The sequence below is a fragment of the Eurosta solidaginis genome, chromosome 5 (assembly GCF_040869045.1).
Source record: "Eurosta solidaginis isolate ZX-2024a chromosome 5, ASM4086904v1, whole genome shotgun sequence".
Taxonomy (NCBI): Eukaryota; Metazoa; Arthropoda; class Insecta; order Diptera; family Tephritidae; genus Eurosta; species Eurosta solidaginis.
Window position 1 is genome coordinate 115946499 of NC_090323.1, and position 72089 is coordinate 116018587.

At 35.9% G+C, this 72089-nt stretch overlaps 2 protein-coding genes and 2 long non-coding RNA genes across 9 annotated transcripts; 2 read left to right on the forward strand and 2 right to left on the reverse strand.

Moving 5' to 3' along the window:
- Window positions 1-25648: 25648 nt before the first annotated feature.
- Window positions 25649-31378, reverse strand: LOC137234020 (T-complex protein 1 subunit eta-like). 6 transcript variants are annotated; one of them, XR_010947657.1, is made up of 8 exons: window positions 31270-31375; window positions 30966-31094; window positions 30777-30905; window positions 29851-30193; window positions 29373-29798; window positions 28797-28969; window positions 28616-28733; window positions 25649-27435 (listed from the first exon to the last, which is right to left on the reverse strand). XR_010947657.1 is itself a non-coding variant. In XM_067757666.1 (8 exons), exons 6-7 carry the CDS (start codon window positions 28959-28961, stop codon window positions 28658-28660), a joined length of 249 nt encoding a protein of 82 aa, XP_067613767.1. In that variant the 5' UTR covers window positions 28962-28969; window positions 29373-29798; window positions 29851-30193; window positions 30777-30905; window positions 30966-31094; window positions 31270-31375; the 3' UTR covers window positions 25649-27435; window positions 28616-28657. The 6 variants fall into 6 exon arrangements, 2 of the variants coding, with proteins under 2 accessions (XP_067613767.1, XP_067613768.1); XM_067757666.1 differs by having other exon boundaries at window positions 28616-28749; window positions 28805-28969; XR_010947655.1 differs by having other exon boundaries at window positions 28616-28969; window positions 30966-31107; window positions 31270-31378.
- Window positions 31379-32190: 812 nt separating this feature from the next.
- Window positions 32191-34814, forward strand: LOC137252558 (uncharacterized). Its single transcript, XR_010953599.1, has 3 exons — window positions 32191-32764; window positions 32833-33110; window positions 33166-34814. It is a non-coding gene; the product is annotated as an uncharacterized lncRNA (long non-coding RNA).
- Window positions 34815-35263: 449 nt separating this feature from the next.
- On the forward strand, window positions 35264-36324 carry LOC137253480 (uncharacterized). Its single transcript, XR_010953808.1, has 2 exons — window positions 35264-35971; window positions 36050-36324. It is a non-coding gene; the product is annotated as an uncharacterized lncRNA (long non-coding RNA).
- A 3533-nt stretch (window positions 36325-39857) lies between these two features.
- Window positions 39858-40871, reverse strand: LOC137254262 (uncharacterized). The gene is made up of 3 exons (XM_067791949.1): window positions 40736-40871; window positions 40518-40677; window positions 39858-40287 (listed from the first exon to the last, which is right to left on the reverse strand). Exons 1-3 carry the CDS (start codon window positions 40869-40871, stop codon window positions 40059-40061), a joined length of 525 nt encoding a protein of 174 aa, XP_067648050.1. The 3' UTR covers window positions 39858-40058.
- Window positions 40872-72089: the final 31218 nt, after the last annotated feature.

The window sequence follows — 72089 nt, forward strand, 5'->3', positions numbered from 1 at the left end:
CATTCAGTTGTATGCGTAAAATTCCTTGCAAATAATTGATTTATTCACTGTTTTGACCAATGAAATGTCACTAAAAATTAACTTCTCTTCTCTTCACTTTTCTTCTCTTATTGCTGTTGTTGTATCAGTGCTTCGCCCCACCTAATAGCTGCGACCGATCACAAATTGTCATCAATATCCTCTAACGGGAGTCCAAGGAAACTTGCTGTTTCAACAGGGGTGGACAATAATGAGAGGGGTGTTAGAGGCGTTGGTTCCACATTACAATTAAGGATTTGTTGGTGTCATGTGGAGACAGATTGCAAGCGGAGCATACATTTTGTATGTCGGTGTTGATTCTGGATAGGTAAGAGTTTAGCCCGTTACAGTATCCAGAACGAAGTTGAGCTAGAGTGACTCACGTTTCTCTTGTCTTGTCTTGCCTTTCTTGTATTGTCTTGTTGTTGTTGTTGTTGTAGCAGTGCTTCGCCCCATCCAAACACAAATTGTCGTCAATGTCCTCAACGGGAGTCCGAGGAAACTTGCTGTTTCAATAGGGGTGGACCATAATGAGAGAGGTGTTAGAGGCATTGGTTCCACATTACAATTGAAGAGATTGCTGGTATCATGTGGGGACACGTTGCAAGCAGGGCATAGATTTTGTATGTCGGGGTTGATTCTGGATAGGTAAGAGTTTAACTCGAAGTTGGGCTAGAGTGACTGGCGTTTCCCTAGGGTGTGCGGTCCTCTTCCGCAAGTTTAGGGTATTGGTCTTTGAGTACTGGATTCACCGGGAAATTCCTGACATAGAGGTGCGACGCCTGCATATGGAGTTCACCAAGGACCTGCTTATGTTTTTTGGCTTGATAAGGCTGTGTTCTCAGGTGCCGTATTTCCTCATAGTGCTTACGGAGGTGACTCCTTAATCCCCTGGTCGGTGTTGGCTCATCAATCAGATGTCTGCTGGGATGCCCAGGTTTCTGGGTATTCAACAGAAACTGTTTGGTTAGCATTTCATTTCTTTCCCTTATTGGGAGTATTCTCGCCTCATTATGTAGATGGTGTTCTGGGGACATAGGGAAACAACCCATGGCGGTTCTGAGGGCAGTATTTTGGCAGGCCTGTAGCTTCTTCCAGTGGATAATCTTTAGGCTTGGCGACTATTTTGGGGACGCGTAGCATGCAATTGGCTGTCCAGTTGCTTTGTAAGTGGTAATGAGCGTTTCTTTATCTTTTCCCCAAGTACTGCCAGCAAGAGATTTGAGGATTTTATTCCGACTCTGGGTTTTCGGAACAATTGCGGCTGCATGCTCACCAATATGTAGATCCTGATCGAACGTCACACCCAAGATTTTGGGGTGTAGGGCAGTCGGTAGTGTAGTGCCATTGACGTGGACGTTCAAAATGGTCGACATTTGGGACGTCCATGTTGTATCGTCCATGTTGTTGGACGCCCATCTTGTCTTGTCTTGTCTTCTCTTTCGCCTGCGGCGCTTTTGTTCAAGAAATACAAAAACATTTTATTTTTAAATTCGTATTTTGTTCAACAAATACAAAAACATTTTGTTTTTAATTTCGTATGATAAAACATGAAAATTTTTAATAAAAAATCGCGCGATTTTTTCTACATTTTCGCCTGCAGCGCTTTTCTTCAACAAATACAAAAACATTTTATTTTTAAATTCGTATGACAACAAAGACAAGAAAATTTTCAAAAAATTGCGTAATTTTTTATTAAAAATTTTCGCATTCGGCGCAAATGTACAACAAATAATAATACCATATTTTCTAAATTCTTATCATACAAATTTAAATTTTTTAATTTCTTATCATACAAAATTTAAATGTTTACTTAAAAATCTTGCGTTTCGATAAATTAAATACATTAATTACATACTATTCAGAGAATTACATAAACAAGATACATTAGCTGTGTTTTTTTACTTCTATATACGGTTACGCTTAAACTTTACATGGACTGCTAACCAACAAACTTTAAATACACCTCTGAAATTGCTGCGCATTAAATTTGTTCTACTAAATTTCAATACGCATTATACTCAGATGTAATAATGTTCTACCAAGATAAAAAGATATTGTTGCGGAGCTGGCAACACTATTCACCATCTTCATATGTTTTCGTTTGTTTAATTGCAACAACGACTATAGTACCGACCGTTTTTTTGCGAATAACTTTTAAACTAGTTAAAAAATATAATTTCTGCATTCGGATTCAGAATCTTGACGAAAATACGCGTCCTTGGGTACCACCTTCGACAAGATCGACGCGAATTTCTAGTGCAAAACTAAAGTTGTAATATAACCAAATTTCGGAATTTAAAAGCTTCTTTTTCATAAACTAACGGCCCGATTCTGTGCACTTGACAAATTGTCAATAAGTTGACAAGTAATCAAGATTTTTTTCAAGTTGACAAATATTTCTATTCTGTGCATAACTTGACAACTCTAACAAGCTCTACGACTTGTGCTTTTTACCATGCTGTGCTGACCTAAATGATGTAAACCGAAATAAGCTGTTTAGCGCAACAATCGCGAAATGGAATAAAGGTAAGAATTAAATATTGTTCATTATTTTTTGTAACAAATATTTTAAAAACATGGTTTTTTCAAGGAAATCAAAAGTGGAACGTACTTCGCATGAGCAATTAGGGCGATATGTCTCATTTTATGCCGCTAACCCCGAAATGGGAATAGGAAAACATAATCTGCGGTATTTTTTCGAGGTCATTTCGGCATGGCTTTGGAGACTCTATCGGGGTTATTTGGGAGTCATTCCTGGATGGTTTTGGGGACTTCATCGGGTCCTCCCGGGGTGATTTGGGGAACATTCTGGGCGTCATTTAGTGTGCGTTCCCGGCTCTTTTTGGGGACTCCCTCGGGGTAATTTGGGGGACATTCTGTGATGGTTTTGAGGACCCCATCGGGTCGTCCCGGCGTCATTTAGTGGTCGTTCCAGGGTGTTTTTGGGGACCATCGGGAGCATCTGAAGGGCATTCCCTCAAAAAGATCCCGGAATGACACCGAGGGAGTCCGCAAAAACATCCCGGAACGACCACTAAATGACGCCGGGACGACCCGATGAAGTCCCCAAAACCATCCCAGAATGCCCCCAAATGACCCCGAGGGAGTCCCCAAAACCATCCCAGAATGTCCCCCAAATTACCCCGAGGGAGTCCCCAAGAAGATCCCAGAACGACCCCTAAATGACCCCGGGAGGACCCCGAGGGAGTCTCAAACACCATTCCGAAATTACCCCCAAAAACCCAGGAGGATCTTCCCACAATAATAGCAAAAGTAATAAATGTTCTTCCATTTTCTCTCGATCGCACAATAACAGAATTCTAATTTAAATTTATCCGTATAAATTAAATTATCAAAAGCGTTTGACTTATTGACAATTTGTCAGCGAAAAATCTTTTTATTTTTCACATAGAATAGCAATTACTTGATAAATTGTCAAACTTGACAAATAAGCAAGATGGTGAATTTGTCAAGTGCACAGAATAGGGCTGTAAGAGTTTCCTAGAGTTCCGAGTGATTATTTTGTCATTTGTAGGACCCCTCTACCCCTCCAATAAAAAAATGGAAAATCGTGGCAGCTTATTCAAAATGTTCCCTAACTAATTTTTTAAATCACAATGGCGCATAGTCATAGCCAAATAATATAGGTTTTAAATTGAGTTACAGCTTTTTGACATAATATTCTATGAGCTAGCTGTCAAAAAAGCTGCAACTAAATATAAAACCTATTTTATTTTGACTATGCGGGCCATGCTACAAGTAGGGCGGTCGCGGAATGGCTTAAAATAATATTCGATGGGTGCATAAGACTGAATCATGTATCGCACTCTTGGAGAAGTGCTCGTGTAGCTTTTCTACCAAAGGCGGGGAAGATCGGTCACGTGTATCCCAAATACTATAGACCCATTAAATTAACATCATTTCTGCTCAAAACCTTTGAGAGGCTGATAGATGTGTACATAAAGTCCAACGTGGATGAAAAGCTGCTCTCCACAACACAGCATGCGTACACTAAAGGCAAGTCGGTAGACACCACATTGCATAGGGTGGTAATAAGCATAGAGAAATCCCTGGAATATAAGGAGTATGCTCTAGGAGTCTTCTTGGACATTGCCGGGGCTTTCAATAATGTTGCAAATTGGGCGATTATGGATGGTCTTAATTATATTAAAGTACATCCTGCCTTAATCAGATGGATCGGCTGCATGTTAAATTGCAGAAAGATTACATAACAATGGGGATTGTACGAGGTCACGAAATCAGTGGACAGGGGCACGCCGCAGGGAGGGGTGCTATCACCTCTGCTGTGGACGCTGGTCATCAACCAACTGCTAAGGCAATTCAATTAGGGACCCGTAAGACTTACGCCTTACGCAGATGACGTTGCAATTGTCATAAGTGGAAAGTGCCTTCCAACGATTAGTTTTTTGATGGATCGGGCGCTTCGGGATATTCATACCTGGGCATCTAATGTCGGGTTGAAAGTCAATGCGGAGAAGACGGATATGGTCTTGTTTACAAAGAGGTACAAGGTCCCAAAATGGACCAGGCCTAAGTTAGGAGGGGTGACCTTACAGGAGAAACCTTGCACACAATGTCTAGGAATCATTCTAGATAGTAAGCTGTCATGGAAGCTCAACGTGGAGGAGAGGGTCAAGGAGCCCTCAACGGCACTCTATGCATGCAAAAGAATGCTGGGGTGTACGTGGGGCCTATCGTCCTCTCTTTCTCATTGGGTTTTTACAGCGGTTGTAAGCCCTATTCTATACTATGGAGCTCTTGTTTGGTGGAAAGCCACACAAAAAACAACATACCTCAAAAAATTAGAGGGGGTATGCAGACTATCCATGCTTAGCATTACGGGAGCCCTAAAAACAACCCCGACGGCTGCACTGTATGCCATTCTGCATATTCCACCTGTAGACCTGGTAGCAAAGAACAAAGCATTAACGACCGCAACCAGGCTCGGTTCTTCGGGGCAGCTTGATCGCCGACCATATTGCCATAGCAGTATAGCGTCAGCAATCACAATAGATGTGGACGGTTGGCTCAAGGGTGCGCAAATGGCGGACAGGCGATACATGTGTACACCGATGGTTCCAAAGTAGTGGAAGGAGTAGGGTATGCGGTATACTGCGCTGATCCGGAAATAACCAGATCCTACAGGCTTCCGGATTACTGTAGCGTTTTCCAAGCGGAAATATTAGCCGTAAACAAAGAAGTAGAAACCCTGGAAGAGAATAGCTTAAGCTGCAACCGTGTTAACTTTTATATTGACAGTCAAGCAGCAGTTAAGGCAATAATCTCGCATAGTACAGCATATAAATGCGTGTTAGAGTGTAAGCAGTCTCTGGAGAGAATCGGGCCAGGGAGAATCATACATCTATATTGGGTTCCAGGGCATATGGGAATAGATGGGAATGAAAAAGCGGACGAACAAACTAAAAAGGGCGCATCCCTTGAAGCTTGCTCCGTAGACGTCCCAATTAGATTGGGCGAGATTAAGCGAAGGCGAGAGGTGCACATGATCGACCAAGCGGGAAAGGCGTGGGTTCAAGCGCGGGGCTGTAAAGTGTCGAAGATTATGTGTAGGTCTTACAACCTTAGACTAACACAGTTGCTTCTATCATTAAAAAGAGAGGACTGTATACTCATGACGGGTATTCTGACTGGACAATGCCTTCTGGCGTCATATGCCTTTAAATTAGGTTTGATCAGTGATAGCAGATGTAGGAAGTGCGGGTTGGAGGAGGTCGAGCACGTTCTGTGCTCGTGCCTGCACATGCCGGGCTAAGACTCCAGCTATTAGGAGTGATACAGCTGTCAGATCTAGAAGCAGCAAGTGGCTTAAGTCCTAGGAAGCTTCTAGTATTTGCCAAGAGGACGGAGTTATTTTATAACATAGGTCCTGGTTTTTGATAGGGTTTTTCAGTTTGGTCGTTAAAATAAACTTCTGGCAACACTACGGACTCAATCAGTCAATGTGAGGTCCTCATAGACCGGCCGGTTCAATCCAACCTAACCTAACTTTGACTATGCGGGCCATAGTTTATCAGTGGTTGGTTAAGCTAAGCTTAAACTAATTCTAGTCAAATTTAAACTCCAGTTAAACTACTGAGCATTTTTCCAGTCACAGTTTAAGGCTGCCTTTGGGGTATGCTGTTTTGTGCGGCAACATTGGTTTTTTTTATTATCTAGATAATTTGTAGATACGGCAACAGCTCACAAATCACTTACCCAGATTGCGCATTCACGAGTTCAAAATTGCTTCGTTCTGCTTGAGCGAATGAAAGAAAGAGAAAAAAACAAGAGCTAAAGGAAAATGACGTCAAAATTGCCCATAAAACCAGCTGATCTTTTGTTTACATGCACAATGCGCAATTTTCTGTGTGTGATTTGTGGCAACAGCTAGATTTTGTTTACCTAACAAACATGGAAAAAATTCTCCGGCGAAATATATATCTAGTTCCGGAAGTGATATCCAACATAATTCTTTAATTATTCTTAAACCAGATAGTTCTAGAGTTGATATACAACTTCATTCTCAAGTTACTATCCAACCTTTGAGAAATTGTGTATAATTAAAAGTTTTCCAGTTGATCTCCAACGTCATTAATATTTTCCAATTATTATCCTAATTTCGAGAGATTTTGAGAAATTTATCACCTTCTAAGACTTTCTGCCTAGGTGTTGCCACTCAGAATGTTTCACAAGGTTGCCACCTATTCGAAATTAAAAAAAAAATTGCATGAGATATGCCGATATGGGTATCAAACGAAAGTATTTCACTCCGCATTACAATAGGGACATTTTTGAGTAGGGATGCCATTTAGGGTTGCCATCTATTCGAAATAAAAAAATTGCATGAGATATGCCAATACGGGTATCAAGCGAAAGTTATTTCACTCCGCATTACAATAGGGATATTTCTGAGTAGGGTTGCCATTTAGGGTTGCCACCTATTCGAAATTAAAAATAAAATTGAATGAGATATGCCGATATGGGTATCAGACGAAAGGTATTTCACTCCAAATTACAATATGGACATTTTTGAGAAGGGTTGCCATTTAGGGTTGGGGTAGTTAGACGAAATAGTACTCTACTTACTCATATTCTATTAAAGCTTAAAGGAGAACATTAAAGTTACAAATCTTCGTAAAAAAATCTTACACATGGTTCGACTTAATTTTCTTAATTTTACACACGCTAATAAAATTGAAATGCAATATCAAGGCACCGTGGCAAATTCTAGCAAAATATATTTAAATGCATATTTTTGGCAAATATGAAATGAATAATTGCAATATCTCACAGATTACTATTAGAAAGATTTCTCACCATAGCAAAAAATTATCTCACCATGGTAATTTGCTACCGTTGAACATTAGAAGCATATGTTCAATCTGAAAACGACATCTACCCAGCAAAAATTTACCCGTAAATTGGTTAGTAAAATGACTAAAATCTGTGTCGATGGAACACGTAAATCGTTAAGTAGCATTTGTACAGGGCGGTGTTAAGTTTTGTGACCAGTCCATTCCGTCGTACCTATTTATGTGATTGTCCACACTGCTCACACATATACGGTATTAGGTTATCGAAATGTAAACAAACTATAGTGCTGTACTGTTCCGACATTCACGTTAACTGTCAAATGGCAGTAATATTTAAGTTATATACCTGTAACTTTACGAGTATGTTTACGTTAATATGACCGCATTTTGACTAGTATTACGATCGTTTTTTACTTGGATTATATCTAAAATTGCTATATAAATAAAACATTTCTTTAATACAAATCCACTAACATTTCTTTTATTCAACATTTTTATAATATATTAGATTATTTATAATAGTTGTAAATTATTAACTATAAGTCATAAGGAAGGAATAGTTTTTCAGTCTTGTTGGTGAGCCATAAATACAAATTTTATTGTATGCGATTGTATGCATACAAAGTTAAGGGAAACTTAAATAAATTAATTAGTGATATAGAAAAGAAAAGAGAAGAACTAACAGAACTATTGGTTGCAGTAAACCATCAAATTGCGAGTAGGCGCACCACAATTTGAGTAAGTTGACTTGTAATTCGCCAATTTTAATACCATACCTTTTTTATTTTAGTTCAGAAAGCTGCAATTGAGGTTCGAAAGTTACAATTGAAGTTCAAAAATTTCAATTCAAGTTCAGAAAATTTAAATTCAAGCTCAGAATTTCTATTTGTAGTTCAGAAAATTAAAATTGAAGTTCAGAATTTCTGTTTGTAGTTCAGAAAATTATAATTGAACGTAAATTGTAATTTTCTGAACTTCAGTTGTAATTTTCTGAACTGCAGTTGAAATTCCTGAGCTTCAATTCCAAGGAAACTTGCTGTTTCAACAGGGGTGGACAATAATGAGAGGGTTGTTAGAGGCGTTGGTTCCACATTACAATTAAGGATTTGTTGGTGTCATGTGGGGACAGATTGCAAGCGGAGCATACATTTTGTATGTCGGTGTTGATTCTGGATAGGTAAGAGTTTAGCCCGTTACAGTATCCAGAACGAAGTTGAGCTAGAGTGACTCACGTTTCTCTTGTCTTGTCTTGCCTTTCTTGTCTTGTCTTGTTGTTGTTGTTGTTGTAGCAGTGCTTCGCCCCATCCAATAGGTCTAACCAATCACAAATTTTCGTCAATGTCCTCAACGGGAGTCCGAGGAAACTTGCTGTTTCAACAGGGGTGGACCATAATGAGAGAGGTGTTAGAGGCATTGGTTCCACATTACAATTGAAGAGATTGCTGGTATCATGTGGGGACACGTTGCAAGCAGGGCATACATTTTGTATGTCGGGGTTGATTCTGGATAGGTAAGAGTTTAACTCGAAGTTGTGCTAGAGTGACTCGCGTTTCCCTAGGGTGTGCGTTCCTCTTCCGCAAGTTTAGGGTATTGGTCTTTGAGTACTGGATTCAGCGGGGAATTCCTGACATAGAGGTGCGACGCCTGTTTATGGAGTTCAACAAGGACCTGCTTATGTTTTTTGGCTTGATACGGCTGTGTTCTCAGGTGCCGTATTTCCTCATAGTGTTTGCGGAGGTGACTCCTTAATCCCCTGGTCGGTGTTGGCTCATCAATCAGATGTCTGTTGGGATGCCCAGGTTTCTGGGTATTCAACAGAAACTGTTTGATTAGCATTTCATTTCTTTTCCTTATTGGGAGTATTCTCGCCTCATTATGTAGATGGTGTTCTGGGGACATAAGGAAACAACACATGGCGGTTCTTAGGGCAGTATTTTGGCAGGCCTGTAGCTTATTCGAGTGGGTAATCTTTAGGCTTGGCGACCATTTTGGGGACGCGTAGCATGCAATCGGCTGTCCAATTGCTTTGTAAGTGGTAATGAGCCTTTCTTTATCTTTTCCCCAAGTACTGCCAGCAAGAGATTTGAGGATTTTATTACGACTCTGGGTTTACGGAACAATTGCGGCTGCATGCTCACCAATATGTAGATCCTGATCGAACGTCACACCCAAGATTTTGGGGTGTAGGACAGTTGGTAGTGTAGTGCCATTGACGTGGACGTTCAAAATGGTCGACATTTGGGACGTCCATGTTGTAACGTCCATGTTGTTGGACGCCCATCTTGTCTTGTCTTGTCTTGTCTTCTCTTTCGCCTGCGGCGCTTTTGTTCAAGAAATACAAAAACATTTTATTTTTAAATTCGTATTTTGTTCAACAAACACAAAAACATTTTGTTTTTAATTCCGTATGATAAAACATGAAAATTTTTAATAAAAAATCGCGCGATTTTTTTTTTTACATTTTCGCCTGCAGCGCTTTTCTTCAACAAATACAAAAACATTTTATTTTTAAATTCGTATGACAACAAAGATAAGAAACTTGTCAATAAAAAATCGCACAATTTTTTATTAAAAATTTTCGCATGCGGCGCAAATGTACAACAAATAAAAATACACTTTTTTCTAAATTCTTATCAAAAAAATTTAAATTTTTTACTTATATTTAAGAATTCATGAGCTTAACACCGGCTTATAATAATTGAATTTCAATTATTATATTTTCTAAGAGAAACTGAAAAGAAAGAAACATTTACTGGCATATTGCGATGGACCATTTCGAAAACCGCCAACGTAATCATCATCAGGCAATTTTGTAATGTTATCAAAGGTTTCACCGGGATTCGAACCGTGAATCACATGGTGAAACTGCAGTAGCCTTTAACCACTAGGCCATCCTGCTGGTATTTGTTTTCACGCTTAATTCAGTTTTTCTCATTTCTACACTAACAACACACAATTGAGATATTTTGTCTCTATATTGATTTGTGTGCCATGTAGATTTGTTTTTGTAAAGTTCTTCTTCGTTGCGAATGAAATAAACAAACATACATAAATATGTACAACTGAGCCCGAGTTTACAAAGCTTCTCATTCGCAACGAAGAAGAACTTTACAAAAACAAATCTACATGGCACACAAATCAATATAGAGACAAAATATCTCAATTGTGTGTTGTTAGTGTAGAAATGAGAAAAACTAAATTAAGCGTGAAAACACTGCAGTTTCACCACGTGATTCACGGTTCGAATCCCGGTGAAACCTTTGATAACATTACAAAATTGCCTGATGATGATTACGTTGGCGGTTTTCGAAATGGTCCATCGCAATATGCCAGTAAATGTTTCTTTCTTTTCAGTTTCTCTTAGAAAATATAATAATTGAAATTCAATTATTATAAGCCGGTGTTAAGCTCATGAATTCTTAAATATAAGTATAAACTGAACACACCATTAAACAAACATACATAAATATGTACAACTGAGCCCGACTTTAATTTTTTAATTTCTTATCATAAAAAATTTAAATGTTTACTTAAAAATCTTGCGTTTCGATAAATTAAATACATTAATTACATACTATTCAGAGAATTACAAAAACAAGATACATTAGCTGTGTTTTTTTACTTCTATATACGGGTACGCTTAAACTTTACATGGACTGCTAACCAACAAACTTTAAATACACCTCTGAAATTGCTGCGCATTAAATTTGTCCTACTAAAGTTCAATACGCATTATACTCAGATGTAATAATGTTCTACCAAGATAAAAAGATATTGTTGCGGAGCTGGCAACACTATTCACTATCTTCATATGTTTTCGTTTGTTTAATTGCAACAACGAAGAAAGCGACTATAGTACCGACCGTTTGTTTGCGAATAACTTTTAAACTAGTTAAAAAATATAATTTCTGCATTCGGATTCAGAATCTTGACGAAAATACGCGTCTTTGGGTACCACTTTCGACAAGTTCGACGCGAATTTCTAGTGCAAAACTAAAGTTGTAATATAACCAAATTTCGGAATTTAAAAGCTTTTTTTTCATAAACTAATGGCCCGATTCTGTACACTTGACAAATTGTCAATAAGTTGACAAGTAATCAAGATTTTTTTCAAGTTGACAAATAATTCTATTCTGTGCATAACTTGACAACTCTAACAAGCTCTACGACTTGTGCTTTTCACCATCCTGTGCTGACCTAAATGATGTAAACCGAAATCAGCTGTTTAGTGCAACAATCGCGAAATGGAATAAACGTAAGAATTAAATATTGTTCATTATTTTTTGTAACAAATATTTTAAAATCATGGTTTTTCAAGGAAATCAAAAGTGGAACGTGCTACGCATGAGCAATTAGGGCGATATGTCTCATTTTATGCTGCTAACCCCGAAATGGGAATAGGAAAAAATAATCTGCGGGATTTTTTCGAGGTCATTTCGGCATGGCTTTGGAGACTCTATCGGGGTTATTTGGGAGTCATTCCTGGATGGTCTTGTGGACTTCATCGGGTCCTCCCGGGGTCATTTGGGGAACATTCTGGGCGTCATTTAGAGGGCGTTCCCGGCTGTTTTTGGGGACTCCTTCGGGGTAATTTGGGGGACATTCTGTGATGGTTTTGGGGACTCCATCGGGTCGTCCCGGCGTCATTTATTGGTCGTTCCAGGATGTTTTTGTGGACCATCCGGGGCATCTGGGGGACATACCGGCATGGATTTGGGGACTCCCTCAAAAAGATCCCGGAATGACCCCGAGGGAGTCCGCAAAAACATCCCGGAACGACCACTAAATGACGCCGGGACGACCCGATGAAGTCCCCAAAACCATCCCAGAATGTCCCCCAAATAGCCCGAGGGAGTCCCCAAACCATCCCAGAATGACCCCAAATTACCCCGAGGGAGTCCCCAAAAAGATCCCAGAATGACCTCGAAATGACCCCGAGGGAGTCCCCAAAAACATCCGGCAACGCCCACTAAATGACGCCGGGACGACCCGATGGAGTCCCCAAAACCATCCCAGAATGTCCCCAAAATGACCCCGAGGAAGTCCCCAAACACATCCCGAAATGACCCTCAAATGACCCCGAGGGAGTCCCCAAAACCATGCCGGAATATCGCCAAAATTACCCAGAGAGAGTCCCCAAGAAGATCCCAGAACGACCCCTAAATTACCCCGAAGGAGTCTCAAACACCATTCCGAAATTACCCCCAAAAACCCAAGGAGGATCTTCCCACAATAATAGCAAAAGTAATAAATGTTCTTCCATTTTCTCTCGACCGCACAATAACAGAATTCTAATTTAAATTTATCCGTATAAATTAAATTATCAAGAGCGTTTGACTTGTTGACAATTTGTCAGCGAAAAATCTTTTTATTTTTTACATAGAATAGCAATTACTTGATAAATTGTCAAACTTGACAAATAAGCAAGATGGTGAATTTGTCAAGTGCACAGAATAGAGCTGTAAGAGTTTCCTAAAGTTCCGAATGATTATTTTGTCATTTGTAGGACCCCTCTACCCCTCCAAAAAAAAAAAAAAAATGGAAAATCGTGGCAGCTTATTCAAAACTAACTAATTTTTTAAATCACAATGGCGCATAGTCATAGCCAAATAAAATAGGTTTTAAATTGAGTTACAGCTTTTTGACATAATATTCTATGAGCTAGCTGTCAAAAAAGCTGCAACTAAATATAAAACCTATTTTATTTTGACTATGCGGGCCATGCTACAAGTAAGTAGGGCGGTCGTGGAATGGCTTAAAATAATATTCGATGGGTGCATAAGACTGAATCATGTACCGCACTCTTGGAGAAGTGCTCGTGTAGGTTTTCTACCAAAGGCGGGGAAGATCGGTCACGTGTATCCTGTGAAGTTCCATTTCGGAACTTCTTCAAAAAATTGTTCTTGTGCGCACACCCTACTAATACGCAAACACACTGTCAATTTTTCCGTTCAAACACGTATTTTTGTTTTAAAATTTATGTTCTTTTGTTTTATTTACTTTAGTTTTTGTTTGTAGTTTAATAAATGTTTCTTAAATTACCGTACACTTTATTTAGTTCTATTTATAGTTTGTACACTTAAATTGATTTTTTAATCTTTTTGCTTAGTTCGTGTCGCCGCTTTTCTTCGTCCAAATCTCTATTAATGATGGCCGCCTTTTTCTCTTTTTCTTCTTCGACCTCCCCGTTTCCAACTTGTTTAAACACCTGTTGTCCATTCACAATAGACAACAGGGTTGCACCAAGTGGGAAACAGGGTGAGATCATAAGGCTGCTGTTACGCCATCCCCCTTTTCGAAAAAAAAGTTTGAAGTCGACAAGTTGATCAGGTTTGTCGGCTTCAACCTTTTTTGGGTGGTTTTTACATTCATCCCGATTGGGAAAAAAAAATAGGAAAATTTTGAACTTTTGCGGCAGATATACCTAGGCTAACTTGGCTAGTTTACTAATTACATTTATTTATATTTTAAGCCTACATATGTACATATATGAAAATTAATAGTTTATTTATTATTCTCTTTTTTCTGTAAGTAGCTTATTTTATTTAATTAATTACATTTATCTGTGCTTTAAGCCTACATATTTACATATATGAATATAAATAGTTTTTATACCTTTTTGTTTGTTTTCTTTGTACTTCAAAATTCCATTTACATCGGTTTTGTATAGTAACTTATATATACATTTTCTATTTGTTTATTTTACTTACATTACGTATTGTTTTCATCGTTTGAAATATTTTTATTTAAATTTGCTTTTACTTAAATTAAGTATGGTTTTAAAGTGTGATAAATTTTGATTTAAATTTGCCTTATTAGCGAAATGAAATAAAAAATTTTGACTACCTCAAAATGAAATTGGGTACATCCGATTTTGTTTATCTAGGTACTCCTCTTATGCGGTTTTTATGTACCTTTTTGTATTTTTTGTTTTCATTATCAAAAATGGTTACATTTACACCGTCTATATCTGTCACTAAATATGGACCCTGATATATGTTTTTATGTTTTTCCCGTGGTTCTTTTTGAACTAAGACCATATCGTTTACGTTTACTACTATTGGTTGTGCATTTTTGTCATATGCATCTTTATTTCTTCTTTGTGTTTTTCTACTAAATCTTTAGCCAAGGCGTGGCATTTTTGCATTCGGTACTTTACTTCTTTTGGATAATTTCCGATATTACAAATCGGTTCAATTCTTTCGTTCTTCAGCTCAGATGGCACAATGGCCTTTTTACAAAAAATTAGTTCAAAAGGAGTAAGTTTATTATCGAATACCGTATTTGGCGTTGTGTTATGCCAAAACGTAAAATATCTCAAATATGTATCCCAATCATCAAAGGAATCATCTAAGTACGCACGTAGGTACTCGTTAAAAACTCTATGGTTTCTTTCGGTAGTTCCTACGGTTTCATGATGATATGGTGTAGAAAAGTTGTGATGAATATTTAATAAACTGGTTAAAATTGCAAAAATTTCATTTTTGAATTCAGTGTCTAAATCAGATTTAATGGATTTCATAGCACCGTATATTAAAATAAAGCCTTCTAATAGTGCTGACGCGATGGGTTTTGCACTTTTATCAGGTATTGATATTGTAACTAAGTATTTTGTCAGATCGCAGATTATGGTAAGCGCGAACTTATTACCATATCTTGATTCTGGCAATGGGCCTATGGTATCAATTACGACAATGTCAAAAGGTTTATTAGGAGTAGGAGTTAGAACGAGTTCTTCTTTATTTCCTATTTTGACTTTATTCAGAAGACATTTTTCACATTTCCTAACATAACTAGCTATGTCTTTTGTCATGTTTTTCCAGTAAAATTTGTTTCATAATTTGGCGTATAATTTTTTCGTTCCACAGTGACCTCCAGTGATGGGATCATTGTGATAAATTGCTAATAATTTTAATTTTTGTTCCTGATCAGTGATTGTTTCAATTGGGTCCATTAAAATTATTTTTAAAAGTTGTAAAAGCTTATTTCCTCTTTCTTTAAAATTTGTAATTGTAATGTATTTGAAAATTAAATCGTTTTTCGACCATTCTATTTCCTTAATATTAGGTTTTCCGGCTTCTTTTTCTAGCCTCGAAAGTAAAGTATCGAAATTCTTTATTTCGTTAGAAAATTCAAAATCAAGTAAAATTGTTCTTTTATGCTTTATATGCGCGCATATTCTTAAAAATTGTTTATTGTGTTTATCATGAAATATTTCTGATCTAATACGATGCATTTTTTTTTTAAGTTATGAGTGAATTTATCATACACGTGTAATGTTTGTATGTTTTCACATAAGTCTATATTTCCGGTAGAACTACATTTATCCTTTTTCTTACTCATAGCCCTAGTCTGAACTGCAAATATATTTTTGGTTGATTCTTTTATTTCGCCAATGGTTATACGATAAAGTGCATCAGCTCCTACATTTGATTTTCCCTTTATGTACTCTATTGTGAAATTGTATTCTGCCAACTCAAGTCTAATTCTAGAAAGTTTTGAAGATGGGTCTTTCATAGTGAATAAATAGACTAAAGGCCTGTGATCTGATTTTACAATAAAGTGATTTCCATAAACGTAGGGTCTGAACTGTTTAATGGCAAAATAAATGGCTAATAGTTCTAATTCAATGATGGGTTTATTTTGTTCTTCCTCATTAAAAGATTTTGACGCATAACATATGGGTAAATCGCTGCCTTGACTTTCTTGGCTGAGTATTGCTCCACATCATGTCTTAGAAGCGTCTACTGTAATGGTAAACTGTTTGGAAAAATCTGGGTATTGTAATATCGTTGGTGACATTAGGGATGCTCTTAGTGCATCAAAGGCTTTATCGCCTGCTGCGTCCCAGTTAAATTCTACTCTTTTTCTATTCAGTCTATTCAGAGGTGCTGCCAGAGATGCAAAGTTTGGAATAAAGCGTCTGTAGTAGTTGGCAAAAGCTACAAATCTTCTTACAGCGTCCTTGTCTGTTGGCTTAGTATAGTTACGAATTGCGTCTATTTTAGATTCGTCTGGTGACAGACCTTCAGCTGAGCATTTGTGTCCTGGAATGTTACTTCTTGTCTTAGAAAATTACATTTATTTGGATTGAGTTTAAGGTTGAATGATCTATAAGTATTGAATACTTTAGACAAATTTTTAATGTGATGGGATTCGCTACAGCCGATGACTATAATGTCATCTACATAAAGAAAAGCTACATTAGGTGGTATTCCTGAAAATGCGATGGTCATCATCCTAGAAAACGAGTTTGGTGCAATGTTCAAACCAAATGGCAATAACTTCCATCGATATGCTCCGCGATCAGTAGAAAATGAGGTTATATCGCGTGAATCTACGTGTAATGGTATTTGGTGAAATCCAGAAAAAAGGTCTAAGGTTGAGAAAAATTTGGCTCTGCCAAGATTGTCTAAAATATCATCGATTCGTGCTAATGGAAATTTGTTTGCTATTAGCTTCTTGTTAACTGCGCGAAAGTCAACACACATTCGGTATGCTTTTTTGCCATTTCTTTTCTTTTTAGGAACTAAGATAAGAGGACTGTTGTAGTTAGAATAGCTTTCTTCTATTAAATCATTTTCTAATAATTTTGTAACTTGTCTGTTAATTTCTTCCCGCTGCGAATAGGGTATACGATAATTCTTTATATACACTGGTTCGTTGTCAGTTAACCGCAACTTCTGCTCATAAAAATTATTCAACGTCATCTTATCGTTGTCAAGCGCGAATATGTCAGCATATTGTATGCATAGAACTAAAAGTTCAGATGGTGCATCTTTTGGAATTTGATCTTTTAAGATCGAAGTTATTTCGTTAATTCGCTTCTCATCTGTCTTAGTTTTGTCGATTACATAGACGTGATAATTAGTTAAGTTTTCCGATTTAATATAATTTTTGTGTACGAATTGTACCTCACTTGTGGTATTGATTAATTTTATGATTGGATTATTGGAATTTGTAATACATCTTGCGGTAAATACGCCTTTTTGTATTTCTTGAGATTCAACGAAAAGTGGAGTTGTTGAGTGACCTAAGTCGAAAATTCGAAAAACTTCGCATCTTGGTGGTATAATACACATATCTCTTTCTGTTCCGTGTAGGATTGGCATAATGACTTTTTCTTTATTTGCCCAGAATGCGATGCTACTATTTGAATAATTTATTACACATTTGTTATGATGAAGAAAGTCTTTACCTAGTATACCCTCTGAGGGGATATTGAAGTCATCGTTTACCACGTGTAAGCTATGTTCGACTAGATTATTAGAAAAATTTAGGTCTATGTTTATTTTACCTATGGTAGGAACAGAATTTGATGTAACGCCTGTGATATTAACCATATCGTCAGAATTAATTGGAATTTGCTTATCTAAGCTTGAAATTTTAATCAGAGAAATATCAGCTTGTGTATCTAGTAAAAATGTACATAATTTGTTAGATCCGGTTATATAAATTTCGATAAAATCTGAGTAATTTAGGTTTAAACAAAAAATATTTTGAATATTTATTCGTTTATCTCCTCGTCCCTCAGTGTTCGCTGCTGAGGGGCGTTCAAGTTTAAAGAGCGAACGTTTGCATTATTTCGCGTATTTGAACTTCCGGCGTTAGTATTGGTTCTGTTTTCTAGCCTATTTTGACTGTTGCTAGTGTTACGGGAGTTACTATTGTTTCGATTGTCGTTGTTTTGCCTATTTTGATTGTTATTATTGTATCTACCGTTATTATTGTTGTTGTACCTATTGAAATTATTATTGTTATTGAACCTGTTGAAATTAATATTGTTGTTGTATCTATTATTGTTGTTGTAGTAGTTATGCCTCTATTGTTATTGCGAAAGTTGGTTTGATTGTTAAACCTTGATCGAAAAGCTAATACCTGTTTTTCTGTAGCCTGATTGTTTTGTTCGACTATCATTTTTGCTACGACGTCTTTTGCGTCACTAAAAGAGGTTGATGCGAGAATTGATTTGACTAAGTCTGAACGCGTATTTAGCCTACAAACGTTTACTGACTGTTCGACTGCCATCTCGTGCGCTTTGTCTTTTGATATTCCCTCGATAATTAGAGACCTCTCTAAAGCATCAGATAATTCCTCTACTCGTTTAGCAAACTCGGTTAAATTATTGTTCGTAACTTTTAGTGAAGCTATTTTCCCTGCAACGACTTTTGAATTATCTAGCTTTATTCGACTTTTAAGCGCATCTTTGATTTCTTGGATAGATGTTATATTTGTCGGAATTGCTTCTCTTGCTTTCCCTTCGAGCTTCGATTTAACCAATAAAATGAAAGTTGGCATAAGATCTGGATCTATACAGCCTTCTACTAGTTCAATTTTATCTATGAAGGAGTCTAGCGCTAAGGGGTCACCGTTATAGTTTCCCTAAATAAGGGCGCCCACGGCCCAGTAAATTGTCTCTTTTGCTCTGGTGTAGCCATTATTGTTGGTTCTAGAAAATTAGTACGAGATTGGTTGGAATTTGAGAAAGTTGTTAAAAGCCCTAAAGAATTGTATGATGTAACGACTGGGTTATCGAAACCGCAGAAGTTTTCTTGCAATGAAATATTTTCGGTATGAGGTAAAGAACAACTTTGTTCACCGATACGCCTGTCGAGTGGTTCCAACGTTGCTGAGTCAGAGAATTCTTCTTCTTCCTCAGATTCGATTTTGTATGCGTCGAAGGATTCTTTTTCTTCCCGATCAGTATCTGATATAAAAGTTTTATCTTGGACTATGTCGCTGTAGTTCGTTGGTACTTTAACTGTGCAATTGAGTTTTGTAAAACATTTAATTAATTCTTCCCTACAACGTGATAAACTTTTATTCACAGCAATTGGCCTAGGTCGGTTTTCAAAATGACCATTTACCTCTACTAAAATGTTATTATATGCCTCAATTAAAGAATTTTTATATTCATCTAACTTCTCTTGCCTTGTCGGTAAAGAACGACCTGTATGCAAAACGCGTTTTTTAATTTTAAAGAAATTTTCTTTCAATTCTTTGAATTTTGTTTCGAAATTTGACATTAGCAGAAGGAAGACGCTTACACTTGCAGCTTTGTATGCTTGGATATTAAGAAATTTTAATGAAAAAGGAGGTTGAGATGATTTGATAATCTAAATCGAATTGTGAAAAAGTTGCAAGTTTGAGGTATGAATATGAACGAATTTGAATGAAAGAGAAATTTGGAATGGTTTTAGAATTTTAAATTGTTTGAGTTGTGAATAAGAAAAAATTTGAATGGAAGAGAGATTTCAAATGGTTTTGTAACCTAAATTGTATTAACCTAAATTGAATTGTTGCTGCAGATTTGAGACATGAATGTGAACAAATTTGAATTGAAAGGGAATATGAAATGGTTTTATCACCTAAGTTGAATTAATAAAAGTGGCAAGTTTGTCTTATGAATGTCAATTTTAATTGAAAATAAATTTAAAATGATTTTATAATCTAATTTGAAACCGCTTTACTTGAATTTTGTATTGAATGTTGAAGTAAATTAATAAATTGAATAAATTTTTTATTTATTTGAAGTTGGAGTCATTTGAAAGACAGCTGGGCTGTATTCCCTGTGAACAATGAATTAAATTTTGGCTTAAAAAAAAAATGTTTTTTGTTTATTCCGGGTGTGCTACCATATACGGTATACAAGAGAGAATGCTGATCTATTTTTCCAATTTTCCAAGACAATATTAATTTTAGACGTGATATGTTTATTGCAATTTAGTATTTATTACAATATTAAATTTTACGTGACGGCCGCACCTTTGCACAAAAAAGTATTCAATTTTAATATTTAACGTGTCGGCCGCACCGCTACACAGCAAAATGTGGAGTATATAATTGTAAAAATTTATTAAATTTTCATCATTATTTTACGTGTCGGCCGCACCGTTTCACCAAAATGTTTTGTTTGTTGTTTTTTTTTTTTTAATTTTTTGTATTGTGAGTTAATAAAGTTTTCTATGTATTGAAGTTTTAAGGTTTGTTAAATTGTTTCAAAGTATTGGATATATTCAAAATTACTTAAATCTTCACACAATGTACTATGTATATGCATATGTCTTTCCTTTTTCCTTAAATGCCTCGCTCTTAGCCACAATTTATGTAATATATGCATATACATACTCACTCTATAAAAATTTATTGAAAATATATATTTGTATAGCCAATTTCGTTTTTTGATTTGTGTAAAAAAAAATTTTTTGAAAGTCGTAGATAATTTAAAGTGATGCAAAAAAATTCAAAATGTATGTGTATCAATTTTGTTTCGATCTACATCTATTACGTATATGAGAATATCGGAAACTACTTTAATTAACTAGTAAATTTGAGAATATCCATTTCGCTTCAATTTTGAACAATGTTAAAAGTATGTATTTGCCAGAATGTTAGTACTTACATTGGTTGAAAACAAATTTGCGAGTTATACATATACAAGTTTGATTAGATTGGTTATATTTCAAGCTATGCACCTTATTGTTGCAAATCTAAATTGCTTTACTTATGAAAATTTAAAGTTATTTTGTATGAAAATATTATAAAAATTTGCAAAGTTGAAGAAACAATCGATATTGCGATTAAGTTTTAAGAATTTTTCCGAAAAATATAGATTTGAGGTTGATCGAATTTGAAAGAAATTTTAAGTATTTTTGCGAAAATATTGATTTGAGATTGATCGAATTTAAACGAATTTTAAGTATTTTTGCGAAAAATATTGATTTGAGATTGATCGAAATTAAAGGAATTTTAAAAATTACATCGAAAAATATTTATAAGAAAAATTATATATGCATATTTCAAAAGCAACTACATATTACAATTCATACATACAGACTGGAAGCTACGCCTCACCATACACTGTCACCGCAGCTGCTGTTCTGCTGCTGCTGTTCCGCTGCTGCCGTCATCACTTCGCTGCTGCTAATTTTCTCCGTTTGATGTGCCCCTACTTATGGTGGTTCCGTTTGTTTCGGGTGGTGTACCTTGCCTTATCCCGTTACGTCGTTGTACAGCTTATTTTTAATTTGTATGCTGAAGTTTTTGTTGTGTTGAGAAAATTTTTTTGTAGGTTTTTATGTTTTATATTTTTGTAGGTTTTTGTATTTTGTATTTTTTTATGAAGATTTTTCTATTTTATATTTTTTTTCTAGAATTTTGTATTTTATATTTTTTTTGTAGATTTTTGCATTTTATGTTTTATATATTTTCCATTTAGGCCCGTTTAACGGTTTTCACCAATTGTGCTGCTTTATGAAGGTGGCCTCGTGCTCCATCCTACATTTAATTTGGCAAGCTGCCCCACGGTCGCCATGTGAAGTTCCATTTCGGAACTTCTTCAAAAAATTGTTCTTGTGCGCACACCCTACTAATACGCACACACACTTCCAATTTTTCCGTTCAAACACGTATTTTTGTTTTAAAATTTATGTTCTTTTGTTTTATTTACTTTAGTGTTTGTTTGTAGTTTAATAAATGTTTCTTAAATTACCGTACACCTTATTTAGTTCTATTTATAGTTTGTACACTTGAATTGATTTTTTAATCTTTTTGCTTAGTTCGTGTCGCCGCTTTTCTTCGTCCAAATCTCTATTAATTATGGCCGCCTTTTTCTCTTTTTCTTCTTCGACCTCCCCGTTTCCAACTTGTTTCAACACCTGTTGTCCATTCACAATAGACAACAGGGTTGCACCAAGTGGGAAACAGGGTGAGATCATAAGGCTGCTGTTACAATCCCAAATACTATAGACCCATTAAATTAACATCATTTCTGCTCAAAACTTTTGAGAGGCTGATAGATGTGTATATAAAGTCCAACGTGGATGAAAAGCTGCTCTCCACAACACAGCATGCGTACACCAAAGGCAAGTCGGTAGACACCGCATAAGGAGTATGCTCTAGGAGTTTTCTTGGACATTGCCGGAGCTTTCAATAATGTTGCAAATTGGGCGATTATGGATGGTCTTAATTACATTAAAGTACATCCTGCCTTAATCAGATGAATCGGCTGCATGTTAAATTGCAGAAAGATTACATAACAATGGGGATTGTACGAGGCCACGAAATCAGAGGACAGGGGCACGCCGCAGGGAGGGGTGCTATCACCTCTGCTGTGGACGCTGGTCATCAACCAACTGCTAAGGCAATTCGATTAGGGACCCGTAAAACCTACGGCTTACGCAGATGACGTTGCAATTGTCATAAGTGGAAAGTGCCTTCCAACGATTAGTTCTTTGATGGATCGGACGCTTTGGGATATTCATACCTGGGCATCTAATGTCGGGTTGAAAGTCAATGCGGAGAAGACGTATATGGTCTTGTTTACAAAGAGGTACAAGGTCCCAAAATGGACCAGGCCTAAGTTAGGAGGGGTGATCTTACAGGAGAAACCTTGCACAAAATGTATAGGAATCATCCTAGACAGTAAGCTGTCATTGAAGCTCAACGTCAAGGAGCCCTCAACGGCACTCTATGCATGTTAAAGAATGCTGGGGTGTACGTGGGGCCTATCGTCCTCTCTTTCTCATTGGGTTTTTACAGAGATTGTAAGCCCTATTCTATACTATGGAGTTATTATTTGGTGGAAAGCCACACAAAAAACAACATACCTCAAAAAATTAGAGGGGGTATGCAGACTATCCATGCTTAGCATTACGGGAGCCCTGAAAACGACCCCGACGGCTGCACTGTATGCCATTCTGCACATTACACCTGTAGATCTGGTAGCAAAGAACAAAGCATTAAAGACCGCACCCAGGCTCGGTTCTTCGGGGCAGCTTGATCGCCGACCATATTGCCATAGTAGTATAGCGTCATCAATCACAAGGCGAACAGACTACCTGATTCCCTATCTGCGCTTCGAGGGAGATCTTAAGGCCACAATAGAGGTGGACGGTTGGCTCAAGGGTGCGCAAATGGCGGACAGGCGATACATGTGTACACCGATGGTTCCAAAGTAGTGGAAGGAGTAGGGTCTGCGGTATACTGCGCTGATCCGGAAATAACCAGATCCTACAGGCTTCCGGATTACTGTAGCGTTTTCGAAGCGGAAATATTAAACGTAACCAAAGCAGTAGAAACCCTGGAAGAGAATAGTTTAAGCTGCAACCGTGCTAACTTTTATATTGAGAGTCAAGCAGCAGTTAAGGCAATAATCTCGCATAGCACAGCATATAAATGCGTGTTAGAGTGTAAGCAGTCTCTGGAGAGAATCGGGCCAGGGAGAATCATACATCTATATTGGGTTCCAGGGCATATGGGAATAGATGGGAATGAAAAAGCGGACGAACTAACTAAAAAGGGCGCATCCCTTGAAGCTTGCTCCGTAGACGTCCCAATTAGATTGGGCGAGATTAAGCGAAGGCGAGAGGTGCACATGATCGACCAAGCGGGAAAGGCGTGGGTTAAAGCGCGGGGCTGTAAAGTGTCGAAGATTATGTGTAGGTCTTACAACCTTAGACTAACACAGTTGCTTCTATCATTAAAAAGAGAGGACTGTATACTCATGACGGGTATTCTGACTTGACAATGCCTTCTGGCGTCATATGCCTTTAAATTAGGTTTGGTCAGTGATAGCAGATGTAGGAAGTGCGGGTTGGAGGAGGTCGAGCACGTTCTGTGCTCGTGCCTGCACATGCCGGGCTAAGACTCCAGCTATTAGGAGTGATACAGCTGTCGGATCTAGAAGCAGCAAGTGGCTTAAGTCCTAGGAAGCTTCTAGTATTTGCCAAGAGGACGGAGTTATTTTATAACATAGGTCCTGGTTTTTGATAGGGTTTTTCAGTTTGGTCGTTAAAACAAACTTCTGGCAACACTACGGACTCAATCAGTCAATGTGTGGTCCTCATAGACCGGCCGGTTCAACCTAACCGAACCTAACTTTGACTATGCGGGCCATAGTTTATCAGTGGTTGGTTAAGCTAAGCTGAAACTAAGCTTGCTTAAATTCTAGTCAAATTTAAACTCCAGTTAAACTACTGAGCAGTTTTCCAGTCACAGTTTAAGGCTGCCTTTGGGGTATGCTGTTTTGTGCGGCAACATTGGTTTTTTTATTATCTAGATAATTTGTAGATACGGCAACAGCTCACAAATCGCTAACCCAGATTGCGCATTCACGAGTTCAAAATTGCTTCGTTCAGCTTGAGCGAATGAAAGAAAGAGAAAAAAACAAGAGCTAAAGGAAAATGACGTCAAAATTGCCCATAAAACCAGCTGATCTTTTGTTTACATGCGCAATGCGCAATCTTGTGTGGGTGATTTGTGGCAACAGCTGGATTTTGTTTACCCAACAAACATGAAAAAAATTCTCCGGCGAAATATATATCTAGTTCCGGAAGTGATATCCAACATAATTCTTTAATTATTCTTAAACCAGATAGTTCTAGAGTTGATATCCAACTTCATTCTCCAGTCACTATCCAACCTTTGAGAAATTGTTTAAAATTAAAAGTTTTCCAGTTGATCTCCAACGTCATTAATATTTTGCAATTATTATCCTAATTTCGAGATATTTTGAGAAATTTATCACCTTCTAAGACTTTCTACCTAGGTGTTGCCACTCAGAATGTTTCACAAGGTTGCCACCTATTCGAAATTAAAAACAATTCCATGAGATATGCCGATATGGGTATCAAACGAAAGGTATTTCACTCCACATTACAATAGGGACATTTTTGAGTAGGGATCCCATTTAGGGTTGCCACCTATTCGAAATTAAAAAAATTGCATGAGATATGCCAATACGGGTATCAAATGAAAGGTATTTCACTCCACATTACAATAGGGACATTTTTGAGTAGGGATCCCATTTAGAGTTGCCACCTATTCGAAATTAAAAAAATTGCATGAGATATGCCAATACGGGTATCAAATGAAAGGTATATCACTCCGCATTACAATAGGGATATTTCTGAGTACGGTTGCCATTTAGGGTTGCCACCTATTCGAAATTAAACAAAATTGCATGAGATATGCCGATATCGGTATCAAACGAAAGGTATTTCACTCCAAATTACAATATGGACATTTTTGAGCAGGGTTGCCATTTAGGGTTGGGGTAGTTAGACGAAATAGTACTCTACTTACTCATATTCTATTAAAGCTTAAAGGAGAACATTAAAGTTACAAATCTTCGTAAAAAAATCTTACACATGGTTCGACGTAATTTTCTTAATTTTACACACGCTAATAAAATTGAAGGGCAATATCAAGGCACCGTGGCAATTTCTAGCAAAATATATTTAAATGCATATTTTGTGAATTATTAACTATAATTCATAAGGAAGGAATAGTTTTTCAGTCTTGTTGGTGAGCCATAAATACAAATTTTATTGTATGCATACAAAGTTAAAGGAAACTTAAATAAATTAATTAGTGATATAGAAAACAAAAGAGAAGAACTAACAGAACTATTGGTTGCAGTAAACCATCAAATCGCTAGTAGGCAATCCACAATTTGAGTAAGTTGACTTGTAATTCGCCAATTTTAATACTATACCTTTTTTATTTTAGTTCAGAAAGCTGCAATTGAGGTTCGAAAGTTACAATGAAGTTCAAAAATTTCAATTCAAGTTCAGAAAATTTAAATTCAAGCTCAGAATTTCTATTTGTAGTTCAGAAAATTAAAATTGAAGTTCAGAGTTTGTAGTTCAGAAAATTATAATTGAACTTAAATTGTAATTTTCTGAACTTCAGTTGTAATTTTCTGAACTGCAGTTGAAATTCCTGAGCTTCAATTATAATTTACTGAACTTCTATTGAAAATTCTGAACTTCAGTTGTAATTTTTTTAACTTCAATTGAAATTCCCGAGCTTTCAGAACTTCAATTGCAACTTTCAAAATTTTTTTACATAACATGAACAATTTAACATTTTTTTTGACAGTTAAAGTGGTGACTTGCCTACCAGTGGTTTGAAACCACTTGCATTCGTGTTGGCGCTTCTCTATATCATTAATATAACAATATATTTTTAATAATTTAATTAATATACAAATTTAATATTTTTTTCCTTTACATTTTAGAACTGTGTACAAAAATACGTAATTTTACATATCGCAACCTAAACCAAAAAGTATTTCAACTCATAATCAGAGTAACTTTGTGTTGAATGTTGATTTATATCACAAAAATAACAAAATTCTTAACAAAATCAGGCTAAACGATAACTTTAACTACCAAAAAAAAAGTTTATTTCACGATGATTTCATGGATCGATTTACACTTAAATACCGATTTAAAATTTTTTAAGTTTTCACATTTTTTAGTTGAAAATGCGATATATATGTACATTCAGTGGAATAATTTTAGATTGAGGGTACTTCATGCAATTTTCTTTCTTCGCGATTTTGCAATAATAAACGTAGGTACTCATAGTAATTTCTTGTTTTGAATTATGTGATTACAATATTTATAAGGACCATTTAGTTGATGGTATTGGTAATGTCAGTTAAATTCATCAGCAATTATTTATATTCAAAATATTTCTTTGTTATACATTTTTTTATAAATTTTGGTTAAAAATTATTGACAAATTCGTTGCAATTAAATTGCTTTAAAAATCTTTGCAAACTTTACGAGTTTGTTGAATATTATTTTAATTAGAGCATAAAAAGCTTAGATTAGTAACGTAGGAAAAAACTTAGAATTATTTCAGTTAAGTTCATCACAAATATTTATATTCAAAGTACTTTTTTGTTATACATGTAGTTTATAAATTTAGGTTAAAAATTATTGACAAATTCGTTGCAATTAAATTGCTTTAAAAATCTTTGCAAACTTTGTGCGATTTTTTTTAATTAGAGCAAAAGCTTAGAATACGAACGTAGGAAAAAGCTTAGAATTATTAGATTCTTATATACTTTTTAACCAAGATTTTTCAGTGTGTGTTGTTCGTTTGTTGTAAAAATTCGTTGCATATTAATTTTCAGATCAACAATACTCAAAGGTGTCGTGGCATCGTCTTGTTGGTCAATCGCGCGCCGCAATATCCATTGACGAGAATTGACATTCATTATAAAGTAGCGAAGGCACGGTCCTGCACAAACACATCGCCAACCTGTGTTGGCAAAAGATATGCTGAACTGTAGAGGAAGAAACATTTTTAAAATTTAATAAAATCAAAATTATAGTTCTGCTAAAAAGGGGTAAAGTATTGTATGTTAAAGTATAGAAAAGTCTCAGCGGCCTTGTCCTGGTGAAAATTGAGTTTGAATAGGTCTCATTCTTCATTCTAAGAAACATGTACGAAGGTACCTCGTAAGATACTAAAAATCCTCAACGCTTTTTTTCCTATCCCCACTTCTGTTTAACTTCTACATATCAATAGCTATCTTCACCACCAGAAGGAGTCACTATTGTTTCCTACACCATATGGTCGCCAAGCCTAAAGATTACCCACTGGAAGAAGCTACAGGCCTGCCAAAATACTGCCCTCAGAATCGCCACGGGTTGTCTCCTTATGTCCACAGAACACCATATACATAATGAGGAGAGAGTACTCCCAATAAGTGAAAGAAATGGAATGCTAACCGAACAGTTTCTGTTGAATACCCAGGAACCTGGGCATCCCAACAGACATCTGATTGATGAGCCAACACCGCCCAGGGTCTTAAGGAGTCACCTTCGTACGCACTATGAGGAAATACGGCACCAGAGAACTAAGCCGTATGAAGCACGAAAACACAAGCAGGTCCTTGGTAAACTCCATAAACAGGCGTCGGACCTCTATGTCAGGAATTACCCGGTAAATTCAGTACTCAAAGAACAATACCCTAAACTTAAAGAACAGGAACGCACGCTCCCTAGGGAAACGCGAATCACTCTAGCCCTTCGATCTGGATACTGTAACAGGTTAAAATCTTACCTATCCAGAATCAACCCCGACATACATCCCTGCTTGCAATGTGTCCCCACATGACACCAACCATCTCTACAATTGTAATGTGGAACCAACTCCTCTAACACCCCTCTCATTATGGTCCACCTCTGTTGAAACAGCAAGTTTCCTCGGACTCCCGTTAGAGGACATTAATGACAATTTGTGATTGGCCAGACCTATTGGATGAGGCGAAGCACTGCTACAAAAACAACACCAGAAGGCTTTCGGAGACGATGCCTCAAAACTATCAACCAAAAGCAATAATTATCATTTCACTGACACAAATTTAATAGTTTTTTCTTCCGTAGTTGGACACAATCTTTTCATAATATTATTTGACAATTTCAGATTAGAAATTTTTTTCAAGTTGTATTTTGACTTACCAGCAACAACAGAATCATGTTTAATTGTACGCCGCACAATCATTATAGCATCATGTAACGAAGCTCAGTTTCTTCCAAAAATTGTTCGGCACTGCCACGTAAAATCAATGTACATGTTCTAGCATTAACGCAACCTTTAAATAATTATAAACTATAAAAATAAAATTAATGTCAAACCCACTATGGAACCTTGGAAAATGGTGAAACGTTCACCACCAACTTGACGTTCTTCAAAGTAATCACATTGACCCAAAACACTTGAATTAATATCATTAGCTGTAGTCATAACAGCACCACTAGATGTACGTTTCAAATCTTCTTCTGGTACACGAACAGCACAGAACATATCATGATCTGCAAAATACCATGTATCAACATCATAAATTTGTAGTTTAGACAAAGAGGATAAATACAATAAGAGCCGTCACTCGTTATTTTGTGGCGAGTATCTTGCTGGAAATTGAAAAAATTGATGCCGAATGTTTTCTGAGAGGGACATTTTTAATTGTCTCGCATGTATTCATGCCGTGTAGGCCCCTTGTGCAACTGTGATTTTTGGAAAGAGAATTAAATACAGTCGAAAAATAAACACAAATACCCCCCGAAAATGTATAGAAGACATTTATAAACATCTCGCCCAAAAAAAAGTAGCGACTACCTCTTAGAATACATCGAGTAAATGCCAAAAAAATAACGAGTGACGGCTCTTATTGTATTTATCCTCTTTGGTTTAGATAACACAACATTGGCGCCTTACTTAGCTAGTTTATTGTACAGAATACGCCATTGATCATAAACAATTTTCTGATACTCTTGAACATTATCATCACGTACTTCAGCATTATCACGCTCAGCCTTCAATTCCAATTCTATATTTAATAATGCGATTTAAATTTTTTTGTGTGACTTTGGGTCCATCAAAGGAAAGTATAGCGTCCAAAACCATTTTAGAAAAGAAATATTTTTGTTGATGAATAAGTTTGGAGGACATTGCTGTGACAGCGCTTTTTTCCAATAAAGCACGTTGATGTTCCTTTGATTGGCGCTTCGACATGTACAGCCATGTTATATTTTGGGCATGCATAATTGTAATGCTTTAAGTATAGCTTTAATCAACATATGACTTAACTTTTTTTAAGATTTCACCTGCTTAAAGTACTACTGAAGTGGTGCCATGGCCGACCTGATAAGAGAAACATTTTTATTCTACACATTCTAATATAACAAAAACTTACCTCAGCATCTTGAGATTTGGCAATGTCGACTAGAGTTTTACGGCTGGATGCACAATATCCAGTAGTTTCATACTGGTTGCACGATCATTTGAAATTGTGGCCCTACCACTGGAATCAACAATATGCTTGTCCATACTGCGTGAACCCAATGTAGTGCGTACAGCGCCCGCAATTGATTGCGTGTCATTGATGTTGGATATGAGTTGAGGTTTACCTTGAGAGCTATCGGTACCCACACATTTTTTACACAAAAACTTATATGTACCCAATACAAGTTCACGACGTTCATATTTATAGACACGCTGTCCGGTGTGGCCCAAATGTTGGAAATATTCAGTTGGCACTGTTGAGAAAAAATATGTATCAATGAACACAAGTAAAAGTGAAAGATTTTTTAGTAATTCTATACGACAGCATTACACTGCTAATACGCGTCCAAAAATATCGAGAGAGGGTCAAACGACGCGCCTTGACATCAGTATTAATAATCCGAAACCGGAAAGTACAAATTTTAATTCGTTCAAAAGATACTAACGAAAAACCGAGAAAAGACCCGCGGGTCCCTCCGAAACCGGGGGTGAAATCCTTAGTATTTTTGCGTAGAACAGCTTTCTGCGTTGGCGGCCTTTGGCCGCGCTTATAAAAAATAACCCTGCGCTGCGCCATGCCAAGTCCGGGTGTGTGGTATAACCGTGGCTACCGCCATGGTGGTGTCCTTCTGCGTACACAATTTTTTTGTGGGTACTACAACATTACAACAACCACATTAAAATCGCCAACTTCATCTGCAAATATCTCCGGAAAGAGATACAATTTTTATTTTCCGGTTTCGGATTATTGTTGTAGAGATTAATACACGTCTTTTGACACCTCTCTCGATATTTTTTGACGCGTATTAGCAGTCGACCACTCAAATAGACTTTTACCGTTGACGTTGATGGTCCTTTTTACAAGCTCGACCATGCCGGGAACGATTTAATATGACCACATTGAACCTTCTATGCCATACTGCCCCGCCCCTAGTTCCTTGAAACTTGGAGTCGCCAGAGCCTCGCCTGCCAAATAAACATTTACATCATAAATAGTTTCGATAAAATTGGCAAAGTTTATTTTACCATGGATACCTAACGAAAGTTGTTTTTTTTTTGTAGTAAGTTGTATTTTAAATTAATATGTCACTTTAGCCATTATATCGCGCATTTAAGACAGTATCCAACGTTATTGACTTGTAGGTTTCTGCAAATCTTTTTAGAAAATCTAAAATTATTGCAATACGTTGAAAGTCTGCATAGAAAAATGTATGTATTTCAAGCAATTGCTGAGGACTTTCATCCATACTATATTTCCCAGAAAATGGCTTTTCCCATATCGCTACACATCCATTCATTCATTTTCTTGTTTAGTTTTCCACGCACTTACCAAGCTATTAAGATCCTGATTTAAAGCGAAATCGACATTAGCATTGTATCGCATTCCTTTTGCGTCAAAATTTGTCGCATGCGATAAAACGGCCTTAAGACTTTTTCAGTACCAAAACCTCTTTGGTAACTCTGTCCTTTATTCAATCAGTATATTGAACAAAATACAATTGTGCACTTAATGCTTGAAACACAATGCCGATCGACGACGATATTCGCCGCGTCGGGCGATGACATTTTTCAAATTACGCCGAGACATTTCGTCTAATTAAAACACAATGCCGGGCGAAATTGACGCTGTTTTTTCAGAGTGGCCATTATTTAGAAATAAAGATGAAAACAATTAAAACTTTTTTGATTCTCTGCTTTAGTACTTGACTGCTGAAACACGCCCAAAATGTTAATAAATTAACAAAATAAAACAAAAATGTTAAGAAATTAAATTAAAAATTATATGCAAAGAAAAAAAAAATTGTTTTTGGATATTATGTTTTCTTTTTTTATACTTAAAAACTTGAACAGCAGCAACCCTTGGGATGTTTGTCGTCATCGCCCGGCGGCGACGATAGAAATAAATCTATCGTCGAAAAATGACGTCGCGTAAATTTCGCTCTTGGCGTTCATTGTGTTCAACTTCATGTAATTATGGGGATTCTATTTTTGACACGGCGATGTTCGTCGCGTTTATTTCGCGGCGTCAGGGCATTGTGTTTCAAGCTTAAGCTGTAAACACAATGCCGAGCGACGACGATATACGCCGCGTCGGGCGATGACATTTTTCAAATTTACGCTCAGATATTACGTCCAGTTAAACACAATAGACAGCGGCGGCGATATTTTCTGCCATTTTCGTCATTTCTTCAATGGAAAATAATTTCTTATATTAGTGATCATTTCTTGTGGGAAATGAATTCAATTTAAAGTCAGCATTAGCAGTATATACAAAAAATGAATATCAGAGGGCGTTTGTTGAAAATTTTTAAAATTATAAACATCATTTTTGTAATGGTGAATATATATCGCGAGGTGTGCCAGCAGTTGAAGCGGCGATGGTGGGTGCGGCCAGTTAATCGTACAAGGAAGACTCTGAGCTTCCACGAAACTTCCTTCGCACAGTTGAAACTCTCAGATGAAGAACATTTCTTCAAGGCAACACGTATGAATGTTGCAAAGTTTAATGCGCTACTGAATTTGTTACGAGAGCGACTTCAACGTTTTTCCATAAGAGAACCAATAAGTGAAGAAATCCGTTTGGGTATCACTTTGATGTAAGTAATTTTATAAACTACATATCTGTGTAAAAATGGAGTTTCAACACGTTCTCGGCACAAGGCTGTAATCCACAGTATTTAGCTTGATTTATATTATTTAGCTTGATTGGGTGTTTATACAGTTAGGAAAATAATATACGAGACATGCCATGCAATTTGGCATGGACTACGCGAAATTTACCTTGCCCAACCAAATCAAACCGAATTGAAAAACATTGCAGACAGGTTTGCTCCAATTGAAGTATGGTATTTAGTAACTATATATACTCATATATTATTTATATTTTAGACAGGTTCTATGCAAAAACTGGAATGCCACATTGTCTCGGCGCGGTGGACGGCAAACATGTGAAAGTAGTTTTCCCCAAACGTAGTGGTTCACTCTTTTTTAATTACAAAAAGACATTCAGTGTAGTTCTGATGGCAATATGCGATGATAGCTATACGTTTTCATTTGTAGACGTTGGTGCGTTGGGAAGCCAAAGCGATGGGGGAAGTTTGGCACGAAGCGTATTTGGTAACATGATTCTAAGAAACGACCTGGAAATTCCTCCCCCAGATAACCTTCCAGGTAAAATGTTTATAACAGATAAGGTTTCAGTTAATTGATGCCATATTTCAAATAGGTACGGACCAAATATTTCCATATTTTTCCGTCGGTGACAGCGCATTTCCTCTGAAGCCTAATCTCATGCGCCCTTACCCTGGTCGAAATTTGTCACCCGCCAAACGAAATTATAACAAAAGGTTATCCTCCGTACGAGTGCACATTGAAAACACCTTTGGTATATTAGCAAATAGATGGAGAGTTCTTCATACAACGATTCACACTGCTCCAGAAAATGTGGACAAAATTGTTTTAGCAAATATAGTCTTGCACAATTATTTAATGCTTGACAGTAGTAGTGGATACTTCGATCCGAACAGAGCCAGCAGTGATGAAAATGGGAATTTCGATTGTGGACTACTTTCAACAAGAATGACATCTATTCAAATTGCTCATTTCAATCGATCAACAAATGAAGAATTTAGTTTGAGAGAGGAACTAGCGGAATACTTACTAGAAAGGCCAATGCGATCTGTGTGAAATCCGCAAACGTATCTTAAAATAGCAATGCGGACATATGTAGCTGGGTTTTTTATTTTACCAAATCTTATAATATTAAAAGTGAAGCTTTAAAATATACGGTAAACTAGAGTTGGAAAAATTTAAGTGCAGTAAAATGTCCTCTTATCCTACAGCTTTTGTATTAAGTTTGAATGAGCTGTCTCTCTTTTTACAAAATTTGTTTTCGTCTTTTTACTTATATGTTTTAGAGTTCCACTCTCATTTAGTCCTTATACAAATCTCCTATTTGCTGCCACCTGTCGATATGTACCAATTATTGGACTTCACTGCCAACGGGAGCTAAAAAATAATAATATTAGCGTTTTCAGAGGGTGCCACCTACTTCTCAAGAGGGCCTGAATGGCTAATAAAATTCTTATAATTGGAAATTTGTACGGAAAATCCTTTATTAACTAATCTAGTGACTATTCAAAACTATATTTTTCCACATAAGGTGTCATTTGGTGCTTTTTCCGAAATAATATTTAGCCTTGTTATGTACCCAGCCAATAAACGGCTTTCCTCAATTTAGAAAGAAACACACACATTATAATTTATTATAAGTATTTATTTACGTTGCTATATTAGCCTTTAAATTTTGTAGAGATAATGTTAAATAATTATCTTTTATTTGTACTGAGGTTACTCATTCTTATCGCATTCATAGATCGTCGATGTTTTGCAAAACCGTCCAATTCGCAAAAGTGAGATTTGATAACCCAGAGCTCCAGACATCTAACTCGATCCAAAAAAACATTAATTTGATATTTGAGTACTAATTGTTTAAAATAACGGTTAAATTAAATTTTTATTTCAAAATTGAATATAAGCTCTTTTTGTTAAAATAACCGAGCTTGCGGGAAAAACCGCAGGCATATTGAAATTCACATGAACTAAATGCTATTAGGTATTTAGCAAAAGGATTACTTTATTATCATAGCAAAAACCTCAAAAGAAAAAAGTGGTCTGTAATAAGTTTCACTGCTCCCCTGATAAGTTTCAGTTCCGCGAGAGAGGCGGAATTGCAATTGGTCGATAGGTGATTTTGCAAAGGCATCGACTAGATACATCTGCTAGTAATAACAGCAAGAATAGTTAGCAAATTTTAACACATATTTTTGTATTTTATATCCATTGATTAAAAAGAAATTTTATGAATTATATAACGAAAACTATGTCTATGAAAAAACGAAAACTTTCAAATATGCTTGAAAATTCGATATGTTTTTAAAATTCTTAATGAAACCTTCCAAATGGTTTTGAAAATTTTGGGAAAATTTAGTATGCAGTATAATTCATTTTATCATTCAATCATTGAAAATGTAATATTTAATATGAAATATGTTAATTTAAATGTTTTTAAAAATCTCTATAAAAATTTGCAAATATATATTGAAAATTTAGTATGCAGTATAATTCATTTTATCATTCAATCATTCAAAATGTAATATTTTTAGTATGTAATAAGTTAATTTAAATAATTATTCTGTATTAACAGCAGCGAACAGAAAAATAGCAGTGGCAATCAAATTAAATTCGCCAATTAAATTCCTTTTTTTCGATATTTGAAGAAAAAGCTTCAATGAATTTTGTTGCTAAAACTATGCAAACCATTCGCAAAAAAGTTTACGAAAAATTCGAAAATTCGAGAGAATTTTACAAAAATTTCAAAGCTTTTATTAGAGTTCTCTGAATTTCTTTAAGTATGCAGCCTTGTAGTGCAATCAATTTTAGTCTAACAAAGTTATAGGTCTCTCGAAGGGTGTTTTAGATTTTCCTCTATACAAAACGTGAAACAATTACTTTTTTATATCCAAATGCGTGTCGGGAAAAAAGTTTCGAAAATCAATCCAAATTCTTAGAGACCTATAATTTTGTTAGACTAAAATTGATAGGACTAGAAGGCTGCATACTCAAAGAGATTCAGAGAACTCTAATAAAAGCTTTGAAATTTTTGTAAAATTCTCTAGAATTTTCGAATTTTTCGTAAACTTTTTTGCGAATGGTTTGCATAGTTTTAGCAACAAAATTCATTGAAGCTTTTTCTTCAAATATCGAAAAAAAAGAATTTAATTGGCGAATTTAATTTGATTGCCACTGCTATTTTTCTGTTCGCTGCTGTATGTCTTTACAATACACACACACACATTTACCATCAAGTAGTAAAATTTCATTACTCGAAGTAACATAAACCTGTCAATTAATACGTCCAGTTTTGATTTGCATCTACTTTTATGGCAAAAATGAATTTTTTTCTCACAAAGGTCTATTATAGCTGCTTACATAATTCAGCCATCTTACTTTAGCGCAGTAATTCGCTCCATGCAAGTTTAGCAAAATATGTCTAATTAATTTCCAAACTTATATTTTAATCTATGCAACTATTCATAATTTTTGTACAGGAGCTGTTATCCCTCAGAAAAATTATGGCATACTTCCAAACTAGCAAAGCAATAGGGAAAGTTACAAACGGTTCGGGATTTCCCTGACAAAACGCCCCAAAGTCCTAAATCGGCAATACGTACAAACACAAAATACATTTTTATCATAAAAGGACCCATGTACAAATTAGAAGTTTTGTAGTATTTTTTGATAAGTTACGTAATTGCTTTATGAAACGAAATAAAACCTGAACTACGAATAATAAAATTACTATGGGTTAACTGCGTGAGCAAAAGTGTATGTGTATTAATAAAAAGTTTGTAGGTTTGTTTATAGGCTAACTAGTCTAGTTTCTGATTTGAATTACTTGAAAATTGTGCATCTAGCAAAAGAGAAAGATGTATATTTAGTTGCTATCAAGTTTTAAATAAAATTTCAATGTTTTCCACAAATTTGAAATATAGAATATACGTTATTCAATACCGATAGGTTATTAAATTGCATAGTTCAACCAGAGAATTTAAACACAATGAGAAGGCGTTTTTGCTAGATTCCAACTTTTTTGCATGTGAACACGTCTTGCACTTCACCACACACAATCCAATTTCAATGTTAACCAGTTAACAGCAGAAAATTCTCTGTCAACAGTTTCAGCTGGTGTATAAATTCTCTGGATTTTCTCTTAATATGATTTCTTTGTGGGAATATAGGTATTTAGTAGGATTAATTAAATTTAAATTTTATTACTTGTAGCAATATATTTGCTTGTTTTATGATTTAATATGAATTTGAACTTAATTAATATAATAATAGCAATATATTTGCTTGTTTTATGTTGATGCAAATAGCAGAAATTTTGCTTATTTCTTTACAAACAAAAACCTATTCATATACCCAAAATATGCCCTTTCATGAAATGTATGTAAATTAATCATACATTTATGAATTATCCCATCCCTTTTTGTTAATAAATTAAAATGTTAGGAAAATGTATGCAAATTGAAATATGCATGCAAATAGTGTTTTGCCGACGGCATTTGCACACTTGGAATTTCTGTGCTCACGAAATCCATTGCATATTTATAAAACGTTAATTTGCATAAAATGTATGCATATTAACCATGAAGTATGAATTATTAATAAATTGAAAAATTGAAATAAATAAAATATTTGATAACAATTGAATAAATAAAAAAATATTTAGTTATTATTTGGACTATGGGTGGGAGGGGAGGTACCTATAAAGAAATTTCCTAAAGCATTTTATATGTGTTATTCAGTACAATGATGTAAGTACCTATGTACTTGAATATTTTCAAAGGCAGGTTTGATAAGCCAAGTCAAACTTAAATACATTTGACCTGCCTCAAATCAACCCTTAAATATGTAAATAAGACCAACAAACAGAAAAGACATGTGCCTGTTGATCAGATGTTGAGCATTGTATCATTGAATATATATGTATGAAAATACAAACCAAAGCAAAAAAGTACAAATGTACATACATATATACATATTCAATAATACTCCAATTAAAGGCAGACATGTATAAAAAGCTTGGTCGCTTTGATGCTGTGGCAGTGTCTTAAGTTATTAATAAAACAACTTGTCGCTTTCCGCGTTATGAAGCGACCAAATCAATTATGGCAATCCGCGTATACGGCCATGTATATGTAAATATCAATGCTCGTAGCAATTAGCCGACGAAATACAATAGGCACGAGCCAAATTATGTGTCGTCGGTGGTTAAAAGTGTTGCCGTTTATACCTTTAATAACTCACAGCTAAAAGGGGAATTTATTATAAAATTAAAATAAACGAATTTATTGCTCTTTTGCGAAATAATGTTATATTTCTTCGCAAAATTACTTTAATTTATTTCGCCGCTCTCATATATTAATTTTTATCTATGAAAATAATGTAAAATTCTTACTTTGTACTGACATGTGGTAAACAAGTCAGCATATACAGTATGACGTCACAGTGCGAATTCGGGCCAGAAACGGGTAAAACACCACTCTTATGTAGCAACTGCAACACAGTTGCTGCAAATTTGGCAGCGTGGCTGCGCGAACAATTTTTCGGCAGAATATGATAGGGGGTTTCATATAGCAAATAAAAATGTCCATAACCTGTGACAACTCGGCAATTCAGGATATGGGAAAATTATTTGCAATAATTTATATAAACAATGGATGGAAAGTTTTAGATTATATAGTTAATATGTTAGTGGACAATTACTAGGCAATATCTGTGCATGTTTATTTGCATTTTTTACTACCATATTAGTACTTTCATACAGGCTTATAAATAGTTTGGTATTATTTCATAGGAAAAGTGCGGGGTTATGAAAGTAGTTATGCTCGTCATAATGAATACCCCCAATATGCATCGAAGTTGGAATTTATAAAATCGCAAAAATTTGTCTTTTGACGATTTTATCAAATGCCATGTTGCCGAATTCTATCACCAATTCGGACAACTTAAGAAGAAGCATTTATGAATGAAAAATCAAGAGGAAGCTAGTTTTCAGGATTTTGCGATTTACATACAAAACATGAGCATACATATGTACATATGTATGTGTGCTTGTGCGTATGGTTGGATGGTTGAAGTGAATTTTGTTTTCTTTGTCAACATGCGAATATAAAAATATTTCTTAGCTTACATATGAACATAGATTTGTACATATGCTTGTGCGTAAGAATAGTTTTTGTAGGAAGTGGTTGATTGAAACAGTTTGTCTTTTATTTGAACATGTGAATGTGCAAACATTTGTTAGCTTATGCATGGATATATTGGTATCAATGAAGTGGGTGGGAAATGGGGGTGTAGGCTGATCTTTAGTTTAGGAATATATGTGTGTACATATATACCAATCTAGGTTTGTTTATACCCACTCACCATTTAGCTGATTAAATTTTCAATTTCCCTACATATCAATGTAATTTGATTACTCTTTCTGACAAAATAATGAGTTACCATACAATTGAACAAAAGAAATAATCAAATATGAATACTTTAGATGATCAAACACTGAATATATTTTTTCAACCACATTTTGGAATCATATTTGAATCAAATGTGTTTACTTTAGGAGATCAAAAATTTATAATAATTTTTAATTCAGCTTTCTGAAACTTTTTTGACTATATTTGTTGACTGAATAATGTATTTTATACTTGTCAAAATATTTCTTTACATCGGAGCTGCTTAACCCCTATACACTTGTAGCACTTTTGTTTTTGTTTTGCCCTGAATCATAGGCACAGATTCAAATTCACACTTTGAATATAAAAAAAAACAAGTAAGGACAGGACTGTCTTCGTCTGTGCCGAAGACTTCAACCTTCCAACCATCGTAATTTATTTACAAAAAATCAGAGAATTAAATTTGCAATATACTTGCTCTGATCAGAGAATTTTTTGGTAACAGACGAACAGAGAAAATCGTTAACAGAATTTTCTGTTACGTCTTGCACCCTGTTAAGTTGACATGAATTTGGGGAATAGTGGTGAAGTGCAAGACGTGTCACATGCAAATGGATCGTAAGAAGTGGATGCCAAAAAAACGCCTTCTCATTGTGTTTAAATTCTCTGGTTCAACGCTCGAATTTGGTCTCCATTCTCTGTATAAAGGCAACATATGACACAAAATGGCATACAATGCGGTTGGGAATAACTGCGATACCAGAGAATTTAAACACAATTGTGTTTAAATTCTCTGCCCTAATCAACAGACTTTTTGATACTGCATTATTCGCAGACTTAGGTATATATTAAAATACGCCCTGACAAAAAGTTTAAAGGGTTAGAACCATAGCCACTTTTGAAATGCCATACTGTGTTTTGTGAACGCGAAAATAAAATGTGATTCGCTACTCGTACAAATTTCAAATATGTTGGTTAGGTCCTTTGGGCATTAAGCTAACGATATGTCTGTAATGAGAGGTAAGTAGTCGCAACTCCACTTGCTTTTTGACTTCCGGTTCTTATTCTGAGCGACATAGCTTCTAACTGCTTTATCATTTCAAGGTTTGGAATACTCGTCAACTAACTGTGGTTCGTATACTATATACGGTTCGAAAGTAGCATCCATAATTGCATTTGGAGAATTGGAACAATCTTTCGAATTTTCGCTTATTTGCGATTCGTATACAATAAGTGGTTCACGATTTGAAGAGTTTGAGCAATCTGTTGACTTTTCATATACATCAGTGTGTTCGTTAATCATGCCAGGATTACAATTTCCAACAGTTCTAAAAAGAAAAAAAATTTTATTGATAATCTAATCTAATCTATTTTCTATTATATACATCCCATTCCCGATCACACTATATTACATATAGAGTATCACTGTACCAAATATTGTAGTAATTCTAACGCATCTTTTGATACCACTCCTGGAATTTTTAGACGTGTAATAATTGCGAAATGTAATGAAAACCACTCAAACCCATCGCGGCAATATACATAACCCTGTACTTACTTTCTTGAATCAGGATAGTCGTCTAAAAACTGCATTGCATTCATGTATTTCCAACTTTTTGTAGCACTTCCTGCGGCGCTCCCGGAAGGAGATAGCGCACAGCGCTTACGCCTTTTATAAGCGTCTCGCAGACTTTTCCACTTTTTACGACATGTTTCTCCTAAAAAGGATACTTAAACATATGAGAAGAACCCACATCCAAACATATAAATACTTACCATCCAAGTTCAATGCTATGCCAATATTTTCAAATATTGACTGCTTTTTATTTAAATTTTTATAATCTGAAGAACCAAGATTATATAAGCAATCGTTTTCCTTAACTTTTTCTATGATATATTCACTTATATCCATTTTAATCGCGAATTTTTCTCAATTTTCAATATGCATACAAAATTTTCACAAAATAATTTTACACAAACAGCTGATTTGACTATACTAAGGGTGACCATATGAAAGGACAAAGGAAGAGAGAAGAAGGAACTAATGACTTCACACAAAGAACTCACTGAAAAACTTTATTATAATCATGCAAATTAATTTATTCTAATCCAGAGTTTGGAAATGTATGTTTGTGCTTTTTAAAGAACGAGATAAATGTATTTTTAGTTTAAATTTAATGTGAGCGTTGAAGCAAAAAATAAATATGGTCACCTTTGGCATAAATTGTCGTCATCGTCCGGCGGCGACGATAGAATTAAATCTATCGTCGCAAAATGACGTCGCGTAAATTCCGCTCTTGGCGTTTATTGTGTTCACCTTCATGTAATTATGGGGATTCTATTTTTGACAAGGCGATGTTCGTCGCGTTTATTTCGCGGCGTCAGGGCATTGTGTTTCAAGCTTTATTTGATACTGAGAAACAGCCATTCTTAAGTAGATAAAAATGTCAAAAACAGAAGCGTAAAGGCAGAGAGCGGAGGCACAGTGTTTCGTGTAGAACAAGCTAGCTGGACAAAAACCAAGCTCTTATTCCAAGAAAAGTGTAATGAGAATTGAAAGAAAACAAACAAAATAACGGGATTTTTGCTTTTTTTGATATTTTTGCTCATATATATTGAGTAATTGAAGTAAGAAGGTAGGAGTGGCCGTAAAATGCATTGACTAATTTGCAAAATTCTTGTTGAATATTAAGCTTCATATTTATTTTAAGTGAACGCTTTTATATAATTTTTTTGATGGATTCTAAGCTCGAAGGTAAGTAAAATTTTTTAATAGTAATTCTTTCGCAATTAGAGTATTTTCAATATATTTCACATTCCGTTATTAAGAAGAAAGGCTTTTTTTCTCTATATTTTTAAATTTAGGGACAAAAAAGTCACATACATCCGAAGACATCCGGGCTAAATTTTACGTATGTTATAGTCGCAAGTATTCTCTAATATTCGAAAGAAAAAACCATTGCGAATTCTTTGCACACCTATTTTTAATTTTTTTTTGCAGATTTAGTTAACTCTACAAATAAAATAGGATGTATGTACGTACCAGCTCTGACGAGATATTTGAACCATTAAAGCTGTTCTACAAACGGCAAAACCAATTCCTAGGTACAGGGAACAAACACGTAGCCATAAAACGCGCAAAAATAAACGCGAAAGGTCAACAAGAGCACACGAAAAGCAAAAAGGCGAAGATCACTGACTTCAACCTGCCACAACCCACCACACCAGTCACCAAGGCATAAAAACAGGTACATACATAGCAATTCTAATGCAGGTATAACCACACAGGAACGCTACACAAAACAACCCCATTTGGTAGCATCTACGCTAATACCTGAATGTAATATAAATACTGCACAACTTGGATTGATAGTAGATAAACCAAAACCAGGTTTCGGCAATACCAATGACGGCAATACTGCTCGTAGGTTTTTCGAAAATTCTGAGGCTAGTGCTGAGATTACGGGATTGGATGTTACGCTCATCAAAAGATTCGACACTCTCCTTCGCGCATTAGCATTTGGGTACAATATAAATATCCAAAGATTTGAAAAATTTGCGGTCGAAACTAAAAAACTATACATAGATCTCTATACATGGTTTAATATGCCTGTTACAGTTCATAAAATCTTAGTGCATAGTACTGATATTATAAAATCAGCAATTTTACCTATTGGTCAACTTTCTGAGGAAGCACAGGAAGCCCGTAACAAAGATTTCAGACGATTCAGGGATGATAACACACAAAAGCAGTCGCGTGAAGCCACGAATAGAGATATATTGCTTATAACATCGGATCCTTTAGTTAAAAGTTTTAGGGAGATACCTAAGAAAAAATTTAAAAGTCTGACTTCAGAAGTCTTAAATTTACTGTCCCCCATTATGTTGAGGAGTCAGTAAATACCCCAGTTGTTTCAAGCTTTCACAGTAGTGTTGCTGATGCTCATGACTATTCCACAAGTGACTCATCGAATGAAAGTGATGATAGCGAATAATAACATAATTATAAAAGATAACTTACCCTATAACTTTTTCTTGGATCAGGTTTTATTTAATTTAAATCTATAGTCTTTTCTACTGTGTATGATACTTTACTTTTAAGTTTTGTAATAAGTAATTTTCACATAATTAATTTAATTATTTACATTGTTATTATTATTGTAATTTACTTTTACATTCCTGACTGGTACTATAAAATAATTTTGTAAAAATTGTAGTGCCAGGATAAATACATAAATAAATACAAAATATGTATGTACATATGTACAGTCACTCACATAAAGAATTAGACACCCCTTTTTGGACAATTCCTACAATTTTCGCTTTCGCAAATTTATTTTAACTAATTTCCCATAAGAAAATTTGACACGATCTATAACAAAAACTAAATTATATTTAAAAATGTTTGAAAAATTCGACGAATTTTCATATTTTAACTAATTTCCCATAAGAAAATTTGTCACGATCTATAACAAAAACTAAATTATATTTAAAAAATGTTTGAAAAATTCGACGAATTTTCATAAAAAATTTTAATTTTTTTTCCGAATTTCTAGAATTTTTTAGAGTATTGAGATTTGTAGTCCATTCAATTTAAGTACAATAAAGTAATATTCTTAAGTCCTTTAAATTTTTTTGGATCTATTTCACTTATTCACATGAGTTACTGTATATGAAATAAGCAAATGTATGCATATGAAGTAAAATTTTGGAAAAAAATAAAAAAAAGAGAACATATTGCTGAAAAAAATGACGTAGTTGTAATAAATGACTGCATATGAAACGGAAAATCTCATAAAATAATTTTGTCCAGCTAGCTTGTTCTACACGAAACACTGTGCGAGGGTGTAAAAGAGCCTGCACGGCTACAGTTAGCCTCTTTGCGGTAATTTTTATTAAACCATTGGAGTGGATGGACAGTCCACACGTATAGTGAACCAGCTCCCTTAAAAGCTACAAGTTTTCCTGCTTAAATAAGGTAAGTTAGTGAATTTAAAGTGTTTAATTTCAAGGTTCTAAAAGTAGGGTTTTCTGTCCCATAGAGTACAAGCCTCCTCTTGGAGCATCATTTAACAAATCGAAATCTTCACCCACATCCATCACCACAGCACGTGCTTTTACGCCACTTGGTCAATTGGCACTCCTTTGAGCGTAAGGGTGGGTGTGGAATCAAATTTCTTTTGGACATCAAAAGGGCACATGCCCTTCATTATAAAACTCCACTTTTTCTGGAGACCGAATAGACATCATCATATCATAGCAGCAATCCGGGGTTATTTCCGGCAACATATACTGAGTCACTTCTTCCTTGGCAACCAGGCGCACATAAGCCGCGAAAAAATATTCCTGCTACTCAACAAATACAACCACCATCAAAAATAGTGTACAGTGATTTGAAATAGTGTAAAAGCAGTGCTAGGATTGTGCTCATAGTGAGAAAGTTTAGGAAAAAGAAATATGTTAAACAAGACTTATCTGTAGTTAGGATAAATAGGAATTGTCCCAAAATTCCTACTTAAACAATAGGATGCGTAAGAAAAAAAAAAGATTGTGAAGAAACGCTATAAGGTTATGGTTGAGAAACCCGAAGAAAAGAGGGTTACTAAAAAATCATACATAAAGCCATATTTTGTGTAAAGAAAAAAATTATATACAGATATACCTGAAAGAAAAAAAAAACCTTTTTTTTATGTAGATATATAGTTAACATAATTTGAATTTCGCGTCATTAAAAAGAAAATTAGTTTTGAATTTACGGTATAAAAATATTACGTTTTAGTTGAAAAGAAAACTTTGAAAATCTAAGTGTTTAAAGAATCATAAAATTTTACGCTCAGGTCCCACTGTAAGCGATCTTACTTGCCAACAACTAATTTCCACAGCTAGCAGCATCAACAACGTTGGAAGGCCTTTCATCGCTGGAGTGCATCAGCAAACCTACATACAATAATACAAACGAACATATGTAAGTAATATTGTTGCTATAAATTCCTTTTCATAAATTCTTTTACGCTTTGATTTTCGCAAAAGTCAAATTAGTATACATATTAAATTACAAACGCTTGTAGCTACTTATGTACATATTTTAAACATAAATATGTATGTACGGTTGTAACATATAGGTGTAGATAAAAAGGTCTACATAACTAGGTATGTAAGTCGGAGTTGGGCAAATTGAATATTTTGCTTTCTTTTAAGTAAAAACCAACTAACTTTTCTTATAACCTAATAGCATTAAACATTTCGTTTATTCAAAGAAACCTTACTCAATGAAGGATAAAGTTTTTTCCATAATGAAAATTAGAAAAGAAAAAATAGAAATAAACAAAACAAATAACCAAACTGAAAAGTTAACAATTTAAATTATATTTGTCATAAAATTATATTTAAATTATTTTATTGCCACTAGGTCAAATTGAACTAGTTTCAGAGTAGTCAGCATAATCATCCTGTAAATAAAATATTCGGTTTTTTTTTTTAATATTTAAAGTTAATTATTTTGAGAATGCCCCACTCTAGTACCAACTTACATACATACGTACATAAGTACACATGCCTATCGGTTTGAGTAAGTCCTAAATAATTGAAAATAATTCGAAAAACAAAAACAAACCTATGTATATTCTATAATAAGGAAGAGTTTAAGAGTAGGTTAGTTGTTACTGATTTATGAAGCCCTGGCATTAAAATTAAAACCTCGTATCTTCATATATCGTTAATCTATAGTTTATGGGGATAAGAAATTGAATTTAAGACTCATGGTAATCAGAGTTATTGAATTGTATTTAGTAGAAGATAATTAGCATGTGTCATGATCTTTGATCGCCTTTAGGAAACCCATGAATTGTTGTTAGTTTCTAAAACTTTTTGTTAGTAATAGAAATGTTTATAAATAAAAGTTGAACTCATATACATATATACCAAAAAAAATGAATAAGTAAATTTTTAGTATGTTCCTGGAGGCAAATGTGTAGGTAGCCTAAAAGGTAGGTTATCTGCTTTGGGATCTTTCAATCATATTCGCAGGAAGGTCATGGTAGGGTAGGGTAAAGAACGCGAGACATACTGTAGACATACAGACAGCTACATGAGATTTTGAATTTAGTTTTTGTTATTTTGTACGATCCCGTTTTAGTTATCCAGTTTGGAGTTAAAGAGTGAAGCTCTCGATTTTAGTTTCACCCACCCACCCCATCCCGAAAGAGCTACAGTCTAGAGGACTCCCGCGTCCTGACCTCTCAACTGCACCGAGTAAACAAAAAGCGGAAGACTTATTATTGTATCTACATACTTCCTCCCATGGGATAGTAGCTTCAAATTTCTACCTGTAGGTATATTCCTACATTTGTGGCATACACTCAAAACACATCCCTGTCTGTTCTGGTCGGGTTACATAAAATTTTTGGCGCCCAAAACGTGGGGCCACTAACGTCTTAAAGAAATTTCGCAGAAATAGTAGATGCAACCACCAATATCTCGGTGGATTTTGTAGTATGTGCACATAGACACACACTGGTGGAATCAACAATTTAACACATCGTTAGTGGTCACACAGATAGTGTGGAGTTAAGAATATGTAAATGTCTTCTGATAACGCATCACACCTGCTGACGTTGTTTAGATGTGCTTCGTCTAACTTCCGCTGGTGGATATGTTTGAATAGATAGAGTGGTTTGATAAGACTACGATGCTGGAGATTCGTACTGGATACCATGCCGAGAAACTTATTAGTCCTTTCTAGCATTTCATCGATTAATAATATAGCAACCAACACCCGCTATAAACTTCAGTTAATCTCACACAATCTTTTTCGTTTGTTTCTTATGCTTTGCAAGCATGATCTTTCTTTTAAGTCAATGCTTGGAAATATTGTTTTATACAATTGCAGAATATTGCGTATTTGGGAATTACCGGATACCAGTACTGATTGTCACTTAAATATATTTTTCCTTGCTTTGGGAGGAGAGAGTTAGTAACTTCCAATTTTCATAACATCGGATAGGTTTACATGTGGTTTTGATAATCATTTTGTACCGTTCGAATTGTTGTCTGGAACTTGTGAGCATGCAGCACTGCGTCCACTTGCCGAACAAGGAGAATCGTACATTTTGGCGAAATCAATCCACCAAGTATCCTTTCTGTTTTAGTTTCAATAAAAATACTATTGTCGTTATGTTTAATATGTCTTATTGGTTATTAATACTACCTTTTTCTTGTTGTTATCAACATATGTCGAACCCAGGAAGAAGTTAGTTATTTGTAACAATGCCGATAGAAAGAAGTCCCCAGCAAACGCAAGTGTTAGGAACTTCTATAGTGTAGCCAAGAAATAAATAATACTCATCCATGTTTTTTGTTACCTTGCAAACATATTTTTCATAAAATTTGTTTAGAAAGTTGGTTAGTACACCATAATGTTTGTTACATATATAACAAAGAAATAAGTCAAAAAGACTTAAAAGTAGTTGTGGGGAACTGCTCACCTGGAGCAATTCCAAAGATCCCTTCCATGTCGGTAGGTGAAAATCAAATAATGACCCGAAGTTTGACCACTGCTTTGAACTAAGCACAGATTTCACAGCCCCTGGATTTACAAGAACAACGTAACGACGAGGCCGGCGCAATGCAGTCGTCTGCATTAGATAATAGACATAGCCTTGATAATACTCACGTTCCTCCACCCAGACAACCAACTAGAAGACGAGGTAGACCCAATCGTTCTGGAAATACCCGCCGAAATAATGAGGTAGACTACACCGTAGTCCAAGGAATGATTGAACAATCCATAACCCGTATCATGTCAACGTTAAATGTTAACAATTACCCTAACTCCCAGCCAAGCTCTAGTCCAAGCATTGCCCAGGGAATACTACCAGCGATTCGCGAGGTATCCTCGCCAACGGTGTTGCCAACACTATGCAAAAGTGGAATCTTCAGTTCAATGGATCTTCTGATGGCCTAGGAGTCGAAGAATGTATATATCGAGTAAAATCCCTGACTGATGAGACTTTGGATAGCGACTTTACTGCTATGTGCAAGCACATACACATACTGTTTGTAGGAAAAGCTCGAGAGTGGTATTGGAGATACCACAAGCAAGTAGATCACATCATTTGGTCTAATATTTGTGCGTCCCTTCGACAACATTATAAACATTATCGTTCCGATTTTATGAGTAGGGAAATGGTTAGGTCTAGGAAACAAAAGCCCGGTGAATCGTTCTCAGCGTATTACGATGCCGTGGCTTCCCTAATTGACAAATATTCTATGAGAATCGAGGAAGATGAACTTCTCGAAATTTTAAAGCATAATCTACTCTCTGCAACCCGAAAAAAACTTCTGTATCAGCCGGTATACTCAATTGGTCATCTGCGCCGTTTGGTCAAAATGGGCGAAAATTTGACGCAGGAACTTGGTGATCAGGCTGACAGCCTAATGAAACCAAAAGCCACTGGAAACCGACGCCAAGTATACGCTATTGACGAAGTAGTGTACCGTAGTACAAAGCCGGAAAGATAATTTCATTTTTTTTTTACTTTCATTTATACAGTTTGTGATTGATACAATTTTATTTTCCCTGCCACCACTGTTCAGACTTCAAAACTTTAAGTAACACAGCTCATGTCAAAAACATATGTTTTGAACTGAGTTATCGACACATCTTGGAAACGCAAGGGTCTAATACCATTTCCTGAAAAAATCATCTTTCTTTTCCTGTGGAGATCTGAAAGAAGTAACACGGTTTGTAAAGTTGTCGCGGTGATATAAATTTTTTTGGTTTTAGAAGTGAAGCAAAAGTGAAGCTTTCTAAAGTTAATTAAATAATTTAAATGGCGTGAGTGAGCATAATTAAATTGACCAACAAAGACACTCAAAAGCAGTCGTCAACTTCGAGCCGGAGCCTTGATATTTAGTCTTTAAATTTTGCATCTATATACATGGTGAGTTTTCAAATAAGTTTATATACCCATACGTGCAAAGTTTCCCGTTTTTAATGCTATACCAGTTTAAATAAAAATATAAAAACTGCGGTATTTTATTTATCCTACCAGATTTCTTTCGAGAATTCCCCGCAGAAAAGTTGTATCATATGCATGTGGGTTGCTTTTTTTTGAGATTTTTTCTTTTTTTTTTTTGCCTTAGGTTTTCTTATAGTATTTCAAATAAGTCCTTAGTATAGTAATATTGCTAATTACAACTAAGTCTTAAAAATGAATTATAAATAAGAGCTTTGTAATAACGGGAATGCTGATGCCTTTATTTATTTAGAAGGCACATAGGGTTTTCAGGTAAGGGGCCACCGAAAAATTAAGTGCGTCGGTGGCCATGGATTTTGAGGGTGGGATTAAGCACCGGGCGTCGCAACAACACCTGCGGCGCCCCCATGTATGTATATTCGGCCTGTTTCTTTTTTGTGGTTTTCAGCTTTTTTTTATTTTTGATTTTCAGCATTAGTAACCGGTCATTGCCGGTTCGGTAAATTTTTTTTGCGTTTAGATTTTTCTTTGAATTTTTGAATTTCGTTTTGAATTTAACGGTCTGTCCGTGACATCCGGTTCGGTCGGATGTTGTTTTAGTTTGAATTATAGCGTTTTGAGTCGGCTCTGCGCTTTTGAGAGTTTTTGAAAGGCATGATATGATTTTTTTCTGTTTATGGCGCAGGACAGCAGGGTTGGCATGAACCCCGCCCAGACGACATGACTAGCCACAGTGCGCCACTAGATCATGCCAACTGCCTTCCTTGCTGCTCCACTAAAAATGCGTTTCCATAACAAACGTGACCTTATAACACAGCGATGAGGACAGTACTCGTTGCGCTAGACCTATTAAAAACTTTTGATGCTGTCAACAACGGCACTTTACTGCAAGACTTGGAAGGGTCCTCCCATCCTCCAAGTCTCCAAAGGTGGACCGCAAATTATCTGTCTGTCCGGCAACCACCGGTACAATTCAGCAATATAATATCTAAACCCAGAAAAACTAAACAAGGCGTACCACAGGGTGATGTTCTAACCACGATTTTTTTAACTTCTATATATCGAAGCCACCTGCGCCGATGACTGCATAATAATAGTCACAGGTCCGGGCCCACACATCGATGAGCTTTGTAGTAAAATAAAAAGCTACCTCCCTGGTCTCTCAAGTTGTTTCGCCTCGCGAACCCTGACATTGTCTTAGATCAAATCATCGGCGACCTTATTTTACACCCAAAAATACTGTGTGTGACGTTCGATCATTATCTACGTTTTGGCGAGTATGTAACCTCAACTGCACCCAAAAACCAGAACCGTAATAAAATCCTCAAATCTCTTGCCGTCAGCACTTGCAATAAAGACAAAGCAACGCTCATTATCACCTGCAAAGCAATTGGCCGGCCGGTTGCATGCTACGCGTCACCGATATGGTCATCAAGCCTAAAGTTTACTCATTGGAGGAAAATACAGGCCTGCCAAAACACAGCTCTCTGAACCGCTACGGTCTGTCCTCTTATGTCCCCAGAACACCACCTACACCAGAAACCTAGGCATCACAACAAACATCTGATTGAAGAGGCTCCACCCCGCAGGGGCTTAAGAAGTCATCTCCGCAAGCATTATGAGGAAATACCCTTGAAAACATAGCCGTATGAAGTAAAATAACACAAGAGGAACTACCCGGCGAACCCAGCTATTGATGAAAAATGCCCAGAACTCGCACAAGAGGAACGCACTCTCCATAGGGAGACGAGCGTTACTATAGCTCAGCTTTGATCTGTATACTGTACCACGTTAAACTCTTACCTATCCAAAATCAACCCCGATACACATAATGTATGTTCTGCTTGCAATGTGTCCCCACATGACACCAACCATCTCTTTAATTGCAATGTGGAACCAACGCCTGTAATACCCCCTCACTCTGGTGAACCCCTGTTGTAACTTTGGACTGCCGTTAGAGGATATTGATGAAAATTGGACCCGGAGAAGCACTGCTGCAACAACAACGCTGTCAGAGAACGCCAGGAATCCAGTGGAAAGGGCGCGAGCTCTGCTGTCGAATTTTAGGGGTTCTCTAGCAAGAAACGTAGAAAGCACAACCCCTTACAAAGGTCCAAGGTCCGACGAGGATATCAAATTCCCACCGAAAAGGCATCAGAATCATCCCGCGGTAGCCCAATCCAGCTTTTCCGAGGTAGCCAAGGGCCGGATCCTTATAGGAATCCTGGACCGAGGGAATGACCGTGGTGCAATCCCTAAAGACCAGTGGCCGTACGTCCGGAATGGAATCGGTAACGCCGTTCTCGATGTGCTGATGGAGTCTCCGGGTAGTCGGCCGCGAGGTTCTGACGCAGGATAGTACGAGGGCCAGATCAAGGTCCTCGCTTGCGAAGACACAAGGTCTGTAGCACTGTACAAGGCAGCAGTCGCAAAGCTGGGACAGGTCTATCCCGGGGCGATTATTCAGGTCGTCGACTGGAAGGACATTATGGCTCGGCCAAGAGCTAGGGCATGGGTTCCAGCAGAACCCGGGAGAATTCTCAGGATGCTGCAGCTAATGAACCCGGCTCTCCAAACGCAGCACTGGAGTGTCATTCAGGTCGAAGACGCTGTAGGCCCTAGGAGACAGGTCATTTTTGCACTGAATAAGGAGATTCTCGCCCTTTCGATTTCCTCTCTGGACACGGACATTTAGGCACCCGAATTGGAAGCGGAGATCTCCGACGCCGAAAGCCTGGTTTCCGCCACGTCAAACTGTGCAGGGGCTCTGTGCAATTTGTCGATGGCGGATGCTCTACTGGATAGCGACGGGGAGGATCATAACATCACGGTGATGGAGGCAGGGGAGTCTGAGCAAGCTCATGCTGAGGTTGCTCCGGATAAACCTTCACAAAAGTAAGGCAGCCTCGGCTGCCCTCATCATTCGCCTTTCTAAAGTCGACGTGGTCCTTCTCCAACAAACCTGGCTGAATAACTCAAGGATTTGCGGATTGGGGGCCATTGGGTTTAAGCTCATCCGAGCTGCAGATGAAGGTAAAGTTAGAACCTGTATTTTAGTAAGGTCTGAGCTAAACATCTTTCTCTTACCTAACCATAGCAATGGCGACGTTACAGCGGCCAGCTTGGCAACCGGAGGCACACAAATAACGCCCGCATCCGTTTATATGCCGTATGACGCAGAAAAACCTCCTCCGCTAAAGCTGGTAAAGGATCTGGTGGCCAATTTAAGTAAAAGCCATCTGCTCATCGGGACAGACGCAAACGCCCACCACGTACAGTGGGGAAGTTCCGACATAAACACTTGTGGTGACTCACTTTTTGATTACCTTTTAACAACTAACCTGGTAGTTTGCAATGTAAGTAATGAACCAACTTTTATTACTAAAAACCGTAAAGAGGTTGTTGGCCTTACTATTTTTAGCGAAAGCGTTTATGGGTGAGTTAACAAATGGCGTGTTCTTGAGGGCCACCGGTATATTGAAATAATGTTAGAGATCTTCGTTGATCAGCCCATTGCGAGACGTAACCCACGTAATACAAACTGGGAACTACATAATGAGCTGTTAGCAAGAGAACTACCAGCACTGCCCTCACAAGGTCCCTTATCAACGGAGGAGTTAGAGGGCCTGGTAGAAACATTCTCATCGGCATTCTCAAATGCCCTTAAGGAGGCTTGTCCAATGCCAAAACCTCGCAGAAAGCGTAAACCTCACTGGTGGTCCAATGATTTGGACTTACTTCGTAAATCCTGTACAGTTTACCAAAGCCGAATTCTTTGATAAAGGGTCACAATGGCTTAAAATACAAAGGCAAACTAAGGACCTACAAAAAAATTCCTGAGACAAGCAAACAGAACTTCGTGGAGAAATTTCGGCACTCTAGTCGAAAGTGTCGCTGACACATCAAGGCTACGATGCGTAATTTCTAAGACGCAAACAGCTATTAGCTTTCTGCTTAGACGAAATGGTACCTGGACCAGCACAGAAGGGGAAACCCTAGAGCTGCTCCTGGATACACATTTCCCGGGAAACATACCCAACGCACCTGAAGTACCCGCAGCGAACCAGGCTGTGAATATACCCATCACTGAGGAGAGGGTTAGGAGGGCAGTTAAAAGTTTTAAACCTTTTAAGACTGCTGAACCTCGCGGTATTGTCCCCTCTCAACTTTTCTGTCTATTCGTTGAAGATATCACCCAACTGGCTGCGACACAGATATACCGCTTGCTTGTGTCTAAACTAAATTCCATGTGCTTGGAGAAGCGCCACGGCAATATTCATTCCCAAGGCAGGCAAAGTCTCTCAATACAAGCCGAGGGACTACAGACCTATCAGTCTTCCATCCTTCATACTCAAGACCTTAGAGGGGATAATTAGTTATTTTCTCACTTCCATCATTAATAGGAACCACATTTCAGACTATCAATACACGTACACAAAAGGGAAACCTACGGAGACTGCGCTACATCTACTATCGAAACATCCTTGTTCGAAAAGGATTATTGTTTTGTGGCCTTCCTAGACATTGAAGGAGCATTCAACAATATAAGACCAGACGCTGTTAATAATGCTTTAACGGGACTGGATGTAGATAGACCCCTAGTGGGACTAACTAATAAACTGCTCAAGGGAAGGAAAGTGCTTTCCTCACTGGAGAACGTCATTCACCCCAAAAATAAAACGTACGTTGCATTATATACGTCTAAAAGAGCCATTGGCCAAAAAAAGGGGACTCACCCCCAATATATGCAGACGGATTTATACCGCGATTTTCAGACCCATACTGCTGTATGGGATAGTCGTATGGTGGTCAGTCTGGAGCAGGGCGTCAAACCTAAACGTAAAGTCCACAGATCCAGCATGATCAGCATAAGCGGTGCTCTAAAAACAACGCCTAGCGAAACTCTTCAGGTCATTCTTGACATCCATTGGATCTATCTGGTTATCGAGCGGCGGCAACGTCAGCTCTGCACCTAAGGGAATTGTCGTGTTGGAACAACAAGACCACAGGACACTAAACACAGTTTTCTTCCACTTAGCACGGATCGCTGTGAGACCACAACAATTGCGGAAAGCAACTTAAAGATAAACATTCCCAGTAAGGATGACTGGACGGAGTCGGATAGGTGCCTTTCTATTGACAGCAGCATTTCCATATACATGGACAGCTCCAAGCTAAACGGTAGAGTTGGAGGTGGAGTATACTCAAGGGACCTTGACCTGTAGCTCTCCTTCAGACTTTAAACATATAAAATCTGGCGATGAGCCAAAATAAATCATTCTTGACTTTAGACTTGAAGCATGTGTTTCTCTTTTTCTTGAATCAATGCATTTTAATGCTTGAACAAATGCGGCTGGAGAGCTAAGATAATACTCAATCCAAACCTCACCTGAAGTCTTTACACTAGGTCCTTTACATGGCGATCCTGCAAACCGAATTTAGATATCCTGCAAGTCGAAACTAGGAATAGAAAATTTCTTAAAAGTTTCATGGTTTAATTATTAAATGTTAGCCATGTAGCCTTAGACCACCATGTGCTTTTCACATTCCAAACTACCAAGTCGCTCCTAAAAATTAAAGTTCAAACTCCTTTCTGAATAATGAATAAAACTTTAAATCAGCACTGAAAGTTTTACTTTTCAGAAAAAAATTTTTAATTGAATACACTTTTTCAGTTTTGATAATTTCTTTTGGTGGCATTCGTGAAAAATTTTATAATTTTGCTGTAAATTTTTGGTTAAATTACAAATAAGAACCCGATTTTGTAACAATGATGAGTACTTGAACTTTGTAATTATTTTGCAGATGCCATAAATAAGCGCAAATCCTGTTTGCTGTGCTGCCCTTATGCTAAAGACCCGCAAGTAAAGTAAAAAACGAAGTGATTTGATGCACTTTCTTGGTGCTGGTCAAAAGGATATTCGGTGCTCTTTTCAAAACATTTGGCTCAGCCATTTGAACTTGGAGATCTCATTTACGGAGTACTAAACAACTTCTGGAAGTTCCGGATTTGTGTAACTGCCAATAGTTTGAAACCTAGCGTGTGCTCAAGCTGGGCATAGCTAAAGGCAGTGCGTGACTGTTTCTTTGCAGCTCCCCTCGACGCAGCTCATGCCAATGCTGTAGAAAGCGATCTCCGTTCTTTCCTCATGCAGGCCAGTGGCCAGTGATTGTGGCAATGATCCTAAAGATTTATTTTCTTAAATAATGCATCTCGACCACCTATGCTGAATTCATCGGTGCCTGTTGCGTAGTTAGCTGCAGCTTAAAACGACCTCTTGCAGCTGCTGTCGACCTTAGACGAAGTAATGGGGGAGTTAGGCGTCATGACCGCTGCTTATGTAAGTGCTCAGTAGCCCGTTTCTGTAACTTTGCGATACGAAATATATCGCAAAATTCAACCCCGACTCATGGTTATCGCAAGGTAGTATTTCTGTATGAGTGGTGAGTATGTATTTTCGATATTTCTTGCGATATTCATATCACTAGCTCCGAAGTCGTGATAGTATATATACTTTAAAAAGAAAATGAGTGGAGTTCATTTGTAACGGAATTGGATTTTTTGTTTTCTAATTAATTTTTTATTTTATAGAAAAAAACCAGAAGTGGAAAATTTTCAAAAAATCAGAAGTCACCTTCTGGTGGAAATTATGAAGGCCAATAAAAAAGTGACAATGTGGACTTTTAGCGGTCCCAATAGTGCTGAAAATAAACTGACTCTTCGAATGTTAGAATAAACACCCCTATTCTGCATTTCGATTACGTTTCCGTTCTCCGCTCCGCTTTAATCGAAGTTTGGTATTCTGCATTACGACGGAATCGTAAAGAGAACAGGAAGAGCAAATGATTTTTCGAAATCATCTGTTGGTACGGAATGTGTGAACATTGGAACAAAATAAATTAAAGCAAATTTGTAAAAAACACTGAAAAACGTTTATATTTTATTATCCACGCCATTTTGTACAAAAAAAAAGCAATAGAATATATTGCCGCAGTGTTATATTTTTTTGAGTGAAGTGCTTTCATAATTGTAAGTGTGTTTTTGTCGTTCTTTTGGCCAATTCCCTGCCGTGGCCACCAAGTTTTGTTAAAACGGATTCCTGCACGAATATAGTTGACATTTTCTGAATTTTAAGGATGCTAATTTCATTGCACTGGCCTAAAATACTATATAAAGGTTTATTTATTCCTTCCGCAAGGATTGTTTACGTTTTCGCTTCACCTTCCTTTACGCCGGCAGCTTGCTTTGGCATATAACTGGACCCAACGAACAGACACAAATTATAACTCTCTATTATAATGAAATCAATAGCCGCGGCATATTTGTGGAGTTGGAAAGCAACGCATACGAAAATGGCCAGACGAGAATGGAAAGGCAAATATTGCGACATTTGTGTAATCCATTTGAGATGAGTGACGAATTGAAAGAAATTGAACTTAAAAGTGGTAAAGTTTAAAGACTTATTCTCTTATTTAGGTTCAAAAAAAACTCTCGACTTAACAAGGATGCTTTCAAGTATGTGTTAGATACTTTTGCGGGGCAAATACGTCCAAGGACTTCGACATCGACATATTGTTTTTGACCTGGAAACATATAAAAAACAATCATCATCAAGCCTTCTACGTTTCTTAACAAGTTTTACTTATATTTTTGTTAAAATTCTGTTATAAATTAATAAAAAAATAAAAAGAAAATATTTTTCCGCCAACTAATTTGCAACTTAGAAAAACGGAACTACGATCGAAATGCAGAATACAAAAAATCGAACGATTCGAAGTTGGATCGAAAGAGATTGGAACACAGAATACCAAAATTGCCAAATCGAAAAAATTCCAATCCAAGTCGAAATGCAGAATAAGGCTGAAAAACTTAAGGTAGCACGATCACAAAATAAAAATTTGTATGACTTAATTTTTGTTATTATCAAAGAGGATAGATTTATAAGAGGGCGCACTGTAGAGTTTCTACATGGCGTTGAAACAAGTTGGTGTTCCTCTAGAAAAACCAGATTAGGTTTTCACCATGCGCACCACCCTGAGCTGTCATTTTTATTTCTTTCTTGTTTTGTTCGTGCGCGCGGCCATTTTTGACACTTTTGTTTTGTTTTTTCATTTGCATAGTTTGTTTTGTTTATCCAATAGAAGATAAATGTTATTCTAATTGATCGGTGGAATAGTGAATAAATTTTACAAAGTGAATAATAAATATTAAAATAGCAAAATTTTAAGTGATAGTGGTGATTGTGCAAATGCTAAATTGTGCAGTAACATTGTTTAAAAGTAGAAATATGTTGTTACGATGATAAGTGCATAAATGTATGTATGTATATATGTACATGTATACTTACATATGAAACCGCTGAAATGCTGACGGTTCTGGGCCTTTCATTTAAATAAATTTTTATATAAAATTTTTAGAAAATGTTTAAATGTGATATAAGAAATGTGAATGTGCGTTAAAATTTGCAAAAATGTGACAAATCAGAATATGTGATATGAAGTAAAAATGGTGTATAAACGTATACGTATATGAAATTTATAAAATGCCGACGGCTTTTGTGCATTCAAATGATCCAAAGGTAAAGTGTTAAGATAACTTACGTTTGTTTCTAAAATCCAACAAATTCATTGTACATATTATGTATAGATAGTATGTGCTTAAAAAAATCCATACATATATATATAAGTGTGCAATATTTTTTGTGTTCATCTAAATCATTATAAATAGACTTTTTTCCAATTGGACTGATTGTATTTTATAAGTTAGCTTTCCCCCCACTACTCCCACTCAAAATGACAAGTGAAAAGTGCGCCAGAATATCAAAAAATTATAACGAATTGTCCAGTTATCTGGAATTCGATTATTCTAAAGTGAATTTATATTGTGCGCGTACGCGAAATTTTTAAAAGTGTTTCTTTAAAAAATAAAAATGCCGATCGACAAAAAATGTGTTGTTTTGGGATGTGGGCGGACAAACCTGTCCACCCCAAGACCAAGATTTTTTAAAATCACCCAGGAGGCAGAGTTGCTGGCAAAATGGACATCCAACTTGGGAGCTGCACCTAATCCTAAGGGATTCATCTGCGATCTCCACTTTGAGGAGAAAGCAATTGGAAAAAAGAAGCTGCTTAGCAATGCAATACCTACGTTGCATTTAGGTAAGTAGATTTTCTTCAAAATATGAATAATATATATAAATATGAATAATATATAAAAATATGAATAAAGATAAGTGCATTTGTATGTACGTTTGAACATCACAGTGTAGCTTTATTAGGGTGCTCCCATATTTTTTGTTTGCGATATTCGTAGTGCCAAGTGAAATGCACAAATAAATATGCATATATGAGCCGTTTATTTTGAAAGTGGCATAAGTCATTTCCAAGTCATGGTCTTAAATGCATTGTTATTTTTGAACGAATGCATATATAGATGGTTCTACAATTATAAAATAATAATAAGAACTGCATCTTTTGGATATTTGACTCTAACAAACTGGAGGCGAGGAGAAATAGAAACAAATTATCACTGAACCTAAACGACATGAAATGACTTATGCCACTTTCAAAATAAACGGCTCATATGTAAATGGATTCAATTAATTAGCAAAGATTGAAATGTAGTGCTTACATTTTTTTATATAAGGTTTAAATCTTTATATGTACTTAAATCCTCAAATTAAATTTTCCTCAGTGTATAGATAAGTAACCCACTCAGCATTTAGGTCATTCAATTTTGAATTTCCCTACATATCAATACAATTTGATTACTCTTTCTGACTAAATAATGAGTTATCATACAATTGAAGAAAAGAAATAAGCAAATATGAATACTTTTGATGATGAAAAACTAAACAGCATTTTTCGATTCGAATTTTTTGGAATCATTTTTGAAGTCCTTTAATGACTAAATTTTAATATTTCATAAAAACCAACAAAAAGAATAATCAAATATGCTTACATTTGATGATCAAAAACTGAATATAGTTTTTCAATCACATTTTTGAATCATATTTGAATCAAATGTTTTTACTTTAGGTGATCAAAAATTTATAATCATTTTTCATTAAGCTTTCTGAATCTTTTATGAATATATTTGTTCACTGCATAATGATTTTTTTACTTGTTGAAATTTTACTTTTCATTAAAAATCTTATTTATTTCACATACACATATTTTTTCAATCATGAAGCTAAGAAAAAATATATAAAAATTTTATTATTTATGCAAAAGATATTCTTCAAGACAAAAATAATGTAATGCTGCTCGTGAACGAAGATTTCCCCAACCATTTCTCCCCTTCACATAATGATTGAACAATACATAGGTTGTGAGTTATTTGAACTCCAAGTAAGTGAAACTATCTTGACATACCTGGATACGGCTTCAACATCCCGTATCGTATCCGTATTTTAAGATGCAGACGATAATGCTGATGTTGGATGTTGTAGTCGCAGGTGTATATCGGTCAAGTTTGTTTGCGAGTTAGCTGTGGTTCGATTAGCTCACTTTCGCATGCTTTCTTCCAATGATGAAATAAGATTATTATGTAGTATCCTATTTTGAATGAGATATGAAGAATAAATGCATTATAATGGCATTCAAAAATTATTCAAAAATCTCAACCAAAACGATTGAAATATATTCACGAATATGATCAGAAAATGACTGTGAAAAGCAGTCAAATAATACTCTAAAACTATTAAAGCTCAATTTTAAAATAATATCAAATATGAATAAAAAGCGTTTCGAAATAGGAATCATAAATGATTATTCAAGAATAACCACATTTATGGTACATTTTTCTCCCGACGATACGTTAATTTTCGAATAGAAAATGCTTTTAAATTTGAACGTTTTTAAATATTTTTTAATCAAAATTTTCAAAAAATGCTGGCTAGGAAACTTCATAAACTATAAGATTTGCGTCTTGTTGCACTGCCATAACCGTTTAAACGGTTAAGCGCTAATTAAGTAAGTAAAGTACCTACCCAGCAGGCATTTTTTAAAAATAACAACAGACCATATACATATTTACAGTTTCTTTTATAATTTTTAAAATTGAAAAATATACTTTTCATTGCCAATAAAAATAACCAGTGCTGCTCAAAATTGTTTATATGGAAGTGCGAATCACAATACATGTACAAAATTGTATGTGCACTGAAATTTTTTGTATTTAAAAAACTATATTTAAAATTTTTTTAATTGTTTGAGGTCGGAAAAAGTTGAATATTTGGTTTCATGTTACAAAATATTTGCTTAATATATTATGTCAATAGTTATATCACCAACATACAAAAGCCAATAAAAAAAATTCTGAAAGTAGCGAAAAACTACGTTGACCTCTAGCCTCAAGTTTTTTTTGTTTGTTTTCATAGGACACGATGAGGCACCCTTGCACAGCTTTACAAAAGTGTTGAAGCGGGCGTGCTGTGTTCCAAGTTGTCAGCCTACGGAGGGAGTAAAGGTTTTTGAGTTCCCAAAATCCGAGACTGAACGCAATACCTGGGCTTTGGCATGCAACTTAAATTTGTCAGAAATTGCAAATAAAACACTTTACATTTGCGAGCGTCATTTTAAGCGTAGGCATGTGTCAACCAAACGGCTTTTGAACGGTGCTTTTCCGACATTCCATCTAGGGGTAGAAAATGATGAGGCGATTGTTGCAAGCGAGGCTTCTAGCCATCCCTTGTCGCCTAATGATTTAACCCTAGAGGAGTTTCAGCGTTTTTCTGATTTGGAATATAACCGGCAACGTTACGATATACCCTACAGCTATGAAGGTCTCGACGAAGGACTTGAATTGGTTTGTGACCATGAGAAATTTGAAAAGCAGGCTCAGGGTTATCGTAACATTAGGTGAAAATGATGTATTCTTCATTGATACATCGTGTGAGAGTTCGCTATTAAGTGGTAGGCGAACTCGAAAATCGTGTTTACCTTAAAAAAATCTCTTAAAATAAACATTTGACACACGAGCCTAGGTTTTCAAAATCGATTATGTTAGTCGTTTTTGTAAACCAGGTGAAAAAATCAGAGAATATGCTCTTTTGCTTCTCTGAGAAATGATTCAATCTTAATTGATTATATCCTGAGAGAATTCGCCATTAAGAGTCTGGCGAATTCGTAAATCGTGTCTAGTTATACCAATTTTCATTAAACTGATTAAATATTTTTAATAAATTTTTCCTTTTTTTTTCTTTTCAGATTTTTAATAATTCTTTTTGTTTCTTTTCAGCTTTTTTATTAATTATTCTTGTTTTACTTTCAGGTTTTTAAATAATTATTATTACATACCTTTTCTAATTGTTTTGCATCTAATTTTCTCTTTTCGTTTTAGGTTTTTCAATAATTTGTTCCTTTTCTTCGTTTCAGGCTTGTTTAAATTATTTTTGATTTAAACATATGAAAATAAAATAAAAATATAAATAAAAATATAAATATATGAAAAACTAAAGTTTTGTTAATTATATTATTAAGTGTGGATTTTTTTCTGTAATTTGAAATAATATTTCAAGTATACAGTTTTATAGCCCTTTTAATTCTACCCTAACAAAGTGCAAGTGTCAAGTTCATAAAAAATTCCGCCGATTTTTGGCAATTTTTCCCCTTTTTCACTATTTTGCGTTTAAAATCTTTGATTACATTATTCTGACCTTATGAACTGACCATGCGTAATTTCAAAAACATTGCGCTTGCAAGTGCAAACGACCTCAAAAATATTTCGCTTTTGCTATTTTGTTTGAAGGTCAGGTGAAGGCGGTGAAGAAAAAGAAGATTTTTTTCTGCTCATTCGAAACTTCGAAATATCAGAACAGAAATGGAAATATGAAGTTTTGTATGGTATAGTCTCATGTGTAAAAGGAATGGCATATGTGCGTACGAAAGCCAAAAAACTATTTTCATACATTTCACACACGCGCCAACTCTTATGAGTGCCTGGTAATATAAAAATATTTCTTGTCCAACTATTCTTCTTCTTACAACTTTGAAGACAAGGATTTTTACAATGCCTTTGAAAAAATTAATTCTATAAGTTTGCTTTTGGACAAGTGTAGTAGGCGGGAATGGAAGTTGTTCTCTTAGGTTGTAGTAGTTTTGGCCTATATGTACGAGGCCGGACGAAATGTTTGAATGTGTTGGTAATAAGAATTGACACAAAATCAAAATTTAAGATTTTGTCTCTGGTTTGACTTTTGTGCTTGTGGATGAGGCGAAGGCGGGCATGGAAGTTAGGAAAAATGCTTTCATATTTAAGCGAAATTCGCTATTTTATATGGTCGCCTATTATCATGCCAGCTTTCGATGGTCTTGAAATTTTGATTTTGTGAAATGTTGAAAGAAACGCGCTTATCGGCAAAATTTTGGTATTTTGCAGCAATATCAAGCATTTTTATAATTTTAGCAAAAAAAAAAAAAAAATTAAAAAGAATAAACTGGAGCGAGCTTCGAACCTGCGAAATCCTACATCAATTCATTTGCCTATACATCCGTGCCACAATAGCTTATATCATTTCATACCCTAACAGGCAGTTATAAGCATGATTTTCAATCAAGTGATGGTGAGTGAATGCGTGGGAGATATATATAACTAATGTTAATTTCTAACTTGGAAACATATTTATATGTTGTACAAAGGAGATAGCCCGATTATCCTCTATGGTTTGTATAGTACTTTTTACTTAGCAGCATTCAGAGATGCGAAATGCAATTTATATTAACCAGTAACCCTACAAATTTTTATGAAGGCCTGGTGAATCGGGCTCTTTTTTAAAATTTCTGCCTTCCTCTGTAGCCTTGTAAAAAGAAACTTTTTTATTGATTTTTGATTGACTTTTTCAACCACCAAAGCAGAAAAAATACAAAAATAAATAAATCATGGAGTCGACGTGGTAGTCGAACTCTGAGTTTATAAAAGTTGTGCGCGCAGCATAAGGCACTTAACCATCCATATACCATATGATTTCAAAAAGAAAGTGTTGGTGCGTTAGGGAGGAAGAGGGAAAAATAAAATTGTATGCAGATGAGGAAGATAACAAGACAATATGGAAATGAGGAAATTCGATATGAATAAATTTTTATCAGATTGTATGCAAATGAGTAAGACGGTAACATGAATTGTCTGTAGGTGAGGAAGATGACAATATGGAAATTCGATATTCGAATTTGCGGTAACATTATTTCAGCAAATATATTGTTCCCTTTTTCTGATCGCCTGGTAAAATCGGCTGTTTTGGGAAAAAATGGGCGGGCACCTTTCCTGATTCATGGGGATGATCAGCAAAATTCTGAGCAAGCATGCCGGAGCCATAAAAGGAGATAGCAGGGCGACATACATAAAGACAAATTGCATGTACTTTGTTTTTGTATTTCGACGGACTAATGTCGAAATCGTACTGCGCCGGAAGATGAAGAGTCAAATTGTTAAAGATCAAAACAACTGATTTGCGGCCATGACTTTATGGTTCCGCTATGTATACAAGGACTTTTGTATGCATATTTACATACACATTCTTCAAAATAATGCATTAGAACGATTAGAAATATAAATAACAGCACTTGATTGTTGATATGATTATTTCTTTATAAATTTTTATTTGCTTATATATTAAATCACTTTCAATAACAAAGTATATAAATGCACTTATGTGTTGTACATGCTCTTTACAAACATGATTCTCCTTGGCACAGCCAAATTCTATGTTGTTTTCCCTTCTTCGTTTGCCGTATTATTTTAACTTTGGTTTTTGTTTTAATTTCCATGTGTGTTTAACAAATTTGGGCACATTTCAATAAATATCTAATATATATCAATAGCAATTCAATTTATTGCAATATTTCTTTCAACCGCTCCGAATTGGTTTCTTGTTCGCCGATTTCTTTTTGACATTTCTTATTTTGGTGCGCCGCATAAATTCACCAATTTGAAGGTGGTGGATACGAAGGCAGATAGCAAAACGGACTGCGAAAACCTAATCGAGTTCTTTCAAAACCGCGATGGGTTTCACAAACTGTTCCCAACTCTACAGTGCGCCCTCTTATAAATCTATCCTCTTTGTTATTATACCTTTTTCGCTATTGATGACAGACCCTATGTTCCATTTCGATTGTTCCATCGAAATTATAAAAACTCACCACTATTATATCGCAAGGTGAATTGAGTGTCTTACAGAAAAACTTTTCATATCGAAAGCTATACGAGCATGTGAGCTTCGTGGTTAGGTTACCTGCGTGTCGGCTTATGTGGTGTTACCTTCTCTGCTGCTGCGCGATGTGGCGTCACCTCTCTCGCCACCATTATCTTGGAGGGCACCGCATCCATATTGTCGCCAATCCTCCGTTTATACTTATTCGCGTGGCGGTCTCCTCCGCCAGAAACTCATATATTAAAAGAGAACTTTAAACTTAAGCTATGTTCAAACAGAAAAATAAATTGAGGCAATATCAATTCAAATTGAGTGGTGTTCATACAACTCAATTTAGCTTACACAATAGTAATTTGATGGCCGGTTGGCTCATCTCTACAGCAGCAACATACCTGTGTTCAGAATGTCAAAATGTGCGTGTTGGAATTAGGTGAATGGAATGGAATGAAAACATAAAACTTTTAAATTTTTGTGTGTTGTAAGATAATGTGTTAAAAGTTTTGGTTTCATTTTGAGTTTGCCATCCTCTTTTGACAATTCCTACTCCAGTGAAATGAAAAAAATAATATCAGCTGATGAGATGAGCCAACCATATAGTTGAGCCATGCGCAACTGACGTTTAAATCTACTCAATAAACACACTTTACAAGGTTGTATTTACAGTTTGAAACAATTTATTACGCAATTTTTTTTAAATTGGCAATTTGTTATTAAAAAATTTGTTATTACAATTTATTATATGACAAATTGCGTAATAAATTGCCAATGTGGCGTGTGTTTGTACCTAGTATTAAAAAAAGAAAACACTATTTTTATTTTCACCAAATTTTAGAGAGAACGTCGATTGAAATAAGTAGCCTGAAATATATTAAGTATCTATCTTATTTTCAACTATCAGACGTGGGCCGCAGTTGTATTGCCGCGTTGCCAACTGCCCGCGCCTGTCAAATATAACTTAAGCCCCACGCACATAGACAACATTATAACAAATTTGCCTGAGGCTTTATTTTCCCCTACATCACCCTTCCTTTGAAAAGAAGAATTTGGCAAGTTTATCATGTTTGCCACATTATTCTTTTGCATTAATTGGTTCGGATGAACGAAGATGTTATATTAGGGTGTACCTTCCCTTTTGAGAATCGTTCATCCGGAGCAATTTTACATTTTATGTCAATTAAAAAAATGATAAAATTACATTAGTATTTTTGGCTTTGTGTTTTTTTTTTTTGTATAATAAATAAAAATTTTGTATAGTTCAATTATAAATTTTCATTTTTCTAAATTTATATTAGGATATATATGGATGTACCTATGAAAAAATATTTTGTTTGTGTTTTGCATTTTGCATTGATGACATGCTAAATTCGACATTTAAATTTGTATCTTTTTTTGTTCGACATTGAATTTTGTATTTGTTTTTGTTCTGCCTTCTTGGCTGTTTATAAAAAATTTTAATGTACATATCGTCACTGCGCTCATAAAAACAGTTATGTGCTTTTCAGTAACTTTTCAGGAGATCAAAAAAACTTATTTGCAAGATTTTGCAAATGTTGTATTTTTGAAATATTTTATGGAAAGTACGTTACTGATGTGTGAAGGAAAAAGTCATACCTTTTAACCCATTACGACGTAATAAATATTTGCGCCGTTTTATAGCCCATAGCTGCTTTCAAACATGATTCAAATTTTCTTTTGGCGGTAGGGAAATGCCTGCAATTTTTGCCGCTATTCCTCATAATGCTTGTGGAGATTACCCCTTAAGCACCTGGGAGGTGTAGCTTTATCAGGATGCCCAGGTTTCTGGGTATTCAACAGAAACTGTTTGTTTAGCATTTCATTTCTCTCCCTAATGGGGAGTACTCTCGCCTCATTGTGTACGTGGTGTTCTGGGGACATAGGAAGACAGCCCTCCCGTAGCGGTTATCAAGGCAGTATTTTGGCAGGCCTGTATTTTCTTCCAGTGAGTAACCTTTAGGCTTAGCGACCATATCGGGGACGCGTAGCATGCAATCGGCCGGCCAATTGCTTCGTAAGTAGTAATGAGTGTTTCTTTGTCTTTACCCCAAGTGCTGCCGGAAAGGGATTTGAGGATTTTATTACGGCTCTGGATTTTCGGTACAATCCAAAATGTAGATCCTGATCGAACGTCACACCAAAGATTTTAGGGTGTAAGACGGTCCGTAGCGTAATACCGATGTCCGGATCAAATAGATTATATTGCACTGTGTGCTGGATGATAAACGTAAAACCGCCTGCATTTTCGCCCTCGCCATCTTTTCTGTGGACGTTATGTCCAGAGCTGATATGCGCAGCAGATCTTGCTGTATGTTTGGTCTCTTGGATCGCTGCAATGCGGATGTTATGCCGCTTCATTAAATCAACTATCTCCGTGATCTTCCCAGTTAACCCATAACAGTTTAACTGCAGAATTCTGAAGTTCAACGGGAGAGACGTCGTCACTCTGGGGGTAAGTGATAGGTGACTACGTCTGAGTTGAGGGAGACCAGGACGCAATTGCTGTTGTGGCTCTGGGACTGGACGTCCCTGGGTAAGCATTTGGGTACCCGGTGTAGTTGTGTTTGCGGCCTGGCAGTATGGCGCGATGAAACCAGTCGGGGGATTGCCGTCGCTGAGACCAGAACATCTAGGAAAGTGGCATCGTCTCAGGCAGGAGCTGCATTGGACAGATGTCGCAAACATATATATTCTGTGCTGGCCAGCGGTGCAAAAGGTGGTAGGGATCTAAAAATCTAAGTCGCTAAGGCGCGGACTCCGGACGCCCTTGAGCGTAAACAGCATGGAGCCACAAACAATTTATAAAAGTTAAGAGGACTTTGGGTTTTGGAGAATAGCCCAGAACATCCTGTCCGATGCAACCATCGCTTGCACGTGACACACTGACAAGAGTGTGGCCGTCCTAAAAATATTCTTTTCCGGCAAACGCAGCAAAACCATTCCTCTGGACCGGGTCAGGTACAAGTCCTGGATTGGATTCGATACCCTCCCGGAGAAGGAGAATATAGCGCAGTCTCGCTGCAATGATCTGCTAGGAGGATGACAATTTGTGGGAGCGACGCAACAAATTAAATGGTGTTACACTGAAATTACAGCCCTTGGTCGGTTCATAGATCCGGCTGCCTTGGGAAGCGAGATGGTTTTTAAATTTTTTTACATTGAAATCAAAGCACTTTCGCTAGCGATTAACAAAATTATAAGCTAGTGAGTAAGTACATAACCGTTTTTTAGAGTACTTCTAGTACTGTGAGCACATAGCTGTTTTCGATCACTTCTAAACCAAAAAAAAAAAATATAAAAAAAACGGCATATGCAGAATTGTGGGCTCTATAGTGATAATTAAATATGCAATAAAAAAAATTTGAAGAAAAACACATAACTGTTTGCGTTAGCGCAGCGACGATATGAATATAATATAAAGTAGTTATTAATTTACTTTGTTAATTCTAATTTTGTGTACAATCTTTTCTTTTAACTTCATCACAAATTATAACATTAGGGTTATTAATTTTGATTACAACGAACGGACCTTGATATATATTTTCATCTTTGTGCCGTGGTTTTTTTTGCAAAAGTACTTTATCGCCTATTTTAATAGATAACGGATGAGCCGTTTTATCATAAAAGATTTTGCTTTCTATTTTATTTTTAATTATTAAATTTTTCGCCATTTCATGTGGTATTTGCATTCTAAATTTAATCTCCTTTGCATAGTTTTCGGTATTATAAAGTGGGTAAATTTTTTCCTTTCGCAATTCATGAGGCAAAGTTTCCTTTTTACCAAATACTAACTCGAAGGGAGAAAATTTATTGTCGAAAACTGTGCTAGTTGTTGTATTGTGTAGGAAAGTAAAGTGTTTTAAATAAATATCCCAATCATAAAAAGTATTGTTTAAATATGCACGTAAGTATTCATTAAAAACTCTATGATTACGTTCAAATATACCAACAGTTTCGTAATGGTATGTATTTGAAAAATTATGTTTAATATTGTGACGAATATTAGTGACACTAAGTGATACTCACATCACTAGTCTGATGTAAGTAAATGTAGCCACAACAACAATAAAGCAGACAGTCACTTGTATCTACATAAACGAATCCATCATTATGTCTACACATATGTACGTACACGCAGCGGAGAAGCAACGCACAACCACATGCATGTATCTGAGATACTCCCGAAAGTATGCAATAATTGTGCAAGTATCACTCACATGCGCATGGGGTATGAGGGAAGCTATACAATTGTGCATCTGTAGTTATAGCTGAGAAATTTATAGCTGATAACTAACTAGTAAATTCTGGAAATAGAAGCGCCTAGAAATATGTAAAAAAGCGGCAACAGTTGAGGCAGGAAAAGTCAGTTCGATTTAAGCACGCTATCTGTCGAGCAATAGAAGTGTTATTTTGAAAGTAGTCTAATAAAGACCATTCTGCATTATCGAATATTGGAGTTATTTATTCAACAGTTTAGTGATTCAAACGTTGGCAGAAGGTGGCAAATAGGCGGAATTGCCTTACGTATATAAAGTTTTTCTACGTGTGTATAAATACTTAAGATTTTTTTTCACGTTTTGAATAGCAGCGGTGCTCCCGTTTGCATATAACTTATAAATTTATAAATTTTGGATTTTTTATTAAAACGGTGGTACTGTAGAACAACCAAAGAATTTTTTTTTGATTACAACGGTGCGTCCGTTTATATAAAACACTTGGATTTTTTTTACTAAAACGGTGCGTCCGTCTAAATTTAACTACCTCAGTTTTCAACAATTTTAAAATTTTCGAACCATTTTAAAAATTCAAACAAATTCAGATCTGCATTTAAATTTTTTTCTCAAGTTTCAATTCACTTTACAATTTTACATCTTCAAATTTTTAATTTTTTTCAAATTTCTAATTTAAAAATTTCTCAACTCATTCTACAAATTCTCATACTTTCAAACTTCCATTTTTTCATATTTTCAAATCCTTATACAAATCTTCCATTTAAAGTTTCACATGTTTGAATTTCCATTTTTTAAATTTTGATTCTACTTCAGTTTTTTTTAATACGTACATTTTGTAAAAAATGTTCACCATATAAGACTGAGTGAACTAGATAAGCAGTCTGCAGGTACCCTAATAATTTGATATTTTCTTTTTTTCATTATAAACGGTGGTTCCGTGAAAAACCAAACGAGATTTTTTTTTGATAAAACGGTGGTTCCGTGAAAAACCAATTAAGATTTTTTTGAATAAAGCGGTGCGTCCGTGATTACCACATTTTTAAGATTTTTACCAATTCATACTTATATGATTTTGTACCATTTTAAATTCAATTACTTCTTACAGATTTGTCATATATTATATTCCAGTTCTAATTAATTCTTCCAACAAATTGTTAAATATTTCGTTAGCGACAATTCACTGTAATCAGTTTTCTTTTCTAAACATTTTTTTTTTCTTTTTCCTCAACATTTCATCTTCAATTATAAATGCCTACATTCAAATAAGAGCTTCATTAATTTCAAAGTAGTTTAAACTAAATTCTTTTGCTCTTCTTATAACTACATATGTACAACCTTAGAGATAGGAAGTGAGTTCACAAAACTTCAGATTCAGAACCAGATTCCGATAAATTAGCTTCAAGCTCCGAAAGTTTAATTTCATCTACGACCGAAAAAGTCACAAACCAGGAAAATAAATTATCTTTGTCGACAGATTTCCCAGGCTTTGAGGATTCTTCCCGCAAAAAATTAACTTCAACTTCTTCTAATTCGGAATCAAATCTTAACGATTCAAATTGTCCAAACTTAGTTTCCCCTTCTTCTAACTAAACCCAGACCTTAAAGATCCAATTAGTACAAACCTTGCCTCACCTTCTTCTAATTCAGCTTCAGATTTTCACGATTAAATCATGGCAACACTTGAGGAAAAGAAAATTTTCATTAACATGTGTGCTAATTCTGTTAGAGAAAACTACAGCGGTGATCCTCTAGCACTTGAGACCTTTATAGACAAAATTGAATTACTTGAAGAGTTCGCTAGTGAAAATTTAAATAATACTTTTACAGCATTTTTAAACTCAAAACTTGAGGGTAAAGCCCATGAAGCAATACCAACGCAAGTAACTTCAGTTAATGAAATTAAAGTAGCTCTACGTATTAGGATCAAAACAGACAACACCTTAACAACACATTTTGCCAAGAAAGTTGAAGATTTAGCTACTCACTTGAGCAGTCTCTTATTATTGAAGGGATCATCACTCAAGCGAAAGCTCATGAAATGGCAGTCGAACAAACGGGTAACGTGTGTCGTTTAAACGCAAAATCCAATTTAGTCAAAACCATTTTAGCCTCAACGGCATTTACTGATCCGAAAGACGTAGTAGCAAAACTAATTGTAGAACAGAACAACGAAGTAACGGAGCGTCATGTTCTAGCTTTTCGATCGCGTGGTAACAATACATTCAGAAATACACGTGGTAGTTATCGTGGCTTTTACCCAAATCACAGCTACACTTGTTATAGAAATAATAGTTCATTTTCATACAATAGCAACCGTAACTGTAATAATAGTCAACGATATCGATATGATAATAGAAAAAGATACCAAAATAGTGACAATAGTAGTACACGTTCAAACTCAAATTCAGATACAAATATTAGTAACAATAGAGGTAACAATTCAAGATCGTCGAACGGTAGATGTAGAAATGCAAACGTCCGCGCTTTAAACGCGAGTGCCCCTCAGGAGCGAACACTGGGGGAGGACGAACTAAACGAGTAAGCGAACTTCCCTCACCAATAGGCATCTACTGTTTAAATTTAAATTACTCAGATTTCATAGAATTACAACTTAACGAGTCACAAAAATTTTGTTCTTTCTTAGTTGACACTGAAGCAGACACTTCTTTCATAAAAATATAATGTATAGACAGTAATATTTCCTTAAATACAAACGACATTATTAACATTACCGGTGTCACTTCCAATTCAGTTTCCACGTTAGGTAAAATTACCGTAAATTTAAAATTTTCAAACTTTTCTCTTAAACATACTTTACATGTAGTAAATGAAGACTTTAATATTCCATCCGACGGCATATCGGGTAAAGATTTTCTGAAAATTAACAAATGTATGCAACAAATAGCCCAAGCTGCAATCGTGTTAACTTTTATATTGGCAGTCAAGCAGCAATTAAGGCAATAATATCGCATTCCACAGCATCTCAATGCATTTTAGGGTGTAAGCAGTCCCTGGAGAGAATCGGGAGAAGCATACATCTATATTGGGTCCCAGGGCATATGGGAATAGATGGGAATGAAAAAGCGAATGAATTACCTAAAAAGGCGCATCCCTTGAAGCTTGCTCCGTAGATGTCCCAATTAGACTGGGCGAAATTAAGCGAAGGCGAGAGGTGAACATGATCGACCAAGCAGGAAAGGCGTGGGTTCAAGCGCGGGGCTGTAAAGTGTCGAAGATTATGTGCAGGTCTTACAATGTCTCGAAATTTTTTAAATTGTTGAAAACTGTTGTATTATTAGTGGTTAAATTTAGACGGACACGGACGCACCGTTGCAATTAAAAAAATCTATTTGGTTGTTCTACAGTACCACCGTTTTAATAAAAAAAATCTATATTTGGTTGTTATGAACGGAAACACCGTATTTCTTCAAAAAAAAAAAAAATTCCGAAATTTTATGTATATACGTAAATTAGTGTATGTAGAAAAAATTTTCAAAAAAACTACATATAGATATGTATGTATTATACAGGGATGCACCTTAACGTTAAGCTAATCGTTTATCAAAAAATTTCCACCGTTTCCGTTGAAACACTTCGAAATATTATCGATAAAGAAATTATCAAGATAAATTGTATCTCGTTTTTAACCGAAACGAAAAGCTTTCGTTAACGGTAAAAACGTTAACAAAAACGTGATACTTAAAGTTTGAATTGTGCTGGCAATGCTATAGCCATGGTGAAGCCAGTAAGGTGCTAA

Excerpts from the sequence above, each read along its gene's own strand:
- LOC137234020 (XM_067757666.1), bottom strand. The coding sequence starts at position 28,961 with ATGTTCTGTGCTGTTCGTGTACCAGAAGAAGATTTGAAACGTACATCT. Across the intron at positions 28,750-28,804 it reads ACGTTTCACCATTTTCCAAG|GTTGCGTTAATGCTAGAACA; the intron begins GTTCCATAGTGG and ends AATTATTTAAAG.
- LOC137254262 (XM_067791949.1), bottom strand. The coding sequence starts at position 40,871 with ATGGATATAAGTGAATATATCATAGAAAAAGTTAAGGAAAACGATTGC. Across the intron at positions 40,678-40,735 it reads CATAGCATTGAACTTGGATG|GAGAAACATGTCGTAAAAAG; the intron begins GTAAGTATTTAT and ends TATCCTTTTTAG. Across the intron at positions 40,288-40,517 it reads GACTATCCTGATTCAAGAAA|AACTGTTGGAAATTGTAATC; the intron begins GTAAGTACAGGG and ends TTTTCTTTTTAG.